We start from the raw sequence: 60,948 nt of genomic DNA, 5'->3' as shown, positions 1-60,948 counted from the left end.
TCATCTCTAATTCACTCAGGTCCTCTCATTCTTAGATTTGGCTAAGAGTTTATCAATCTTTTTTATCTTTTCAAAGAATCAATTTTTTGTTTCATTGATATTCTATATTGGTTTTTTATCTCTATTTCATTGATCTCAGTTCTGGAATTTCTTTCCTTTTATTGGTTTTGGATTTGGTTTGTTCTTGTTCTTCTAAGACTTTGAGATGCAACCTTAGGTTATTTAGTTCAGATCTCTGAGAATTTTCTTTTTTTTTTTGGTACCGGGGATCGAACTAGGGACCTTGCGCTTGTGAGGCAAGCAGCAGCACCACTGAGCTAAATCCCCGAGCCCCTCTCAGAATTTTTTAATGTATGCACTCATAGCTATAAACGTCCCTGTCTGAACTGGCTTCACTGTATCCTACAGATTCTCGTATGTTGTATTTCCATTATTGTCTGCTTCTAGGAATTTTGGAAATTTCCTCCCTGATTTCTTCAGTGATACACTGATCATTCAAAACCGTATTATTCAACCTCCATGTGTTTGTGTATTTCTATGCTCTCTTACTAGATTTCTAATTTCAATTTTGATATAATAGATGCATGAAATCATTTTGATTTTTTTGTACCTATTAAGACTTGCTTTATGGCCTAAAATTTGGTCTATTATGGAGAAAGTTCTGTGAGCTGCTGAAACAAATGTGTATTCTGCTGTTGTTGGATGAAACACTTTGTGTCTTTTAAATCCATGTGATCTACAGTGCAGTTTATCTATTTATTGATTTTTTTTTTGGTCTAGTTGGCCCTATCTTAATTTCTGAGAGTGGGATATTGAAGATACCCAGTATTCTAATTGAGGGATCTGTCACTTTATGTCCAGTAGTGCTTGCTTTATGAAACTGGATACACCGACATTCAGTGCATATATACTTACGATCATTACATGTTTAGTTTTTTTGTATTTGGTTTTAGACAGGGTCTTGCTGTGTAGTTCAGGCTGGCCTTGAACTTGCTATGGAGCCCAGGCTGGCCTTGAACTCTGTTATCCTCCTGCCTCAGCCTCCTGAGTGCTGGGATTACAGGCATGTACCACAACACCCAGTTTTGCAATGCCAACTCTTTTGTTGCTGTTAAAGCTCACTAAAGTTAACTGGACAATAAACTAGATAGAAATCATTTTACAAAGAGTGAAGTCCAAAACATCACTTTCTACAGAAAACCCAGTTTAGGTTTATTCAGAATAAAGGAAAAAAAGCAAATCTCATTCATACTAGAAGAAATCCAGCCATAGGTTTGGAATGTGCACTCAAATGCAATGAAGACAGTCTCATGCTAACAGAATTGATTGCTGCTTCATTTTTCTACTGTTTTGCTAATATTAACAGTTATAAACAGAGCAGTGCAACTAGTATTAGGAATAATCCTCACAGTTATTGTGACAATCTCCTCACTTCATACTACTGGTTCTCCTTGAATACCTGCATGTCCTTCTCTTCAGTAAAGCAGCTTTTGATGCTGTGACTTTCCATACCAGTTTCCCCCTTAATCATATTGGCAACAGTCTTGCATATAACAGCAAGCAAACTTTGATGTCTAAGTACTTTGCAGCCAGGCTAAGTTCAAAAAGTATTCCTTCATCAACTTTCAGAGATTTGTGATTCCAAATAGGGATACTGTTTGTTCACTTTTCATTGTTCTCATCATCCTCAGGAACAGAATGGTCACCTGTGCTGAGTAGACTCCTCATTGACCTTCTTTATTATCGTTGTATTAACACTGGGGAGAAAAACTAGGCCGTTATTACCTTCATCCCCCATTTCCAAATCTTCCAAGCTGGTCCTGATCACCACAGATTGCTTGGCAATTTCTGCATAAGTTAATCAAGTAGCTCTCAGTTACTTCACAATTTAATTTCTGAATCCATGGTGTTTGATGTACACATGAAATTTTTTTCCTGAAAACTGTCCATCCATGGTTGGTTGACTATATGGATGTACAACTCCTGGATACAGAGGGCTGATTATACAGTAAAACTACATAAAAACAGTACAGCTATTCTACAAACATAAGCAACCAGACACTGCAAGGCCTCTGAGGAACTAAGCAAAGTAAAGGAGAGACTACTGGTTATCCTCCAATATAACCCCCCTCCCTCTTAAATAACAGAAACCATTCTCTTAGCTGAACCCATGAGCATTTTTCCTTGTGCAGACTTAGGGTCATGACTAAATTTTTTCTAGAAGTATGAATGGAAGTAATAATGGGAAACTTCTAGGCCATACCTTTAAAAGCAAAACAACTTGCTCCTCTCTTCTACTTCTCTCCTTCCTTTTAGCTGAATTGTAGATAAAATGTAAGAAAGAGGCTTGTTAATACTGTGACACTGAAACCATAGGTTAAGAATGGCAGAACAACAAGTAAGTGGAACTAGAATCCGTGACACCATGCAACATTATATTAGCTCTGGTCTGCTCACTCTGGAACTGTTATATCAAAGAGAATGTTATGTCAAAGAGAAATATTTACCTTTAAATTATTATTTTGGCCTTTCTTACAGCATCCAAATGTTTTTCCAATCTAACACAGGACACGGTCACAGTACAGAAATCCTGAGGTAACAAAACGTAAAGTATGAGAGCTAGGGATGTAGCTCAGCAGTAGAGTGCTTGCTTTGTACATATGAAGTCCCGTATCTCTATCCCACACCACCAGTACTGCAAAAAACAAACAAACAGAAAAAATGAAACGAAAAAAACCAGGAAAAACCTATGAAATCCCCTCAGGAGTGAGATAGCTGGATAGAGAATAGCAAGAAATATGATGTGAAAAACCTGGTGCCCTTAGCTGTGTCATGGCTGCATATTTGGTGCTCTACCACATGGGATACTTTGAAATGAAGACCATGAAGAGCTGGTGATTCTCGTGGAACTTGCTAGAATATCTCAGAATACTGACTTCTGCTGGATGTTGCCTGTCACTTTAGCAAAGTCTTATTAAAAACTCATTAAGTCAAGATAGATATTTTATAGTATTTGAAAACTTTTTAATGTATATCTTAAGCTACTTCCTACACCATGAAAAATTATATTCTTTCATTGATGGAATAAAGGTAAATGATAACTAGAACACCAATTGGAAAACCACTAACATTAGGATTAGAGAAAATATTTAAAAGTCATTACAGAATCAGTAAGTATGGGGAAAAAAATCGACATAGAGACTACCTAATGATCAGATTTGGGAGAAAATGACTAGGCATGAGTCAAGATAACTCAAAATGTCTCAGAGGAATGAGCAGGAGTGCCAAAAACAAATCTGGTTATCAAAAGATGATACAGTGGACCAGCCTGACACAGGAACAACTTGGGTCACGACCAAAATTTTACTTTTAACTTACAACCAAAGTCTTGAGTTACAACCCGAATGATGGCTGCTTGTGCTTCCAGATGCCTCAGACACAGATTTAACCTTTAAAGAGTTCTGGAAGGAACATTACATCTTTTCCAGTATGGGACTGAGAAACCTGGGCCAGTGTCTAAGGACACTAAGATCTGCCTGGAAGAAAGTGTGGTCTAAAATTAAAACAGAAGAGAGGCTTTGAAGGCTGTGGAGAGGAGCCTGACCAACCTGAGTTACAAGTTGGTCAGCCCTCACGAATGGATTGAGTTTGTAAGTCAAGGGTCCACTGTACTAGGAAGGGACAGAAGAAACAAAAGTTAGAGAAAGACAAAGAGATCAAGAAAGGGATGAGTGAAGAGAGAAAGCTGGATGTTTAACTCGTCATGAAAACCACTCACCACAAGTATCTCTGTTACCAGAAAGTGAAAAGGTAAAAGAAAAATGTGAAATTGGAATGAAGATTCCCTTCCCTGGTGATTATACTCTATAAGAAAGATGAGTAACAATATTTTCCAACCAGATTCAGTTAGTGTTATGGTTTGTGTCAAGATGTTTCCCCCTATCTAAAGCTTCATGAAGTTGTAAATGTGGCTTTCCAGAGATGGCTGGATCTAGGGTGTGTGATGCAGGGATTAGCAGGGCCATGATTACTAAATTAGTCCACTGATTGGTTTACCACAGTTCTGATTGTGGCCAATGATAAGGCCCATCCGCGGTGTGGTGTACCCTGGATGGAATATAAAGGAAGGCTTCACTGTTACTGCAGCTGCAGCAGCTGCTACTGCTGTTCACTGCTTGCTGCTCACTGCTTTCTGTCTGTCACACCATTAACTGTTTCTCTTGTGACGTCCTTCTGCCATGCCATCCTGCCTTGGAGGCAGCCAATTGTGGACTGAAACCTCTACAAACTGTGAGCTAAATAAGCCTTACCTCCCTTAACTTGTGGGTGTAAGGTATTTTGTCTCAGGAAGGAGAAAAGTAACTAAGATAGATACAATTAAGATAAATATCTGTGTGAAAGGAAAATTCATTTACCTCCTGAGGGACTCCACTGTTTCAAATCAGTGGATCTAGTACTTACCCAAAGTTGTAAAATGCAGTTCCTTTGTATGGTTTCAGAAATTCAGGCTGATTATAAAGTACTTCTAATGGGTCTCTATTCTATCACTTGGCCTATTGTTTTTAACGTCACTTTCCTTTCTGGATTTGAATCTTTTCACATTCTCTCTTCCATAAGTAAGGTTATTGCTCCTTAAGTCCAAAATTTCACATATATGAACTGGCAATTTACACTAGAGGTTAGGATGCTCCTCACAAAAATGCTCTAAATGGGTATTGGTAAGTAATAGGACAGACTTTTAAAAAATATTTGCTACTTTGGAGTTAAAGATGGCAAAATATTTTAAGTGGATACTGAAAATAAGATGTTCTTTTAAAACCGTTAATCATTACCTTCTAGTTAGATTTATTTTTATCAGCACTGTAATTTTTCATTTTCATGGAACCGAAAGTTTTAAGAAACTTTTGCTTCTGAATGTTGAAAGACACACTCAGACTAAATGGAAAATACTATCCTTTTACCATAATTCACCTTTATTCTGTTACATGATGTTTATATCACTCTGGGGATTGACTAGACGTCATGTAATGAAAACATGGCCAACCTCAAAGCACTAATCATAAGGTAAAATACTGATTAGTTTTAGTATATTAAAATTAGGTACTGCTTACCGAAAGATACAATTAAGCCAGGTGTGGTGGCCCACAGACAAGAGAACTGTCATGGCTTTGAGGCCAGCCTGGGGCTACACAGTGATATCAAGGTTAGCCTGAATTACATAAGGGAGACCCTGTTTCAAAAACAACAACAAGAACAACAAAAATACAATTTAAAAAGTGAAAAACTAACGAAAACTATGAAAGGCCATTTGCAATATATAGACTATTTTCTGTTTCTAGACCAAACTCGTAAGATTCAGATTCATAAATTTAACTATATATAAAAAATTTTACATGTCCCCCAAAAAACTATATAAGCAAAGTCCAAAGAAAAAGTAACAAATAGGAAAAAACACTTGTAATTTGTATCCTAGATAATAAACTAATTCTGTTATATAGAAAACTCTTGATAACTAAAAAGATGCAGGGAGCAATGTTAGCAAAAATCATAAAGAGATAATTCAGTAAAAAAAATTAAAATGGTCTTTAAGTGTAAAAAAGGAAATGCAGGGCTGGGGATTTGGCTCAGTGGTTTTGCCGCCTGCTGTGCAAGTGGAAGGATCCGAGTTTGATCCCCAGCACCAAAAATTAAAAAAAAAAGGAAATGCAGGGCCGGGGATTTAGCTCAGTGGTTCTGCTGCCTGCCCTGCAAGGTCAAGGACCAGAGTTTGATCCTCAGCACCAAAAAAAAAAAAAAGGAAATGCACATTGAACTGCACCAAGAAATTTTTTCTCATCTATCAAAATCAAAACGTTCAGAAACCTATTAAATAGATGGGGCTGTCAAGAAACAGATACTCAAGCATTGCTGATAGGTATTCAGAACAATGCAGTGCCTATGGAGAATTTAGAAAAATTACATATATTCATTCACTCTTGACTCAATATTCCTAAAGACAACAGCAAAAGGGCTGGGGATTTAGCTCAGTGGTTCCAGGGCCTGCCTTGCAAGTGCAAGGTCCCGAGTTCGATCTCAGTACCAAAAAACGAGACAACAGCAAAAATATGAAATTATCATACATGATTTTTAATTAGAAAATGATCTGTAATCAAGCCTGGAAACAACCCAAATACGCATCAAGGGAAGAAGACATGTGAAACACATTTGATACATTGTATCAAAAAATACAATGGTGGGGCCGGGGATTTAGCTCAGTGGTTCTGTCGCCTGCCTGGCAAGCGCAAGGTCCCGAGTTTGATCTCTGGTACCAAAAAAATACAATGGTGACATAAAAAAGAATAAGAGGACCACTATAACTGTGATACTGTGGTCTCCAATATATATTGATAAAGGAGCAAAGAAAATTGTCATATATAGTACAATTTCTTGGACAATAAAAATACAAGGATCTAGTTAGGATCGTATTTGCTATTATTAGCAACAACAGCAAAACAACTGGAAGACAAATCAAAACTGAAAAGTCATTTATAAAAGCACCGAGAATTCATGGGTAGAAATTAAAATGTAATATTCCTTATAATTTTAATTTTCAAACCACATATATAATTTATTCAAAAAATTAAATCAAGAAGATAATAGTAATTTCTGAAAACTAAATAGAGTCATGTATTGTTTAACAGAGGTATGTTCTGAGATATGTGGTGTTAGGTAGTTTCATCATTGTGCAAACACAAGGCAGTATAGTTACAAAAACCTAGACAGAAAAAAAAAACCTAGATAGTATAGGTCAATCAGTGTGGCCTCTTGATGCAGATGTTTGGTTAAAATGAAAAGGCTTAAAACCTTTTTTATAAATACAAGGAGATCATTATAAAATAATGATAAAAAGTGTGGTAAATACATACACCAATAATAAGCTGTTTATTATCACTATCAAGTGTTACGTAGTGAATATAACTGTTTTTGCTATACTTGTATAAGGCTGATAGTAGGTTTGTTTATACTAGCATCACCATAACCATGTGATCATTGTGTTGTTCTACAATGTTACAACAGCTACATCACAAGGCAATAGGAAATTTTCAGCTTTATATTAATCTGATGGGATCACCAAAGGTACTTGGGGAACACCTGAGCCTACGCCTGGCTCTCACTTCCCTGCTTCAATCCTAGACCTGCCAGAGACTCTGACACCTAGCACCAGTCCCCAGGCAGCCTGGGTTTACATGGGGTATTCCAATGCCATGTAAGTCTCTGCCTGGCACACTGTCTCAACTTGGATACAATGGGGTCTCCACACTCCATTCTGCCAGAGTCCCAGGCATAGTCCCTGCCTGACAAAACAGGCCAGTTCTCTGCCTGGTTGGCAACAAGGGTTAAGGGTTTACCTGTTTTGCCCAGTAGTCCAGTTGCCTGTGAGACACTGCCCAGCACCCTGTGCCCTCAATGGGCCAGCAGTAATCTCCACACATTAGTCTTGGAGAGACCTGGAGATCTTCTGGGTACCCCAAGGCAACAGGAGCCTCCCCACCTGCTGTCTGGAGCCAGTCCCACAGACACAGGAATATACACTGAATAACTAGCCTTGGTCTTGAACCAGCAGGAATCAATGACAGAAGCCTCAGAAACTAAGGGCCCCCACCTTCCCTGGACTGATACCCCAGCTTGAACAGCTATGACAAATGGAATTACAGGAGAGTAACTGAGTAACCTCCATACAAACTCACAGACTATAAAGAGGGGCAAAGAAGAATGTGACTTATAAGATTAAAGACTACTGGCCCTGAAAGAAAACTCTTCTGGAAATGCATAGATGATCGTATCAACAGATGCAGAAAAAGCATCTGACAAAGTCCAACACCCATTCATGATAAAAACCCTAAAGAAAATTGGAATAGAAGGATTTTATCTCAATTCAGTAAAAGCCAGATGACAAACCAACAGCCAACATCATATTAAATGGACAAAAACTGAAAGCTTTCACTATAAAATCACAAACAAGACAAGGATGCCCACTATCACTATACCTGTTCAATATAGTTCTGGAAACATTAGCCACAGCAATTAGACAAGACAGGAAAGGAAGACTATGGATAGGAACATTATTTGCTGATGACATGATATTCTACATAGAAGACCCTAAAAACTCTATCAAAAGACTCTTAGAATAACCAAACTTGATAGCACAACAGGACACAAAGTTAAATCTCAAAAGTCAACAGCAGTCCTGTACACAAATAACAAACTCACTGAGAGAAAAATTATGCAAACAACCCCTTTTACAATAGTATCAAGAAAAATCAAATACTTAGGACTACCAATCTAATAAAGGAAGTGAAAGACCAGCACATTGAAAACTACAGTATTCTGGAAAGAGAGATCAAAGGAGATAATCAGAAAATGGAAAGATAACCTCTGTTCTTGGAAAGCCAGAACCAATATAGTGAAGATGGCCATACTTCCAAAATTGTTATACAGATTTAATGCAATCCCAATCAAAATGCTAATACCATACATCACAGAACTACAGAAAACAATCCTAAAATTCATATGCCACCAGAAGAGACCTAGAATAGCAAAAAGCAATCCTGAGCAACAAAGGCAAAGTAGGGACATCACAATCCCTGATCTGAAGTTATATGACAAAACTACAGTGATTAAAAAAAAAAACAAAAAAAAAACCAGACCCAAGGACCAATGGAACAGATTACAAGATGCAGAAACAACTCCAAACACATTCAGCCGCCTTATCTTTGACAAAGGGGCTAAATGCCTTCACTGGAAGAAAGACAGCCTCTTTAATAAATGGTGCTGGAAAAACTGGTTAACTCCTTTCACAATCATAAATCCCTATTCTACCTCTTAAATATCTGTAAAACATCTAGTGACACAGTTGTCATTTCTGTACTTACTAGTAGAGCAGCCATCCAACTGTCCTACAACCATCCTTGCCCCCTTCCTTAACCAACCATTCAAATCTAATTATATCAATCTGTGACTTTGAAAAATTCAAAGATTTTATACTCCAGGATTCCCCAAAGGGATGTGGTGGGACTGTTTGAATCAGAATCCCACAGAGGGTTATGTTTAAAATGTTGACTCTTGAGCTATATCAAATCCAAAGAAGCAAAAGTTCTAAGAGCAGGCCCAAGACATTGAATTTTTAATCCCCTTAGTAAGGCTTTTAGGCCCTCCATAACTGACCTCTTGCAGTCCCAGGCTGTGGGACTATGCTGTCCCACTGAGGGTAGTTTCTGCTTCTCCATTAGTCATACAATACTGGTTACCACTGGTAATACCAATTGTTAAGTCTCATTCCAGCCTGGCATGGTGGCTTATGCCTATAATCCTAGCATTGAGAGAGGCTGAGACAGAGGGAATTCAACTTCAAGTCCTATCTGGGCAACATAGTGAGATGCAAATGGCTAGAGATGTAGCTCAGTAAGAAGGCCCTGGATGGAATCACAGTACCACAAATACATACAGTCTCATTCCCTGCCCAAGTGTTAGCTTCCTGTCCCTGTGACAAAATATCTGGGATAAATCAACTTATAAGGAGGAAAAATTTATTTTAGCTCAAAGTTTCAGAGGTTTCAGTCCATAGTCACTTAACCCTGTCACTTTGGGCCAGGGAAAAGGCAAATGTCATGGTGGGAAGCATTTTTAGAGCAAAGCTGCTTACCCTAGTATAGTCAGAAAGCAAAGAAAGGGAAGTGGAGGTCACAATATACCTTTCAAGAGCACACACACACACCCCCAGTGACCTACTTTTACCAACTAGACCCCATCTTTAAGTTTCCACCATCTCAATAGCATCATCCACTGGGAACCAAGCCTTCAACACATGAACTTTTTGGGGGGGGTACTAGGGTTCGAACTCAGGACCTTGTGCTTGTGAGGCAGGCACTGGAACCACTGTGCTAAATTCCCAGCCGAACACATGAACTTTTGAGGAGACATTTAAGATACAAATCATAATGCCGAATATAAGTCCCAGGAGGGTCAGCCGCATGTCTGTCTTATTTACCATTTATTCCTACTACTACGGACAATGGACATAACATCTGATGTTTAATATTCATTGGCACTCAGAATAAAAGAGAATTCAACTTAATGAGCTTCCTCCAAAGCAAGATTGGTTAAACATACCTAAAAACATCTTCATTCATTCATCTAGAGTTCAGACCAAGAAAGAGCTCAGATAACAATCATTTCAGTTATTTTATGAAAGGCCTGAAGGAGAAAGTTAATTTTTGTTACACTACATTTCAAGAGTTTCTGATCATAAGTACAATAAAGGTAAATCCAAACCTTTTATAAAAAAACAATTTCCCAAGTGCAAGAGATTCCCCTCCTTTTGCTTAGGATATTTAAGAAAACTCCACTGTATGTTGTCTCTTTGAGATATATGTAAATAAATCTTTTCAAAAGCTAAGTAAACATCTTGCCAGTTTCACAACCCAGAAATGCCTTCAAGGATCTGGGAACATCTTTCTACATTGTTAACATCAAGGATCATGGTGCTCTACCTCCAAGTTGCCAAGAGTTTCACTTAGGTATCTAATCATTTGTCATAGAGATGTTGTATTCTTTTACATAAAAATGATCAAACACAAATGTCCACTCTAATTACCAGGTGAATTCAGGATGAATTATGTGTTACAAATGGTGCTACCTGCGTGTTATGGTTTAGATGAAGACTGTCTCCCAAAAACCTCATGTGCTGAGACACAAGGCTTTTCTAAGGTGATTGGATTATGGGGGCACTATACTCAAAGGTAGATTAATCCACTCAAGTTCAGCGAGGTGGGGCCTGGTCAGAAAAAACAGATCACTGTGGGCACCATCTGGTAAGGTATATCTCCCTCCCCATCTCCTCCCCTCTCCGTTTAAAGTCTGCTTGCCATAACATGAGCAGCTTTTCCTCTGCTATGCCCCTCTGCCATGTCATTTGTGCCCTGGAGTCAGCCAACCATGGATTGTAAACATGAGCCAAAATAAACCTCTAGTCTTTTAAAAGGTCTCTGAGAGGAGGAAAGTGACTAAGTCACTGGGGGAAGAGGGTCTTCTAACAGTAGACCAGCACAGGTGACAGGAACTCAGTTCCATTCATTAATATTTAGGCACCTTAGAAGTTTCCTTGTAACACTGGGCTGTAAAAACTGTTTTATTAGGTACCATTTTTTGTTAGGATCAATCTCATCACCAAAGGCAAAACCCTTTATTCATCAATTTACCAGGCACTCTGTAAAAGACAGGATTTCCTCTTCTATGTGTAAGTAGATAGCAAAGGTAACTTTTTTTCAGTTTTCATTTTCTAGAACTTTATGTAAATAGAATATAGTATCTATTTTTGATCTAGCTTCTTTCACTCTGCGTAATTATTTTTAAGATTCATTCATGTTGTTCCAGGTATCAGTAGTACATTCCTTCCCCTCTTACACAGGCGATATCTTTATTATATATTTTCTCCCACAGAGCTCTATGATTTTAAGTCTACTATTAAATACTGGGTTTTTCTGGTCTTTTTTCCCCCAACTTGATTAGGGTACAAGTGACAAAACTGGATATTTACAGAGTATTGTGATGTTTTGATATATGTATATACATTGTGAAATAATTAAATCAAGCTACTCTATCATCCAACATACTTATTGAGGGTGGGGGTAGGAACATTTAATAGCGAACTTCTTAGCAACTAGTATACAATGTAGTCAGCATGCTGTATTATAGCTCTCCAAAACTTATTCTTCCAGTAAACTGAAATTCTATGCCTCTAACTGGTATCTCTCCACTCCCTATCAATGCCTAAGCCCTTGGCAACCATCATTCTACTCTCTGCTTCTATGGAACTTGACTTTTTCAGTCTTTGTTAGTCAGCTTCCTATTATTGTGAGAAAATAATCAACTTACAAATAGGAGAAGTTTATTTTGGCTCATAGTCTCAAGTTTCAGCCCATGGCTGCTTGGCCCTGCTGCTTTGGGATAATGGTAGCACTGTACATCATAGCAGAGACAAATGGCAGAAGAAGCCTGTTCACCTCATAGCAGCAAGGAAGCAGAGAGAGAAAGGAAAAGAGACCAATATTCCAACATCACCTTCAAGGGCAGGCCTCAAACTTCCTTCTCCTAGGGTTTACCTCCTAAAGGTTCCACCACTTCCCAGAAGTGCTACAGGCTAAAGACCAAGTCTTTAATATACAGGCCTTTGGGGGATATTGCACATCCAAACTATAGCACTAAATATACATCCATTCCATTTTATTGCTGAATAGCCCTCCATTGTATAGGTATAAAACTATCCATTCACCTGCTGGTGGACAATGAGTTGTGTTTACAGTTTCAGGCTACTACAAATAAAGTTTGGGTCTATAAACATTCATGTGCCATTTGTGTAAAGGCAGCGTCACAAGGTAGGTGTAGGTTTAACTTGATATAACTCAACAGCTTTAGCTGGCTTCCACTGGTTATATAAAATTATCCCTCTACAACTAGCTCCTGACGTAGGATAGAAGAAATAAAGCAGGTAGAAAGGAAACAAAGAAAACTGTAACTTTTAAATTATACTATTACTAAAACTACAACCTTAGGACATAATCAAAGATACAATCAATGCCTTTTTCCCTTCCAGGAAACTTACTCCAAAAATATAAAATTCCTAAGGGCCTAAGGATACAATAAACCTGTAAATTGGGGCTTTTTACCTGTATAGTGAGCCTATGTTTTTCCTTTAATACTATAGATACCCAAATTCCACAGACTTCTACCCTCAAGGAAACAGCACTTGGTTAAGTGGGTAATAACTCCAAACTTCAAACACATGCATATAGTTTGCATTCTATCCTAGCCCACTAAACAGATAATCTGAGAGACAGTAAGAATATACATCACAGATCACCCATCTTGAATATTCTCCTAAAAACCTCTCACGCTATGAGTACCTACGCTCCCTTCTCTATGTGTAGCTTTTTTGCCTAATGAATCTTCCTATGCCTCTCACTGATGTGTCCTGTAATTCTTTTCGGTAACATGTCATCAAATCTGCAAGCTACCCCGCCCCCATGGGTATGTTTTTTATCCATCTAAATGTATAGGAACCTTAACTTTACAATTTGAGTAAGAAAGGAATTTTTGGTGGAAAGATAAAGACAAAAGATGACAAAATGTAGCAATGGATACCCATTGCTTCCCTTGAAGAGCTTATCTGTATATGTTCATGCATAAGTATTTTATTTGTAGCATTACAGAGGAAAATATGTACAAATTAAGGTCAGAGTTTTTTTTAAGGTATCTTTCAATGAATAATTTATTTAAATTTAAAGCTACATCTATAGATGTCATCACTTTGAAGTTCTCAATTGGAAGAATTTCAGCTACCCCAATAGTTTAAACATCACCAATCCCTCAACAATAAGGTTCAAATTTCATTCACCATGTATACTAATGTACATAAAATACAAACATCACCATCAGCCCCTTGGTCCACAAATCATTATAGAAGTGACAGATAAGGGCCAAGGATTTACCTCATTGTTTCTGCCACCTGCCTCACAAGCGCAAGGTCCCGAGTTCCATCCCTGATACCAAAAAAAAAAAGTGACAGATGGACACGAGGATCAATCAGTGACCAACCACATCACTTCTTTCCACATCCGTTGTGCCTGGCCACTGTGCATGCATTATTTAGTTCAGGCAGAGACAGCAAAGTGTAAGGTTGTGTTCATCCCTTGATTTTCAATGATAAATACAAGTGACATTTTACAAAACTGGACAGTCAAAACAGAACCGACCAGTACTTTACTGAAAGTGCAGTAAAGAAATAAAAAGTGATGTTGCTGAAACTGAAATTCAAACTGAACATTCTTAAAAGGCATTAGAGACGACCATGAGAATTTTGACACTGCCAGTATTGGAAAGACTCCAGATGTGCAAGTCAAGGCACAGGAAGGTGAACTCATGGACAAAACAAGGAAAGTAGTTGTGACAAAAAGGATGAAGATGTTTCAGAGGAAGTAACACTGGCACAAAACTCTCATTTATAAGAACTCTTGGGGGCTGGGGATTTAGCTCAGTGGCACCTCGCCTGCACTGCAAACACAAGGTCCTGAGTTCAATCCCCGGTACAACACACACATACAAAAAGAACTCTTGGAAATATTTCACAATGAAAAGAATGAAACATGTAACACATTTAGTATGTTATGGTTATACTAATAAATATAGCTTTACTATCTTTTCACTCCCAAATACATTAATAATAGTAAGTTTTGAATGCCTTTACAAAAATTTTAAAGGTTATAGAACTATCAAAATCTTTCCCATTAAGATTGTTTTGCACAGATTTTTTGGTTTGCATAGTCCTAGTGCTGCACCACCACGCAAAGCAAGAACTTCCACGGCTAAGGTACAGTATACTCAGTGGCAGAGCACTTGCTTCAGTGTCTGTCACAAAGCAAGTACTCAATAAATGTCAACTATGACATTAAAGACATTACATAACTTTTTGCAGACTTTTAATGTCCATAGTTGCTTTTCCTGTTTCACTGTTTCATTTTCTCTTGAAGTCATTCCAAATTGGGCTTTTGTCAATACCACTCCAACCCATACTGTCAATAGCTAAATCCAATGACAGCTGTATGTTTTACTTGATATACTTGACAGTGGCATTTAATTCAATTAATCACAAAAGACTGGTTTCCAAACACTGCATTCTCCCAGTTTCCTATCTTATAAAATGATCATTTTTCACTTCCTTTGTTAGAAACTCTTCTGTCCTCTAAAGGTCAGAGTGGCCCTGAGGCTGTTTTTTATCTTTTTTTCTACCTACAATCATTCCCTTGGTGAACACATCCAGTCTCATGATTTCAAATGCCATTTCTATTTCCATGGCTCCCCATTTTATATCTTCAGCCCTGACATTTTTTTTTTTGGTACCAGGGATCGAACTCAGGACCTTAAGCTTGCAAGGCAGGCAGCGGAACAACTGAGCTAAATCCCCAGCCCCTTGACCTCTCTTCTAAAATCCAAAACTGTATGGCCAACTATCTACTGTCTCTCTCCCTACATGTTGCAATAGTTTGAATCCTAAATATTCCCCTGCTAACGCCTTGGTCCCCAAGATGGTATTACTGGTAGGTGGTGGGTCAGTTCAGTAGGTGATGCTTTGTTAGAAGGTCTTTAGGACTTGGAGGTATATGAAGTGAGAATCAGAGGACCTCAGTCTCTTCTCTTTTTCTGCTTCCTGGCAATGAGGTCAGCAGTTTTGCTCCAGCATGCACTCCCACCATGATATGCAACCTTGGCACAGAGCCAAAGGCAAGGAACCACTTGATCACTGATTAAAACCTCTAAAACTGAGAACCAAAATATATTTTTTCTCTCTATGAGGTAACCTTACATGGTAAATAGGTAACTGAAACTTAACTATGCAGAAGCAAACTAATTTTCTCTCCCAGACCTCCATCCCCTCCTATATTTTTCTGTATTCCATAAAAAAGAGCATCATGTAATTAAAACCTTGAAGCTCTCAGTATCTCTATTTCTCCTTCTCCCTTACTCCCATCCCAACACTATCACACATATCCAAGCCCCACCAGCATATTCTATCTGCCTAAACTTCTATGTCTCATTTTAGAGACAGCAAAACAAGCCCACTGAAAAGTGCCCGAGGTCACAGAATTAATTAGTAGCAGAACAGATATTTGAACAAGGTAATTAAACTTTAGAGTTTTAAAATGGCAATTTTCCCAATTCTGGTCATCAAGATTTCTAAAAAAAAGTCTAATTTCAAGAATGCTTATGATAAGGGCAAAATAAACAACTTTTAGCAGTTTCTTCCAACTGGACCATGCAATAAGTAAATACACATTTAACATGAAACAGCTTTGTAAACCAAAGCACAGTCTGCAATGGTCTTCACTGTCCATTATTCTTCAGTTGTAACAATGCCTGTGTGGTTCTTTCCCAGATGCTCACACGGAAGGATAAGAAAAACAGCACTCCGGGCCAGGGATTTAGCTCAGTGGTTTTGCTGCAAGGAACTGAGTTTGATCCCCGGTACCAAAAAAAAGAAAAAACAGAAAAACAGCACTCCCAAATCACTTGTTCTTTAAAGATCTCTTGAGAAAGGAAGAGGAAAAAGGTAAATGGATACAAAACTACACCCAGATAGGACAAGTTAGTTCTAGTGTTCTATAGCATAGAAGAGTGACTACAGTATCTTTCAAAACAAGAAGAGAGGATCTGCATTATTTCCAAAACAAAGAAATGATCGAAGTTTGAGATGATGGATATGCTAACTACTCTGATTTGATTATCACACATTATATACATGCATCAAAATATCACATGGGGAGCCAGGGAGCTCAGTGGCGCTGCACCTGCCTCACAAGTGCAAGGTCCTGAGTTCAATCCCCAGTAGCAAAAAAAAAAAAAAAATCACATGATGCCCTATAAATATGTACAATTATGTATCAATTAAAAAGTAAATTTTAAAGCAATCTTTATTTAAAAATAGACTTTTTAAAAACCAAAACTCGCCAGGCGTGATGGTGTACACTTGTATCCCAGCACTCGGGAGGCTGAGATAGGAGGATCACCTGAAGTTCAGGGCCAATCTGGACTACACAGTAAGTTCAAGGGCAGCCTGGACTGCACATACAGCAAGACTTTGTCTCAAAAAACAAACAAACCTTCCCTCTCATTTTCCAAACAAAAAAGCCAGTTTGATAGGACCTATATGTCTGCAGTAAGATGACAAGTAAGTCTTTGTCTGCCATTAGGTGGAGCTATCATGACCGAGAATACTGACCCGTATTAAAAAGATCACAGTGGGCCGGGGATTTAGCTCAGTGGTTCCAATGCCTGCTTCACAAGCTCAAGGTCTTGACTTCAATCCCTGACACCCAAAAAAAAAAAAAAAAAAAAAAAAGATCACAGAGCTAGCTTACCCTTCCAGATAAAGACACAGCAAAAAGGCACTGTCTATAGACCAGAAAGTCAACCCTTCTGAGATAGCAAATCTGCCAGCACTTTGATCTTAGACTTCTCAGCCTCTAGAACTGTTTATCAGTCAAGCAGAATAAATTTTTGTTTTTTACAAGCCATTCAGTCTACAGCATTTTATTATAGCGTCTCAATGGATTAAAATACACTCCCTAAAACTAGGCCTGGTGGCTCACACCTGTGTTCCCAGCACTCAGGAGACTGAGGCAGGAGGATTGTCACGAGTTCGAAGCCAACCTGGACTACATAGTGAGTCAAGGCCAGCATGAATTACAGAGCAAGACCCTGTCTCAAGTAAGTAAATAAGTAAGTCTCTCTTGACAATTTAAAGTAAGATGAGGATACAGGTTATTCTGGGCATGTTTATACTTTCATTATTAATTTCTAATTTTACTGTTATGGCTCAAATCATTAGTTGATATACAGCTAATAAGATTAATTTTTGCAGCTAAGCATGAAGGTGCATACCTGTAATGCACTGTGAGCAGCTAAGGCAAGAGGATCACAAGTTCAACCCAGCCTGGGCAACTTAGCAAGATCCCGTCTCAAAACAAAAAATAACAGGCATGGGGATGTACATCAGTGCTACAGCCCTGGGTTCAACTACCAATACCACACACAAAAAAATCAATTTTTGGAAATGCTCCATAAACATTCTAAAAATCTACAGTCTCTAAATGAAGTTATATTAACTATATTTACATCCTCCTATGTGTCTTACACACTTAGGTCTATAAAACTACTACTGGTTTTCAACAAATGGTGCTGGAACAATGGACTATCCAAAAATGGGCATCTGAAATTAACTGACACTCCTCAGATGAAGAAGTAGAAACAGCAAATAAATGTATGAAAAAATGTTCAACATCACTGGTCATTCGAAAGATGCAAATTAAAACAATGCTTAGATTTCGTCTCACTCTTAAAAATAATAGCTGTTATCAAGAAATCAACCAATAACAAATGCTGACAAGGCTGTGGGGAAAAAGGAACCCTTCTCCACTGCCGGTGGAAGTGTAGACTGGTGCAACCACTGTGGAAATCAGTGTGAGGATTTTTTAAAAAACTAAAACTAAAGGTTCCACCTGACCCAGCTATTCCTCTTCTTGCTATCTTCCCAAAGGAATTACAAGCATCATACCACAGTGACATACGCACACCCATGTTTACAGCAGCACAATTTATAATAGCTAAACCTTGGAAACAGCTCAAATGTCCATCAACCAACAAATGGATAAAGAAGATGTGGGGTTTCTACAATGGAGTAGTGGATCTACCATAAAGGATGCACTTGAGAAATTTCTAGCTAAATGGATGTATCTTGAGACCATACTCTTAAGTGAAATAAACCAGACACACATGTTTAAATACACTGTTTCTCTGGTGTGAGAAACCAAAAGTGGAAATACGGACTAAAATATATAACAAATATTGGGAAATAAGAAGAAAATGTTCAAATGAGAAAGGGAACAAGGAGGGGGGAAGGGGGAAAGGAAAGAAGAAAGGGAGGGAGGAAGGGAGGTCCGGACAAGGAGAAAAAGTGAAAATAGAAGGAAAAAATGTAAGAAAAAAAGAAGAAAGTTGGGGGAGCCTGTGAGAGACCTGACACTTCACACTTGAGAATGCCTTGCATAGCAGAAAGCACGGAAACAGTGTCAGGGCATCAGAGTTTCCACATATCTTCATTAAATCATATTATAGGAAAATAAATAAATAAAAAGAAGACAATCTCAGACCTACAGAAAAAAATAATGATGTTTGGCAGTTATAGCAGTACTGTCTGTAGATACCTTTTGCCAGGTTAAGGAAATTCTACTTTATTCCTACGGATCATTTTTAAAATAATTTAATAATCATTTTTTAAATAAGTTTATTGGGACATTTTAGGTATACTGATCACATTCATCACAGGGAATTTGTACATGATATATCTTGATTCTCGTATTTTCTCATTCCCCTCCCCTCCCATCATGAAGGTAGGCTTCTGACAAATGATTTGTGTCTCTACTAGGATGATCATAGTTTTACTCACGTAGAATGTTAATATGCTAAATTATTTGATATTTTAGTATTTATTGATCTCAATCCTACCTTCACAGCACTCTAGTCACTGGTTCATCCAAGCCATGTTTTTTTTCGAGACAGGGTCTTGCTATATAGTTCAGGCTGGCCTTGAACTCACTATGTAGTTAAGGCAGGCCTCGAACTCATGGCGATTCTCCTGCCTCAGCCTCTCAAGTGCTGGGATTACAGGGGCGCACCACCAATCCCGGCCTAAGCCATCTCTAAATGCATGAAACGATGTTGATTTATTGGAGATTATTACATAGATTAATAAATCTCTGAAACTTGAAAAAAAAGAAGTTATTTTTTTAAAAAAATAATAAACATTGTAAAATCAACATAGAAACTAAAAAAGTAACATTTTTGTGTACCTGTATTCCTCTTCCATTCCACCTTACTCAGAATATTTCCTGAATATTGTAATCATTCCTGATATATCTGTAGTGCTCTTTACATTTATATTAGTATGGACACACATATAAATTCCTGAATAGGGGCCTGGGATTTAGCTCAGTGGTTCCACCGCCTGCCTTGCAAGCAGAAAGACCTGAGTTCGATCTCCAGTACTAAATTCCTGAATAAATTTAAGTTTAACTTTGAGAAATAATTACATTTTGACTGTCTTGAAGTTAATTATTTCACTCAAATTTACAAAACAATTTCTGCACATGACTGCAATTATTTTGACAACTATATAATATTCATTGAGAATATGCTTTGCTTATCCATTCCCTTGTCCATGTGCATTTAGACTGGTCTCAGGTTTTTGGTTTAGCAAATAATGCTATTAAGAACTTTCCGGACAAATCTCCTAATACATATTTGCCAGTTTCTCCTGCACCTGGAAATGGAAGTGCTTAGGAGATGAGTATGTAAATGCTTAACTATTAAGATAATGCCAAACTGGTTTCATAAAATGGCAGCACCAATGCATCTTCTTGCCAACCAATTATGAGTTAAAGTTATTGATCTACATGCTCTCCAATACTTGGTTCTGTCACATCTTTGATTTTTACCATTTGATAGATATAAAGTAAGTGGTTATCATAACTGCAGCCTGCTGTTATATGTTGTTCACAATATTTTCATCTCTGTTCTCTGCACCATCTTGAATCTTTTCATTTCTAATACTGGTTCTATGTGCTTTTTTTCTTGAACATTCCTGTCAAAAGTTCATCAGTTTTATTATTCCTTTTAGCTTACTACTTTTTGCTCATAATTTTATTATTCTTTTTACCTTTATTATTCCCAATGTAAGAATTTATAGCAGTAATTTTCACTCAAAGTACTATTTAACTGTAACTTAAAAATTCTTATTTGTTGTGTTTTCATGGCACCTCAAGTATTTTCTAACTCCTAAAGTTTTCTGTGACCTGAGTTATTTGGAACTATGTTAAATCTTTCACATTACTCTTCAGATATTGATTTATAATTAATTTCACTGATCTCAGGTAACATTCTCTAAATAATTCCAACTTTATCATATTTAATTATTGGAGACAGTGTTCTATACACATGATCATTAAGACAGGTTATTAGAGGGAAATGTGTGGTCCTTAATATATTCATCATAAAGAAAAGTTGAAAAATAAGCACAAATGAGACACAGACAAGAAAGTACAGTAATCTCCCCCATCATTCACAGGAGTTACATTCCAAGATCCTCAATGTATGCCTGAAACCACACAGTACCAAACTCTACATGATTTTGTATCTTCCTATACATATATACCAATAATAAAGTTTCACTTATAAATTAAGGACAATAGGAGATTAACACTGATAATAAAATATAGCAATTAGAGCAGGGGATTTAGTTCAAAGGCACCGTGCCTGCCTCGCAAGTGCAAGGTCCTGAGTTCAATTCCCGGTACAAAGAGAGAGAGAGATGGGCCAGGGATTTAGCTCAGTGGTTTCCACCGCCTGCTGCACAAGCGCAAGGACCTGAGTTCAATCCCCGGTACCAAAAAAAAAAAAAACAAAAAGAGAGAGAATAAAATATAGCAATTATAACAGTATACTATAATAAAACTTATGTAAATGTGGATTTACTCCTAAAAATCCTATTGTACTGTATTCATTCTTCCTTCTTGTTGAATGTGAGTAACTGAAACTGTGGACAAGGGAGGACTACTGTATACACAGAGACAAAAAGGAAGGAAATAGTAAAGGGTAGAAGACAATAAAACAGTTATTTTTAAAAAGTATTACCAGAAACTCCTTCTTTAAAAAGACTATTATAGACAAACTCAGGAAAGAATAGTTTAACAAAATAATAAAATGCAAGTAAATAAAACATGTATAATAAAGAGACTAATTATAGTTATAATAAACACTTTAAAAGTAAAATTCTATAAAAAACTATACATTTTTGAAAACCTACAATAAAGAGATTGGAAACAATATATTAACCAGAAAATTTGAATAGGCCAATAACCATAAAAGAGACTGAAATAGTAAACTAAAAAATGTATTTTAGGAACAGAATTAATAGATGGCATTAAAGTTTTAGTTTTTGGTTTTTGTTGTTTTTGGTACCGAGAATTGAACTCAGGATCTTGTGCTTGCGAAGCAGGTGGCAGCACCACTGAGCTAAATCCCCAGCCCTAGACGGTATTAAAGGAAAGATCTATTAAACTGAAATAGATCATTTCTATTTCATAGAAATTTACCCAAAATTAGGATCAGGGATTTAGCTCAGTGGTGCCACTGCTTGCCTTGAAAGCGCAAGGTCCTGAGTTTGATCCTTGGTTCCAAAATTTTTTTTAAAAAAAATTAACTGAAATTTACCCAAAATTAGAAAAATTGTGAAAATTTCCCAAATCTTCTTCCAAATTAGCAAAATCTTAAATACAATCAGATTAAGAGAGTATAGAGGGGCTGGGGATGTAGCTCAGTGGTGCTCTGCCTGCCTGCCAAGCACAAGGTCCTGAGTTCAATCCCTGATACCAGAAAAAAAAAAGAAAATTATATGACAAGTTCACTACCAAACTTAGACAGTAACTCCCTAGTAAAATATTGGTTAACAGAATCTAACTGCGTATTTCAAAAATAACCCTAGTAATAATTATTAGTTATTCTAAAAATGTAAAATAACAGTGCCAGAAAAATCTGATGTATTTTGCCACAGGAATGGATTATAGAAGAAAACATATATATGATTATCTCAATACACAAAGAAAGGCATTTGATAAAGCTCAACATTCAATTACTGCTTTAAAAAAATCCCAGGCACAGAACAGAACTTCATTGACTTAAGTGCTATTTATTAATACTGTAAACACAATTAAAGAAGAAACTTTTGATGTATTTAAGGCCAATAGTGATTAAAATGTTATCATAGCTACTGTCCAACATAGTACTGTATATGATATTCTAGCTCATGTGACAAGATAAAGAAAGAGGTAAAAACAATTGGTAGGGAAGAGATAATGTGTTCGTTACCTAAAGGTAACCTGATTATCTATACAGAAAACCCAGGATAATCATCATTCAAATAAATGAAGTTACAAGAAATTAAGACATAGTAACAAATAAATGGACAAAGAAAATAAGAGTATATATACACATAATGGATCCAAAAAGAGGAATGAGATTATGCCATTTGCAAGAAAATGGGTAGAACTGGCAGACATCATGCTAAGCAAAATAAACCATACAGAGAAAGACAAGTATCATGTTTTCCCTCATCAATAAAAAAAAAAACAAAAACAAACCTCTCTCAAAGTAGGAGAGACTATTAGGGAAGAGAAAAGCAACTGAGAGTAAGGAACAAGTAGAAGACAGGAGGGTAGAAGGGCAAGTGACCATAAAGCACAATGTTTGCAAGTATAGAAATGTCACAATGAAATCCACTAATTTGTACAACTTTTTGTTTGTGATTTTTTTGAGTCAGGGTCTTGGTATGTAGTCCAGGCTGGCCCTGAACTCATTATGTAGCTCGGAGTGGCCTTGAACTCATGGCAATCCTCCTGCCTCAGCTTCCCCAAGTTCTGGAATTACAGACGTGCATGACCGCCCCCAGGTGTACAATAAATGTTAATAATTATAAGTTCTAAAGTATTCTAAAAGACCAATATGAAAAAAGGCCAAAAAAATTAAGACAGAATATCAATAAAGAAAAACAACAGCATAGGATCAAAGACCAACGGAATATACAAAAAAGCCCAGAAACATACTCATCTGTATATGAAAAGCATGGTGTATATAGCGTGCTACCAAGTAGGCAAAGGATAAATCATTTATCCATACTGATAAGAAAATGAGTGTCTTTAGTTGCACTCTCATGGTTGCCTTGAGCCCTGAATACATTCAAAACATTTATTTTTACAATCATTTTGATTTAAGAGTCAGAATGGCTTGGTGCCAGAGACAGTGAATAAGATGAATGAGGACGCACCCTAATGTTTTTACAAGTCTGCCTTTCCATTAGATGGCAGTTAGCAGCAATATTCACCAGAGTTTTTATCACACTTTGTAAAGACATTCATGAAAGAAAACTTCCAGAATTGCTTTGGAAAGTAGCAAGAACAACAGAATACGTGTGTTCAAAGCAACGAGAAATATGTTGCAGATTAATGGTAATGTGTCTTTTATTGCAATAAACTTTTTAAACTTTAAATATTCACCATACATTCTGCTCACCACATGTGTATTTCCCCACAACCGGTGAGATAGTAGCAACTTTGCTCTTAATTCACTTTAGAAAAGACTAGGACTTAGTTGTGCTACTTTTCAATTTGGAAATAGTTTTTGACAGTTTTTAATTATGAACATAAAAAGTCAACTTATTGCACAGATTTTAAGAAGAGAGTAAGGCAGAATGATGTAACAAGATATTTCAGATCCTCTAGGATGATAAAGTTAAGAAATTGAAGGAAAAATGAATGACTTGAACAAAGAGTACAACCAAGATGAATGAAAGGATAAAATAAGTTTCTAATTCAACAATCCTGTTGTTCAATATGAACTGTGTATGGAATCATGAAATGGAATTTAAAATAGAAAAGTTGTTCCACAAAAACAAAATAGGGCTTGGTTCCAATCCAGCCAAAACAGGTTTATTTATTAACCTAGATTATCCAAGCAGTACATTTAATTCAGAATTCAGAAGCTTCTTATTTTCTCCATCGCAGGTGGTTAAATTCAGAGATATAGGAGAATGGATGCTCCTAAAGATACTTATTAAATTTCCTTTTTTCTATAAACAAAAATAGCAATTTTTTTATTCCACTTTGATGCTAACATAAAAGAAAGCATCTCCCTAAACTGTCTGCTTCCTGCTATTTCAAATTGGGAAAGTAAAGAAAGTTAACTTTCTCATGGACACAAGCAGTAGTCTGAAGAGTTCAACAACTCCAAGTCATTCCCATTACACACTGGCCATAAGACAGGATCATTCTAAGGGCCCCGGATGTAGCTCAGTGGTACCTCGCCTGCCTGGCAAGTGCAAGCTCCTAAGTTCAATTCCCAGTACCAGGGGAAAAAAAGGACAGGTACATTCTGAAAACAGGTCATGGCAAATGAGGTATGCTTTATGTATCTGTGTGGTAAAATATACATAACATAAAATTTATCATTCTTGTCATTAAGTGTGCAGTTCAGTGGCATTAATACATTCATACTGTTGTGCAACCCAAATCATTTTTCTTATCCTGAATCCCTAAGAACTCTGCAGGCTTTCATTTGCACAAGAACATTATTTTTGTTCCACATTCCTCAACCTTTTCTAGGGCATATTCTCTGGGAGATATAACACAGGTGCAAAGCCAAATTGATCAAATCATCCTGAAAAGTCAGTCTCAGGGCATATGCATTCAGCCTAACATATCAGTTGTGAAAGCAACTACTGGAACTCCTTGCTTTCTAGTGGAATGAAGACTTAGAACTCCTTACAAGGATTTTGAAGCTACCATATTCCTTTACTCAGTAGAAAATGCTCAACTAGCGCAGACCTCTTCATATATATTACCACAGCTATTTATGGTTTTATGAGCCATATAAAATTAAAGGCTTTGTTCAAATACCCATAATGCAATTAATTTTCACAACAGATATTCTGTATACACCAACAGGTACATATTATAACTGCTTTTGCCATCATCAACAGATAAAGAATAGAAGAATACTTTTGCCCACATCAATGACATGAGATATAATAGCTTCTACCCTCATCAATCTGCTACATGTGGCTTATCCTAGTAACAAGCAATTTTCCACTGTCCTTGCTGCTTATTAATTTTTCAAAATGTTAGGGCATTTGAGTAAATGGGACATGGGACATGGACTACCCACAAGGCACTCAATGTGACAAAACTGCACTTCAACATTATAACTAGCTCTGCCAAAGAAGAATTTCCCTATGAATTTTTCAGCTATTTTTTTTTTAAACAAGGAAACATATCGTTTTTGAGAAGAACAGGCATCTCGGGTGTCATCCTTAACTCAATGGTTAAATTACTAGAAAACGAGGGTTTCTCCTTACATTCAGTACAATGGCTGAAGTACTGAGAAAATACAGACTGCAGATCATCATCACAGTACTAGCTTATTTGCCTCATGAGTTAAATGTGGAGGGAATACACCTGGATGATCATAACACAGCTTGCAGGACGATTATTGTACAGAGAGAACCATCACCAATGAGATGCTCCCATTAGAACACCAGAATGGCAAGTCTTCTAAGTAAAGACACTGAGGATTTTTCAAGCTGCAGCTATATTTAAATCAATTTGCACTGCATATCATCTCATAAAAATTACTTCATAGTTTCAAGAATCCCCTGTGAAATCCTATTAGCACTACAAATCCAAATTTCTAATTTTGAAGCAGATTAGTAAATAATGAACTAATCACTGAGCCATCCTGTCTTTTATACATACCTGCACTAGACTAGATTTGCTCATCTAACAGGCTGCCAGTCTTCATTTGGGACAACAGAATTTTGCTACATGATGTAGATAAAGATCCAAGGATTAAATCAGAAAAGTAGCCATTCATGGAACAAAGATTTAAAATTAACACCAAGAGTTAAAATTTTTTAAATGTAATGGCATAACTAAAAGTGGTAAACTGATGAATCAATCCCACATTTTTGTAGAGAAATCATGGGACAATAATAGCAGTATATGGTTCCTAGGAAACTTTTGCTTAAACCTAGTGTTTTCGTATCTACTCTTGTATTAGAATTTGTAACATTCCTGAGGGCTAAAGTAACAGTAAACACTGTCTTGCCAAATTTTAGCTGGAAACACTAAGCCAAATGAAGGTCATAATGTTAGTGAAGGTTTTAATACTCCTTAGCGTGATGTAGTCAGTCACAGGCATTAAGTGAGCACAAGTTTAAACAATGCCCTAACCATCAGTTAGTTGTAACTACACTACCCTTTTCCACAGATGCTGCACTAAGACAAATCCTCAGTCAATACAAGTTAGCTGTCACTAACGGCCTCTCTGTGTACCTAGTACTGTGCTCAGAAATGTAAGTGGAGCATTCAATTTAATTCTTTGAATTAGGAACCAGTATTAAACTCATTTTACAGATATAAAAACTAAGAGTCAGAGAAGTAAACCTGTCAAAGTACCTTGGTACATCAGGGGCTTGAATCTGAATCTGGGGACTGATTCAAAAGTACTGTTCTTAATTACTACCAAACTTCACCTTCCAAACCACTGATGTTGGTACATGCTGTTCCAGAAAGAACTAATTCTAGTCAAAAAAAACAGAAGACTTAAATTTTCATCTACTTATGCTTATTAGATATGAACCTGAGTCTTTATTTGCTCATTTGAAAAGTCACACTAAAACCTTTCTCCACTCAGAGTTGTTGCATAGCTATCACAACTTAATACACGTTAAAAGTGCTTCTCAAATGAAAATACTGTAAGATTATTCTCCAGAACACATTAGGACCACATTACTATGTTCCTATAAGGACTGTGATTGAATAGGGATATAACTTGAGATTACCACGTAAGTCTTCAAGTCCAGTAGTTCTCAGGGAGAAGTCACATGATGGTCTTTCTAAGTTCTGGTTTCTTATCTTAAAGAAGTACTTGTCAGAATGAGATCTGTTCTACAGATGATTCTGTTGACCTCTAAGGCACCCACCTTAGTACTACAGACTACATAAACTTAAAGAGTTAATATATTCAAACTGAAATCTCTTCTTGACTATTTACTGACCATCAGACATAGAACAGCAAACCATTGATATTCTGTAAGCCTTGCAGAGTGACTGCCTTGTACACATTATCTAGTCAATAAACTTTAGTTACTACTTACAGAATGCCAGTCTGATGAATGGCTGACTTGAATTTCTTGAAAGCTGTGAAGAGTAGCCTAGTCCAGAGCTGTGAGTTTGGTAACAATGAGTCCAAATCTGCTTCTTTGAACCTAGATTATTATTCTATTCTTGACTTGTAAAGCAAAACAGAATAAATTCACTTCCTATTTAACACAAGAAACTTAATCCACGTGCATTACAAGAATTTAAACATTAACCATAATGCAAGAAAAAGCCTTTTCCCAACGATTAAACTACTAAAGAATAGATGGTACAAAAAGGTTTGCATTTCAATAGAGCTAGTTTTATTTATTCATTTATTATTAAACAAAAGAAATGGTCTAAAAGCAAATGCAAGTATGTACCAAGGGATGGGCATGACCTGGTACTTACAAAGGAGCTTCAGTGTCATAATGGAAACAGTATATAGTGTTGTGTGCTTGAATAATCTGGAGATGCAAGTTAACTAAAAGGAAGAGCTCTGCCAAGCAATCAACATGAAAAAGGAAAAAAACAAAACAAAAAAACCCACTAGAAGTTGCTTCCAGAGAACTATGTTGTGGCAGCATTAGAACTGGCATCAACTCACAGTCTTCTCATTTTCCCCATTTTCTATAATTTTCCTCTTTTTTTCATCTGTTTTTTTCTTGAAGATGTTATTTCGGTAAAACTGAAGTTCTTTGATGCTTTCACTAATGTCATCAAGTGCCCTATAAGCAAACATACCACACTGAATACAATGTCCAAAAATAAAGGAGATGGAATCATTCTATAAACTTTTTAAGTAACTTAAGAAAAACAAGTTACTATCAATACCACTTCTGGGCATCACCAAGAAATGTAACATTTCAGTAAAAGAGAGGCAAGTATTTTTTTAAAAAGCTTTTGATGATTAACAAAAATTATAAAATATAGATTAAAATTCCCCAAACGTTTTAATAAGATGGTAATGTGTGTTCTAGTACAGGGAAAGAATTCCAGGGTCAAGTAAGTTTAGGAAAAATTAAACATTTCTAAAGTTTTCTGCAAAGCATTTAATAAACTAATGTGCATTATAAATTCCTAATAAGCTACAGTGTAGTTTTTCTAAAACTTAATCAACTATATCTGTGAAATACTTAACAGCACATGAAATATATTTTGAGAAACTGCAATACTTAACATCTCCGAACAAAATACACTAACATCCATGAATGTAACTCAGGACTAACTCGCATTAATAAACATCAATTATCAGATCAGACAGTACTTAACCATAAAAGAGTGTCTACCTCCTCGGTCTTGATGATTGTGCTATGATCTGTGGCAGCCTGCTTCTAGCTAACAGCCTTTCTTTTCCTCCAATGTGCTGTTTCTCATCTGTTGTAATCAGAGAAATCAGCTAACCAAGAGTACTGGAACAGTATCCAGGCAAATAAGCTCTGAATGATGGACCAACATCCTCTAATATCAAATCAACAGCATAAACTTTAGTGTAAGAGTTTTATAGCAATTATTTCTGTGGCTAAGGTAACATCTGCTTTCTTTTAAGGTCCTGGATATATTATAGAGAGCTTAAGTGGTCAAAAATACAGCCTCTAGCTAAGGTACACAATTTCTTGTCTTAATACTAAAGTTTAAAACAGATCTGAAAACCCAAAGTACTTTTATAAACCATGGTGCAGCAAAACTCAACCAATCCTGACATGAGACTATAGTGATCTGTTATGCCATTTGGTGTGAACATCCATGTCTCACTACAGAAATAGCAGTGTTAAATTTTAATTGATAAATATCAATTTTACAACAAAGGGCTTCTTCAAAAACTTTTAAGGGGCATTACATAATGATAAACAATGCAAGTATACTACTACCTTTCTAAAATCTGAAAAACTTTGAAACCTAAGACATACCAAACCCCAAGGTATTCTAAAACTGAACTATCATGCTATACTCTAGCCATACCCAATAAAAATACACAAGAAGCTAGGTAGTCAGGATGCAACGGCAAGAGGACTGCAAGTTCAAGGCTTGCCTGGCAATTCAGCAAGATCCTGTCTCAAAGAATAAAAAAGAGGGTTGGGGATGTAAAAGTTCAGCGGTGTAGCATTCGCCTAGCAACCACAAGGCTCTCAATTCAATCCCCAGTTCTGGACAAAAAAAAAAAAAATTCAGACTCTATTAGTTTAGGGACTGGTCTTTCTGTCTCAAATTGTGCATTTCTCAGTAGTAAGTGAACTAAGACTATCTTTAGATACCAACTGCAAAATCTCCCATCAGGCTTTATGTTTCCAAAAAACTCCAAAGGAAGTGCAGGACACTTGATCCACAAGATCTGTAACTTCACTGTGTTCTTATGCCTAAGGCTAAAGAAACAACTTGAAAAACTAAAATGACAAAGCAGGACATCTGTAATACACAACCGTACACAAAATGTTCTAATTTCAAGCGGCTACAAGTGCATAACCTCTGCAAAAAGAAAATTAGTGCTGCTCCTCCCTAGAAAGATTATACATTGTGTCATCACATATAAACCAAGTTATGTGAAAGTTTTGAAAATTATAATAAAGACTACACAACGCTCTTCAGAATGGAATATCCTGATCAGAATTTCTGATAATCTTAATAAAAGAAAATTATCTTTCTGCCTCTTGATCTTTATCTTTCCCCTAAAGAAGTGGATAAGAGATTTAATTTGGGAATTGCGTGTCCAAAAAGCACCTAGGAGGACCCGTTCTTACCTGTGAGAGGCAGCCTTCTTTGGTGCAAATTCATATTCCTCTGGATACCAGCGTCTACACATAGTAGAAATGGAACTCTCAAAGGAAAGTGTCTCAAATAATAATTAAGCTCCTTCAAGTAATTCATTAACACCGAAAAAGGCATTTGGGTTCTGACTCTCAAGTTGCCTCTGCCTGCCATTCCATCTTCCACCTTTTCCTCTCTTCAATGTATTCCTTTTCTTTCAGCAAACTCATCGATGTACAGGATTTCTAAATCTCTAGCTCCCGCTCAACCCTCATGAGTTTCTGTTCTAAATACCCAAATGCCTGCTGGACATCTACACCTAAACACTCACCAGACACTTTTAACTCAACACATATAAAACCACACTAATCCTTCTCAATAGCTCCCTTCTCTATCCACCAAATCTACTCTTCCTCTTATTTTCCCTTTTCTTTGAACAGTTCCAACTCTACCTAAGCTATCCAAACTCCAAATGCCAGAATCACTTTATACCTCTTTTCCTCATTTGAGTATGTGGTGTCATGCCAACTGACCCTCTCCAATATTTTATTTCCATTCCCCTCATAACCACCCACTTCCCTAGTTCATTCTTCTCCCTCCAATGTGATCCAGTCTTAGTCCCCTATCCCTTTTCTTGCCACTTTATAATCTGAATGATCTAATTATATCACCCATTCTTCTAAACTGTCTCAAAGAAATCCTGTTCCTTACTAAATAATAGCTAACCTCATCGGTGCTGTGTGCAACCCCTTCGTAATTTAGCCTTGCCTCCTACCTTTGCCAATCTACTTTTCACTTCAGCATTATCAAACCATCTGTAATTTCTTGCACACATTTTGCCTTGGTTTCCTGTTCCTTCACATTCTCATACTTCTGCCCACTTTCAGGAATGCAGTCTCCTTACTTCAATGACTGGAAAACTTTCCTCCTTCTTTAAACTGAAAAGCTATTTCCTCTGTACAGCTTTCTGACTTCCCATCCCTCTGCTCCAGCAGTGAGGTATTCCTTCCCTAGCTCCCTCATATTCCATATGCACATTCTCATTACAGAAGTCAGCACAGTGTATTTTTAGAGTGTGTTTTTTATACCTCTGTCAACCCACCAGACTCTCAGCTACTTAAGAGCTTTTCCTATATACGTTCCCAGCAGATAAGCCAATGCTTGGCACAAAATAAGTGCTCCACACGTTTTCTGAATTAATGAAGTTTATATAGAAGATTTTTGTTGTTTCCCCAAGTTTCACTAGTGAGGAAAAATTTAGATCTTGTATAAGAATGAAGAAGATACACGCCCAATTAGCACCCTCAGTTCTACAGCTCTATTCAATTATTTTCCACAAATTTTCAATTAAAACATGCTAAATAGGCAAGTTAATGGATCCTAAATAGAACCCTTACCTGCACAGTTCTTTAACAGTGCTCACATCAATTATTCTATAATGAAGATGTTTCATGAACTGGGGCATGTATTTGTCAAGAAACTTCTTATCTGCATGAACTGAATTTCCTAGAAAGACACGAAGCATACTGCATCTCTATACTTCTAGTAGTATACAACAGGATATAAAAAGTCATAAATTGTATTTGAAATAAGAATTAATTTAATTCAATTTCTACAAGCATCTCTAAATTTCTAAATCAGGTTTGAGTGCGTCTGACTAGTTTCCAAATGCAGATTTCCCAGTTTCTAGTTATTCTAGCTCATAATAAATTTGTAAATGGCTCTCAGGGACTAAAAGATAATTCCGTCATTCTACATGTTTAAAATAATGCACACATCTATTTGTTATTTTTCAACATCATGCCAGATGTACAAACTTTCTCCCAGTGTCAAGAAATTCACACCACTAACACTTAAAATTTAACTGAATCATAAGCAGATAAAACTTTATTTGCAATCCAAATTTTTAAACAAATCATATCCATATTCATATTTCCATACAGTAATCAAAAACACTAAATTTTAAGTAAGAACTTTTGAATAGACATCAGCCACACTGGCTGGGGCAAACATTTATACATTATATGTTCTCATATGTAATGCCAAACTTTTCTTTATGAATATTTAAGGAAAGCGTTACTACATTAATTTACATATACAAATACAAATATGCCTCCACAGAACATTACTTTCCCTCTCACAATGTAACCCTCTAAAAATCCTGACAGAACTAGCCTTGTCTCTTTAAAGTAAATGTCACAGGAGAAAAAAAAAAAAAGGAGGGATAGGGGCACAATTTTAGATTAACAGACTAATGAGACATAATAACCAAATGAAATGCATGACCTCTGACTGAATACTGGTTCAAAAACAATTAAACATTTTGGGGAACTTCGAATATGAGCTAGATATCACATATCATTAAATGATTTTAATCATTTTCAATGCAATAATGATACCATTGCATAAGAAAATATCCTTATGCTTTAGGGATACTTCAAGTTTTTAGAATGAAGTGTCATGATGACTGAAATTTATTTTCAAACGTTCAAAAAAAGTAAGTAAAATAAAAATGGCACAAGGATAATAATTACTAAACCCAACTTTTCCATGCATTTAAAGTTTTTCCACAATAAAGATGGGGGTAAATTTTTACTGAGTCCATGCTTCCCAGATTCCATGTCAGGTGTCAGGCATTTTCCCAATCAGGCTGTAAATTATACAAGTAAACTTGAACACAAAAATAAGATGTATAACCCAAACTGGGGTAAGTGGAAGACATGGATGATCTTAGCTGGTCTTTCTGGAACTGCAGTCTCCTGAACCACTACAATGGAAGACTATCTACAAGATATACATAGGATTGGATTTTACCTGCAAGTGGACAGAGCCCCGGAGGAGTCTGCTGTCGTACAAAGGACAGAAATTCATACTCTGCCTGCTGCAATGTAATTGTACTCTCCTTCACTGCCTTGGTAAGACCAGACTGCAAGAGAGAATGCCCAGCCCCCACCAGAAACACATGAAGTCAGTTTTTAAAGGTATCCAGAAATGAAATTTCACTTCTAAAATGGGCAAATACAACCACTGATGGAACAGTTTTAGAGCTCAAGTTCCAACAGAAACTGCCATCTTTACACCAACTTTTTTCTTAAAGAATCCAAGTCAAGAAAGTTATATTCCTCATTGTTAATGGCATTTTCACACAGTTAAAGATGGGTACGCAAAGTCCAAATATATAATCTCTGGGAAGAATCAACTATTAACAGAAGAGAAGTATTCCCCCTTCTCTAAGAGTTGATGTCTAACCTTATCCAAAAGACTGACTTGAGTTATACTTGACAATCCACAATGCGTTCGCGACAGACTGAATGTAGGAGAGAAAAAAAGAGGACATTCAGGAGAAGATGATCTCGAGAGGTCCCAAAGATGCAAAGAACAAGCAAGCAGTTTCCCAGGCTTGCCAAGCAATCTTCCTCTAACCCTTTTTCAATACCATCCAACAATGGTATAGGATTCAGATGTGGGTGCAACAAGCTTGTTACTGATCCCCAAAGCAGCAATCTTGTTATTTGGTAATGTTACCTTCCCATGATGCTCCTTACACCAATCTGACATGCTGTCCAGCAACTCATCTGGCTGTTTTATAATCAGGTTAGGACCCTGTGGGTGAGAAAAGCCATTAGTCATAAAACCAAAAGGAATAATCTTGCTCTCGGAAGTAAAGCTTATAAGCTGCTTCAAGGACTAAATATAACTATCCAAAAAAATAAAAAATAAGGACACCTTGTGAACTCTCAAAGTGGTCCTCCTCATTCATTCCAGCATTGTTTATAATGGCAAAAAAGAACACACACACACACTTGAAAACCAAAATGCCTATTAATAGAAGACATAAATATCTACCAAGATTCAGCAAACTATAGCCCCAGGCTTTTTTTTTTTAATGGTCAGAAAGCTAAGAATGATTTTTACATTTGTTAATTTGTTTTATTGGTTCCTGTCTGTGTGTGTATGGATGTTTATGTTGCTCAGGATTGCCCCTAGGGTCTCACAGGTGTTAGGCAAGCACTCTACAACTGAGCCTGAGTTTTACATTTTTACATTATGAAGAACTGCAAAAAAAAAAGTGAGCAAAGCCTAAAATATTTACTATCTGGCCTTTTCGAGAAAAATCTGCCAACCCGATTATGAGTTCATTTTGAAAAGTATCGGTATTGCCAAGTGAAAAAAGCAAGTTATAGAACAGTATTAACATACACATGATTTTATTTACACTTGTTTTTCAAACTATATACATTTATATATGCATACAAAATATCAAGAAAATACACATACTTTGGGAAATAAAATAGGGCTTGAGAAGGACAAAATACCAATAAATTACTGTTCATATACTTTAGATAAAGTTACTCTGTTTAACTTGAGAGTCATTTTGTATTGTAAAAGCAAAAAAATTTTAAAGAAGTTCTGAAAAAAAAAGGACCTCAAATTCTCAGCTCTATTTAACAGAACATTTAACTACGAGTCTTTTAGACAGTCCAGCAGTAACAGACCCTGACTAGCACATTAAAGCAAGTGTGTCCTTCTGGAAGATGGTGATAACAATTAAAAAACCGTCCTGCTCTTCCCTAATCAGGATGTTAACAGGATAAAAGAAATTATACATATCAAAGTTCTTTGAAAGCTTTGCAAGAAAGTTATTCTATATATCCAAAGTATAATTATTACCAAGGTGATAAAAATAGTTTGCAATCATTGAAAGAAATGGCTAGAATCAGTCTAAAATATGACTTAAGTCCTACAACTAAACAGGAGCTTTAGCCAAACAATAAAACTGATGTTGGCAATCTCCATAGAGAAAAAAAAAGATTGCTCTCATATTTAAAAAACAACAAAAAACTTGTTAAAAAAAAAAACCTAACAATGTTGGCAGAGAGCAAACTACATACTACATAAATCTTCTAACCTATTCTGTAAGATCTGGTAGTTTGACAAATTAAGTTATTCACAAAAAAATTTTCAGATATGCTTATGCTTCTACTACATGAAACATTTTCCTCAAACCAACATATGAGAATAAAACCTATATTCCATACAACTGACAGCTCTGAAGCTTTTTTTTTTTTTTAATAACCACATCTTCATCTGACTTAGCCTATTTAAAAACACTGCACTAATCTGCAACTATGTGAATACATACCCAAATCTCCAGGGCACATATCAACCTGCTGGTCCATTAAACTGTCAATATTTCACATTATCAACAGTCTAAGGAAAAACATTTCTTTGGCCAAGGGTAAGTAGGGCTGGTAAAATAATGACACTTCTCTTCACTATTTGTTTCCAGTAAATTCCAAGTCACAAAAAAAGCAACAAGCAACCATACCAAAAACTCAGGGCCTTATTTTTATAAAGTTTAAAAGAAAAGTTGTTATGAGAAATACAGTCTCATGATTCTAAAGCCGTGTCAGGAAGTCTAGTCCTCCACAAATGCAGTAATTCATCTATAAATGCCTTCTCACCTCTTTTGCCTACTTAATAAAAAAACAAGTCATAACTATAGATTTATGATATCTATCCATTGCCAGTAACCCATCAATCCTAGCCTCTGGGAACTTATTTGAACAGGACTCTACTGCACAAACATTCCTACTTTGCTCCTACACGTATTTTTTAATGACTCCAAATACTGCTGACAATATAAAACAGAGTCATTCACAGTCAGGGATTTCATCTCCTACCAATGAGATGGTATCAGGCACTTATTAAATGTTTCACGAGTGGCCCAAGTGAAACAGGTTTGTTTGTTTTGCTTAATGCTTCAGTTAAAAGTAGGATGTAAAAACTTTTTTACATGCATTTCAACAAGAGAGAACATTTCTGGAAATGCATCAACAGAAATTCTGACATCTTAATAAAGAAGAAACACATGTCCTCGGTGAAAAGACAGCTCTCCTTAAGCACAGGTTCTGCATTCACAGATTTAACAAGCCTTGGACTGAAAATATTTGGGAAAAAAACCACATTTGCACAGATTTTTTTTGTTATTGGTCGCTAAGCAACATAGCATAACAACTTACATAAAATTCACATTATCAGGTATCATAAATAATCTAAAGATGATTTAAAGTGTATGAGAGGGGCCGAGGATTTAGCTCAGTGGTTCCACCACCTGCCTCACAAGAATAAGGTCCCAAGTTCAATCCCCGGTACCAAAAGAAAAAAATCAAGTTATATAAAGTGTATGAGAGGATATACATAGGTTATATGTAAACACTGTATCGTTTTCATATAAGGGCTTGAGCATCTGCAGATTTGGTTCCCCTTGGCGGAGTCCTGGAACCAATCTCCTATGGATATAGGTTGACTGTATATGAAATCAAGTTAAAATCAAAGTTATGACATAAAGATATAAACTTTGGCATGAGTCATCAAACCTGATGGGACAATTATTACTACTACTGGTTAGGAGCACTTTACTGGGACTGCCTGGGTTAAACTAAAATGGCTTCCCTAAAAACTAGCTCGGTGGCCAAGGGCAAAGGACTCAATATCATTGTGCCCCAAATGTCTTTATCTATAAAATAAACAGTAATGGTACCCACCTTATAGCTGTTGTGAGGACTGAGTGAATATACATAGAACACAACTGTGCCAGGCACACAGTAAACTCTTAAGTGTCTATTTTTGCCACGGTTAACTGAAAAATTAACCAGGCTGTGAGATGGGTTACTTTGATTCTACAACCAATTCTATCATGACCTCAATTATTACTTTGGACCTTAATCTATATGGACCTCAATTATTTTTTAAATGAGACTAAAAAAAATGAGTTTTAGACTTCTAATGCCCTCCAAACAGTAGGATTATATTATATGACATCACCTACTTCAGCCAAAATGTTAAGATCAGAGTCAGTTATCAGACAGGCCATCTCAATAATCTGGTCCTTCTCAATGTCCAATCCTGTCATCTGCAATAAAAAAATAAATATATAAAACACACAAATCCACTTTCTGGCCTCTTGTACACAGGCTTATTCAACAAGAATTCTCAGAAGCATATTCAGTTTATATTCCGAAACCAGAACAGAAACGTTAATGTTCCATGGACAAGTACTCAAGATACAAACATGAATCTTCATTTACTCAACAAACATTTACCAACGACTTGCACTAACACTAATCCTAGTCTGGGACAACAAAGTAAGTAAAATTGAGAACACTCAATTACAGAAGAGGTAGATAACATCACTATACTTAACAGTTTACAAATTTCTTCCATTAAACATCACTTGATCTTCATCACAATCTAATGCAGAAAGTAACTAAGATCTTCATCTCACAGAAGAGAAAAAATGAGACCAGAGGGAAGGAAAAGGTCTTGGCATGAGTGTGTTAAAGCTGAAGGGATCAGAATTGGGTTCCGGTTCTAAACTCAAACTCCCACTAGCAGCGAGCCACTGAAAAGAGTTGAATCTTCTCTTAAGGCCTAACTTTCCTCGGTTAAGGAGGCTGAGTCATCTCCGGAGTTCAGTCTAGCTTGAAGTAGGGTCCTTTAAGATTTTGTGGGGGAAGGGAGAAGAACGTCTAACCCCACCCCTACCCCCACCCACGACCCACAGCCTGAGACACCCGAGCTTAAAAAAAAGTCTACATCTGGGCGGAAGAAGGAGGGACGAGAGAGAGAGAGATATGGGTAACTTCTCCCTTCTGAGAAGAAGCCCCAGCATCCACTACGGACCCCAACACCGGGGACTCCGGTCTCCGTACCAGCCCAGCGCCGCCCACAGCCACTCCGCACTCATCTGCCCAGCCTGAGACCCTGAAACCCGCCGCTCTCCCGGGACAGGCTCGGCCACTCGGTCCCACGCGCGAAACCTCACTTGGCTCCCCTCACCCCGCGCTTGAGCTCACCCACTCACCTCCAGGTCCACCCAGACCATCCGCTGAGCCATGCTCTCCCCTGCCGCCATGACTGCGCCACCTTCGCGAACACCTCGCGCCCACACTTGCCCGCCACTCCCACCCACACCCCGCAACAGCCTGGAACCCAGAGAGCCGCCTGGCATCACCCAGCAGGAGCCGCCACAGCCCTAGGCTCCCCCGCGGGCGCGCGCGCAGGCGCAATACTCGCTAAACGTCGCAAACCCTTGGTGGGCCACAGAGCGAAAACCACAGCTCCCAGCATTCCGCTCGCCGAAACGCCCTCAGCAGCCCGGCCAGGCTGCCGAAAGGGCTGGCGGGGCTGCGAGTCCAGCGGTGGCGCTACTGAGTTCCCACCCCCGCCACGTGTTTTCGGATGTGAGCCGACGCGCTTGTTTTTCGCAGCTGAGTTTGCTTCTTAGCGTTATTTCCTTAGTTTTGATTAGTTGTAAACCGCCCAGTTGAAAAAGAACTTTACATCGACTTTCGAAAAAGATTATGACTTTTAAAAATATATCTTTGCTTTTTTCCTGTTCTTTTTAAAAACTTACTGATTCTCCCACATAATATTTTTCTCATTTACTTGAACTGAAGATCAACGTATTATTTTAGGCCACAAGGCCAATTTCACTATCCTCGTTAATAAATCTTTAAATGGGATCTGGTCTGAGAAATCATTTAGCACGTATCAAATGTTCTATAAAAGTTGCTTTTCCTTCATTGTAGAGGTTTTACCCCCTATTTGTTGGGGAGGGACTGGAGCTGTTTCAGGGCAGCTGTTAGGCCTCAGTGGTAGACTTCCTACTTCATCCACACTTAAGTTCTCAATCTTAATCGTGTCCTACTACAACAAATCTATGCAGGAGACTAAATTGAAATAAACTAAACAGCTCTGCCTTCTCTGTCATCTGCTTAGGTTTTGACCGATGTATCTTTAACCTCCCATAACAGCTGCAGTTTCCATCATTTACAGTAGAGATGGCTAGCAGGACCATTCTGCCATGGAGTGTCAAATTCTGTGACCCTCATAAATTTGGGCTATTCAGTAGCAAATCCGTGAGCAAAGGGCACCTTTGTCACAAATGTCCATCTTAGTTTTGAATTATTTTTCCGAAGGCCCTAGTATCACTAGTTACTGAGTTTGTGGTCCAAGGTATAGTAATTCCTATCTCTTGAGCTGCTTTTGTGAGCAACTTTGTTGCCTTATCAGAGCTTTAAGCTTACTAAAAACGTACTGAATTTCACCTTCTATTCTTTTGGTGTACTCAGTCCACCTCCTACTAGCGCAGAGAAATTCGGAAGGATCATCAAAACATGTTTTCAGAATATAGACTTTTATTGTGGACAATGTCCATACATTATAACTGCATTGTTTAATGAATCACATTGTTTTCCTATAGCTTTGTATTCATTTGTAGTCTACTTTATTTATATCCATTTGTAGCCTCCATTTCTTTAGGGTTTTTTTTTCTTTTAAACTTGATTCATAAAAAGAAATCAGTTAACAGGATTTTTTACTGTCCTCCTAAAGTATTATTTCTTTAAATTTTTTCAAAGAATACCTTTTGTTTCCCATGTTACTGTTAGAACATTAACTAGTTTCATTACAAATTACATCTTCAGTAGTGAAACTATTTAAAAGTCTACATCCTGCATATTCATAATATTAATTTTTAAATAATGGATAAAATTATGTGTGGACTTTTTGGAAATTGGCATTTATATTCAGATATACTAATGTGCTTTAGTTATAACAATAACAAAATTTAGATAAATACCATTATAAAGACATTTGCAGTTTATTGTTTTAATGTGTAATATCATTTGATTAGTAATAAAGATTAATGTCTCAAAATACAAAAATGTATGCATCAAATTCACAATTCCAAACCATGTATATAAGAGGGAGGTCAGACAGAAGAATAAGGAGCCCCAGAATCTGAAAAGGAGGGCCTTCATACTGAGCTGAATCCTTAGCCCTATGTCCCTAAGTTGCCAAGGCTGGGCTCAAACTTGGGATCCTCCTGCCTCAGCCTTGCAAAGTATTGCTGCTTTCTTACAGATGACTTACCCAACCCTACTTTATTCCTCCCACTTCCTGATCAAAGAAGACTGTGATAATCCACAAGTGATCCCCACAACCCTAGTACCTCAAGATACGAGGTTTAGAATCATTCCAACCCCTTTAAAAATCCCTTATTTCCTCATAGGAGAGGGCCCTGGTTCCTCATGTTAATTGTTACAGCAAGTTCATAAACCTAACATTGTTATATGTTCTCTGGGAGCTTTATCCAATCTGTACCTGTTTTATCACTGTTCTAAGCTAGACAGTACAGATTTTTATACTTTTATAGGACTAGCATTAATGATTCTAGTTAGTAGTTACCACAGTAATGAGGCTATCTCATACCTGTAAAGTGTCCTATAGTTAACAAAGCATTTTAAATAAGCAGGAGGTACCCCATGAATACTTACTTGATAAGTTCTCTTCCTGTTTTGTAGGACTTCATCTTGAAACTTGTTGACATCAGGATTTACTGCTGATAACTGACAACTATTTACTTCCCTCCAATGGTCTAGAGAGGAATAAAGAATGATAAATCTTTTGCCTTTTATCCTTCACACTGTAAATTTATAAGGTAAAAGCAACAGCAAAACTTGTAATTATCAATTCTCACCTTGTATAAAAGGGGCACTGAAGGTTTTTATGAAATTTGAGCTGGGTTTTATCTCAATTAGGTTCCACAAACACTTACTGAGTACTTACTGTGTGTCAAAAACACTGCTGCTATAATTTGGACCTGGAAAGCCTCCCAAAGGCCTATGTGGTAAAGGCTGGGTACCCCCTTGGCACTATTGGGAAATGGTAGAAAATTTCAGAGGAGTGCCCTAGTAGCAGGTCTTTCAGTCATGACTGGAGTGCAGGGCTCTTGAAGAGGACAGTGGGACTCCAGTCCCTTTTCTCTGTGCTCTTCCATCTCAGTCATCTTCATCTTGAGGTGAGAAGCTTCACTCCCCACCAGAAGCACTCCCCACCAGATTTGCTGCCTCACCACAGGCTCAAAAGCAATGGCTCCACCCAATTATGGACTGAAACCTCCCAGATTATTAGTCAAACCTTCTCTCAGCCAGGCATAGGTGCACGGCTGTATTCCCAGCACTTGATGGCTGAGGCAGGAGGTTCACTGAGTTCTAGGCCACCCTGGGTTACATAGTGAGTTTAGTCAAGGCCAGCCTGAACTATACAGTGAGACTCTGTCTCCAAAAAAACCCCAAAATTTAAAAAAAAACACTTCCCTCTTTATAAGTTGAATATCTCATATATTTTATTATAATAGGCTGATTAACATAAGTGCCAAGTAAAAAAATATGCTTATTAAGATGATATTCATTTATCAGACACTCTAAGTATTCAAGATAATAAGATAGTCTTAATTTATAAAAATAAGATATTTCATTTTGAGTTGTTTCTTTTATAAATAAGGCAACAGCTTCATTTTTCTCATGGTAAACTGTTGAACAATAGATAACTAGAACGAATAGGATGCATTTTTACCTTCACCACCAGGTATTGAGCCACACTCTTGTTTCTCGGGCAAAAAAAATTAGTAAAATTTATGAACATTATACTTCTTGTTATTATTTTTTTTTAAGTATAATGTACGCTAACATTAAAATAAAGCAAGGTAATTCAACATATAAAAATATAATTCTACAAATTTACTGAAGGGTATTCTTTAGCAGATCCAGATATATGTATTCAAATAAGCACAACTTGAGACTAATGAGTTATATTGTTAAGTGGGAAAAGTATCATTTGAGAGAAAAGAGGAAAAAAATGAAAATATATTTGCATAATGAAATATTGGAAGAACACTTGACTAAGAAAATGATTATTTACTGGCAGCTGGTGGGGAATGTGCTGGAAGAGAAAGCTGGAGTGAGTAAAAGACTTCTAAACAGCACTGAGAGGCAGAAGCAGGACTGCAAGTCCCACCTAGACAATTTAGCAAGACCTTGTCTCAAAAGGCAAAGTAAAAAAAGCTAGGAGCCATGTGTGGTGGCACATCCCTATAATTCCAGCACTTGGGAGGCTGAGGCAGGAAGATAGGCTTGAGTTTAAGGTCAGCATGGTCTACATAGTGAGTTCAGGCCAGCCTGGAATATATAAAGAGACCCTATTTTTAAAAAATTTTTTTAAAAAGGTGGTGATAGATAGAGATCCCTGGGTTCAATTCTAGTATTGCAAAAGAAAAGAAAGAAAAGACTTCTTTTTTTTTTTTTTTTGGTACCAGGGATTGAACTCGGGTCCTTGTGCTTGCAAAGTAGGCAGTGAAACCACTGAGCTAAATCGCCGGCCCAAGAAAAGCTTTCTTAACACATATCTTTTAACATAGTTTTGGTTTTTGAATCATGTGGATGCATTCATTATTCTAAGGAATAAAAAGCAATGCAAAAATGTTTTAGAATAGTCTAGCAATTATTGCATGTTAAACATCAATATTAATATAATGAGTCTATCCAATTTGGCTTTTCATTTATTGGAAATAAAAACTACAACTACAATTGCTACATAAGTAGCTTCATTCCTTCACCTTTTCTATTATAACTTTCAGAGAGGAAAATACTAAAATTACACAAACCAAATAATTTCTTATTTAAGCACAAAATATAAGAATGTTAAACACTATGGTTTAAAAGCAATTTTTGTACCATTTTATGCTGTCACACATAAATAAAAAAGGATATAAGTTGTATTAGCTTTCCCTCACTGTGACCAACATACCTGACATACACAGCTTAAAAGGGAAAGAGGAAGGGACTGGGGATTTGGCTCAGTGGCTCTGCTGCCTGCCTTGCAAGCACAAGGTCCTGAGTTTGATCCTGGGTACCAAAAAAAAAGAGAAAGAGGAAATGTTTATTTTGGTTCACATTTTCTGCGGTGTCAGTCCATGGTTAGCTGACTACAAAGCAGAAACATCATCGTAGAAAGACATGGAAGAGGAAAACTGCTCAACTCATGGCAGCCAGAAAGCAGAAAGCAGTAAAAGAGCTAGAGAAGAAGGGTCTGGGAACCAGACATAGTCTCCAGGGCCATGCCCCATGACCACCCAGGCACACCTATAAGTTTACTAATCTACTCATCTCTCAAGCTAATCAATTTGAAAATCAAGATTAACCAACATGAAAATTAAAAACTTGATCTTGGAATTATCTGACTGGATATGAATTGGATTCCACTCATATGTAATCTTGGGAGTGTCACCAATTTTCTCTTTGGTAAAATAGTTGTAAGTGGCTTAGCACATAGTAAACACTAAATAGATGGTAGTTATTAGAAACAAAAAGTTATTCCTATCTATAGTTTACCAAAACCAAACCAAGTTAGATACACAATTTAAAATTTGTCAACCAATCGTACTTTCTCTTTTGAAATGTGAAATTTTAAAATTTATTTTATTTAATATATTACAGAAAATAGTATAAGGAAGTTTTTGTTGTTGTTGAACAATGTGATGTTTTATTATACATAGTCTTTGTGGCCAGAACATGTAAAATTCTCTTTTAGCTATTTTGAGAGACAGACTATTATTTATTGTACTTACTATACTATGCAATAGATCACCAAAATTTATTCCTCCTATCTAACTGAAACTTTGTATCCTTTGATCCCTATCTCCCCTTTCCTTGACTACTGCCCACCCCCAGCCTCTGGTAACCACCATTTTACTCTCTACTTCTATGGATTTAAACTTTTTGAGACAAGAGGATGATATTTTAAAATATTATTGGCAATCTGAAACCAAGAGATTATGATAAAGTTTTGGAGGTGGTCTTTAGAGAGAAGCAGCAAGAAATTGGAAAGTTGGCAAAAGATATTTTCTTTTTTGAAATGTGTCCAATATCTTTTATTAGTACCTTTTAAAATTCTCTTTTTAAGTCATCGGCCCAATATTGTTGCATTCAGCCACATTTTTACCACAAGGATTAAAAAGTACTTAAGTATAATTTTATTCTACTCTGATTCAATGCCAAATGTATACACAAAATTATTTGGATAATTCAATAAGTTACAGCATCCATGTTTTAACAAGGACTTAAATGATCATTTCCTGAGTTAAAAATGCAATGTAAAATTTAATCTGTATTGCTAGTAATTTATAGCATAGAAATGTGATCAAAGTGATCATTTTCTTTATGTCATAAAACACAGCTGCTTATTTTAAAACTGTGATACAATTTCAATAATAAGGAAATTTGTTATTCATAACAAAGAATCTTTTATGTATTTGTTACTTATTATGATTGTTTTTCCAGGTCAAATATTAGTAGTAAAATAAGTTATGGTACAAAATAAAGCCAACAAGTTATCTGTACTCATGGAGTATTTGATTCATTTAAGAAACTGAAGACTGGATTGTAGTTAACCTTGTAATACATACAAAAATTTTCTCTTAAAAATTTCTAAGCAATCACAAATTTAGGTGAATAAAGGAAACTAGCTGAATAAAGGAAAATGACAGTTCTTCATTATGCTGTAAAACCGTGGATCTCATCTTTGGAAAAGTAAAGATCATGCAGCAACATTATTCCTTGTTCTATACATGGCATTTGTCCACAAATGCAGAGGAGGACTCTGGATTTTTCAAAACTTCATTTCAGGGTCAGGGATTTAGCTCAGTGGTTCTGCCACCTGCCTTGCAAGCACAAGGACCTGAGTTCAATCCCCAGTACAAAAAATAAAAAATAAAAGACTTCGTTTCAGAAATTCAGAAAGAAGAGCCGGTGAAATGTGTCCTTGCTTGCCATTCCATTCAGATGGTGGTGCTGAGAGAACATATTCAACATCAAATCTTTTATCCTTAAATGCTAATTTTTCCAATTGGTTTCTCCAAATTATATCACCCTCTGTTTTATTGAAGAACATCAACTTCAACTTCCTGAAACTGGGTGTTTCTCAAAGCATAATTCAGTATTTTAACCACTGGTGTGAAGCCTGTTCCAGCTGCCACTAAAAAGAGATCTAATTCCTGGAGTCTGGATTTTTTTAAATTGCCTTTGGGACCACTTACAGAAACAAAATCTCCAATCTGAAGATGCCGAAGCTCTGGTGTGAGGAGTACAGGGTAGATTTTGATCAAAAAGTAGATGTATTTATTGTTAGGAAGATCTTTAAGTTCTTTAAACTCTGAGAATAAGGAATAAGATACAGGTGTATATGGCTTTACTTTTTCTGTACCTGTGATAGTTACCTTGAGGTAAACATGGTGCCCAACTGGCACCTGGAGATGAGTGCTTGGTGGCAGCATCAAACAGAAAAGCATTGTATCATGAGTGACATCTTCCTTGGAAACTAACTGGCACTTTCTGTGGTATAAACCTGTATCTTTCTTTAGAATAAGTAAAGTATGCTTCTCCAGGGGATGTCCAAGGCATTTCCAAGAAATATTTTCCTTTTTTTTAAGGACAATCTCTATTTTTCCCACTTTCTCAACAACTCTCACAGAAAAATCTTCCTCAACCTCGTGGCTTAGCCCAATATGGATAAAATATGAATAATCCTTGATAAGTGTTTCTGCTCTAAAGGAGTCATCTTGATGATCAACTATTACTGAATCTAAACTGATATCCTTTTGTGTAGTATATATGACAATGGCGACTAAAACGTCTGTTTGGAACCAGTCGTGGCTTGGAGAATTAGACCTTCTTTGGCAAGTGTACCTGATACTTAGGTCTTGGGAAGCATACCATTTAAGACTCTCTTTTCCTCATGATAGTCTTTTGGAACTGCAGGTTTAACTGCCATTCTGCCAACTAGGCATTCCTTCAGCATGGATTCATAATTGACCCAATGGTAAACCTGATCAAAAAGGTCAGTACCATCTGATCCTGCTGCTCTCATTAGTTCATCTTCTCCACCAGGATGATATTCCATATGTGGACTGACATTATAAACATATCTATCCTCTTATACATATCCAACAGTCATCTTTTTTATTATGTTTCTTAAGTTCTTCTTCAGTTACTTCAATTAGCCTGCCTTTTAATCCTGTTAGATCTTTTCCACTTTTGGTCAGTCGAATCCAATCCATAAAACTTCTGTCTTGTTTTAAAGGTACCTTGCTACATCCCCCTTCCCCAAGGCTACATGCTGCTGAGAACTGGGGGCCAGGAAAGACTGAGAAGGGATGTTTAGCATCCTGGACCTCGGTCCCAGCCTTGCTGACAACTGACCCCCCTGGCGGGCACCTCCTGCTCTGGCTCTGAGGCCAGGGAGAGCTAAAGATATTTTCTTGATGGGGTGCAGGGCAGACAGATATAAAGCTGTGTGTTAGCTTTTATAATGTCAACTAAGCTAAGGTGGAACTGTCTTTCCCAGAATTTCCATCCTCACCTAGATCCCACATCAAGTTGGTGTTGTATAGTAAAGAACTGAACTGGTCTTTGTTTCTGATTTCTGGAAGAAAGCCAAAGTTCTTGTAATTTCTCAAGGAAGGAGTGTCTTTGTTATTCACAGTAAGCCCTGATAGTTTATGCTACTTCCGGTGACTCACAGTAGGCCCCAAGAGAGCTCCAGAAAGGGAGGGGCCTGGCTATGCTGGAAAAACCAAACATGATTAGAGGGTTAGGATTTTAAGTGGCATGGTATAATTCTGATCTCTTGGGAGGGTAAGGGGTTGGAGATTGAGTTCAATGATGTGGCCAAGAATTCAATCAGTAATGCCTATTTAATGAAACCTCAACAAAAACTCTGGACATCAAAGCTCAGACAAGCTTCATGGCTGGTAATAATGCACTGATGTACCAGGAGGGATCATGATACTGACTCCATGAGAAGACACACAAGCTTCCTTGGTCTCTCCCTATGCATCTCCTCATTTGGCTCGTTTTGATTTAATCTTTTTGCTGTAGTAAAAGTATAATTTTAATTACAGCCCTTTCATAAGTCTGTGAGTCTTTCTAGTAAATTATTGAGCCTGCAGGGGCAATGGGAACTTCAAAATTTATAGTCAATTGGTCAGAAGTGTGAGTGGCCTGGGAATGACTGAACTTGTGGCTATTGTCTGAATTACAGTTTGAGCCTATATGAAGTTTGAGAATACAAGTTTGAGCCTACATGAAGTTTGGCCTAACTCTAGGTAGTATCCAAATTGCTATGCAGTTTGCCACAAAAGAAATTTACTTGAGCTTTAGAGCTGATAAGAAAATAGCAGCCATAATTTTTATACTCTGGAATATAGTGCAGAGTGTGGCATTGTTATACTTCATATATATTGTTGCTTCCTGGCTCATCTTGTTGGCCTGGGGACTCAGCCTGCTGCTCCTCCAGTGTCTGCCACATTTCCTCCAACTCCTCCGCATCCTGGGCCAAAGATACGTGCAGCAAAGATTCTACAGCAAAGTTTAGGGAACTGTTGGGGTTTTTCTCTTTGTTTTGTTTTTGTTATTATTTTTGTTTTTGGAGAGATTCCTAGGAGGTTGTAGTATATGTACCCAGTATGATAAAATTCTGCAGTAGATGGAAGAAAAAGAAAAGGTCTAAAATATTATAAACATACATAGACAGAATAGCAGGAATATATGAAAATCTGAAAAGAGATGCTCCTAGAATCACATGACAGAGAAGTATAAAAATTAATCAATATATAAAGATACACTAGGCAAATATTAATGAAAAAAAGTGTTGACAATAGTAATATAAAGCAAAACAGAAAAGAATTCAAGTACATCAGGAGTATTTTACATTCATAAAAGTTACAATACATGATAAAGAAATGTTATACTTTTGGCGTCTAGAATAACTTTGGGATATATAAAGCAAAAATTGAGAGATACACTCAGAGAAAATGACAAAGTAAAATAATGTCTCTCAAAATTAAGAAATAAAAAATATGGTTTGTCTCTTTTCAAATTTTTAATCACAAAAGTCACATTCTTTGTCCACAAGGCAATAAATTAGAAATCACAATAAAGAACAGAGAAAAAAAATAATACATGTGTTAGTCAGCTTTCCATTACTTTATCAATATATCTTAGACAATCAAATTAAAAACAAGGAAGGTTTGTTTTGGCTCACAGTTTTGGAGGTTTCAGTCCATGGTCAGTTGGTCTTGTTACTTCTGGGCCCGGGGCAAGGAAGTACATTGTGACAGGAGGATATGGCAAAGGAAACCTGTTCATTGAATGGCTAGGAAACGAGAGAAAAGACTGGCATCCAACAATGTCCTTCAAACACATGCCCCCAAATGATCTAAAATCTCCCACTAAGGTTTTTTCTCTTAACGATTCCATAACCACCCCTGCCCCCACAATAGCACCAAGCTGAGTGCCAAGCCTTTAACTCAGGGCCTTTAGGGAACATTTCAAATTTAAACTATTAGAATAAATACTGATGCTTCTAAGTAACTCAAGTTAAAGAGAAAACTCAAATCTGAGACTGAGGCAGGAGGATCGCTGTGAGTTTGAAGTCAGCCTGGGCTATATAGTGAGTTCAAGGCCAATCTGAACTACACAGTGAGACCATATCTCAAAAAAACAAAACAAAACATACCATTTAAGATAGTGAGTACACATATAAAACTCCAAGGATTAAATTAACTTCCATTTCTCACCAAGGTGAAGTAACAGGTTAGATTTTTCCCTTCATCCTGAAACAACTAATACACAGGCAAAATATGTAAAACAAGACATAAACAACAGGAACAAGACAGTAACCCCTGAGAAACAGAAAACAACTGAGTTAAACCTTATGATTGCCTCAGCTTGCTGCCTTGAGAGGATTTTTCAGGCTAAAGTGTAGAAGGATTGAGAGCTGGGCAGGCAGAGCCTGGGAAAACCTGAATTGAAGAGATGTAGGTAGGAGTCCAGGGAAACAAGACAGCTAGAAGGGCCCAATACTCAGGACTGAGAAGAGGTAAGCTACACAGCAAGTGAACTACTAGAACCTGCAGGTTTTCCCCAATATTCTTGAGAATACTACTAATCAGCATACATGGTTAGGGAAATTACCCAAAGCAGGGGACTTTCCCCCAAAGAATCAAAGGGAATACTACTCAGAACTCATGTAAGACCAGAATCAGTGTGTACTCTCACTAGTCAGAGTAGAAATTTCTTAACGCACTGGACACCTATTGAAGAGTATTTAGGAGTCTTGCCTGAGTGAATAATGGAGTGAATCAACCCTAGATTAAATACTTCTCCTATCCTAACACATATTAAAAGCAAATCCTAAAGGGATACAACTGTTTACAAGTAACTTAACTGTGTACCAGAACAAAATTCAAGAACATTTATAGAAATACAAAAGGATTAATACCCAATAACGTAAAATCACAATGATAAGCACACAATCAAAATTACAAGGTACACAAAGAAGCAGAAAAATAAACTGAATAATAAAGAGACTAGGAGCCAATAAAAACCAACCCCAAACTGAGTAAACACATTAGAATTAGCAGATAAGGACAATAAAGATTACTATAAACTTTATTGCATATGTTCAAAAACTTAAGCAGTGACAATACTGACAATAATTAATTGCTAATTGAATATTGCAAAAAAATAGATTAGTAAAGTTAAAGACACAGCAAACGAAACTATTCAAAACAAAACATACACAGAAAAAATTAAAGAGTAACACAATGAAGAACTACAGAACATGAAGCAGTCTTAGATAAGTGCAAATGGAGTTCCCAAAAGGAAAGCAGATGTGAAATAACTTCCAATGTCCAAAATTTTTTTGATGACAATTATAAACTCACAATGGATCAATGTAGCTCAATGAACCCAAAACACAGGAAACATGAACCAAACTATATCAATTCACATTACAATCAAATGCTCAAAACCAGCCAGAGAAAAATGACACATGTACACAACAGATTTCTTACATGAAACAATAACATAATGGAGTAACTTTTTAAGTGATGAAAGAAAAAATTTAAAACTCATAAAATTAGAATTCAATACCCAGAAAAAATTCACTTCAAAAACAAGGATGAAAGAGACCTTTTCAGACACAGAAAAGCTACAAGATTTCCAGCACCAGCAAATCTCCCCTTCAGAAAGATCAACAGAAGTCCTTCAGGCAGGAGAATAAATACCAGAGAAATATACGGATCAAGACAGAAGAATGAAGAGCTCCAGAAATGACCATTTTGGTAGCAAATGCTAAGTTTTAATATAGTTATTATATACATTTTTGGACTCTTTTAAAAAGAAAATCTGTTTTAATAAAAGTAACAATATAGTATGGGGTATATAAAGTACATAATGTAAAAGTATGGCATCAATAGCACAATTTTTAGCAAATCTAAACAAAGGGTAGGAGGGAAGGTAAAAGATTAGGAACTAAAATTGAATTATAACTATAGATATGATGAATTTTATAAAAATGATAAGAAGCTCTACATACAACTCTATAGAGTTGTATAGAAGGAATCGTTGATTTTCTAGAAAAGTATGTTACCCAAATTGACTCCTCAGAAAGAAAACATGAATACAGTAAGTCCCAGACTTATGAACACTGAATTGCAAACTTTTCACAAACAGACCTCACATTGTAAACATTCACAGATGCAAACAAATAGCAGAAGTAGTTCACATGTCTGTTAGACATTGTCACAGCTGTGCTTCTGTGTGTACAGTAGTATAGTGCTCAATCAGTGCCCAGGATGTCTGGAAGAGAAAAAGCTTTACATTGTGTATTTGTGTCAAAGGTGTGTAAGACTCACTTTGTCAGACTTACAAACGAATCTGACATATGAAAGTTCTCCCGGAATAAAACTGGTTTGTCAGGTGGGGACTTACTGTAGAAGAATTGCAGAAAACTCAGAAAGGAATAAAAAACCTACATCTGAGGTAGCCCCAGATAGTTGAATAAATTGAGTTCAATATATCCTGATGAAACAGATAATTCTTATGTCAATTTTTTCCTAGAGTAGAAAAAAATAAGCTTACCAACTGATTTTACAAGGCTAGCAGAACCTTAATTCCAAAACCAAATTAAGATAAATGCATTTTGGGGCCGGGGATTTGGCTCAGTGGTTTCGCCGCCTGCTGCACAAGCACAAGGACCCGAGTTAGATCCCCAGTACCAAAAAAAAAAAAAAAAAGATAAATGCATTTTAAAAAATCTGTGTCAGTCATGAACACAGATCCAAAACTTACTGAAATTTGAGAAAAATAATAGATGTAGAGCACATAATGGCTCTTTTAATATATCGTGAAACATAGTTTTTATGACAGGATGCAAATCGTTCAGTCTTAAGTATTATATTCTACAGTTTGTTGCATTCGCCTTTCTCTTATTCAACTGACAAAAGTTCTTTCTTCCATGCATCAAAACTTTACATGTACACCTAGCATTAAGTACTGGGAATTCAGTGATGAGTAATTTATGGTTACTGCCTTTATGGAGCTGTCCAAACTAAGATACACAGAGTAAAAAGAAAATTATAATACAGTAAAAAGTTTGTAAGAGAAATACAGGGTATTATGGGACAACTTAAAAGGAAGTAATACTTAAGCTGAGCAGTTGAACAGTTCCTCTGAGAGCTACAGTAGGATGAAGCAAGCACCCAGTTATCACATAGTCAGAGATCCTATTAAGAATTTTGTGCTCCTGCCACCTGCCTCCCAAGTGCAAGGACCCCGAGTTTGTTCCCCAGTACCAAAAAAAAAAAAAAAAAGACTTTTGTGCTTAAGTTGGAGGCCATAGAAGATTTATTTCAGGTGAGTGGTGTCAGAGTCAGATTTACATTTCCAACCAGGCGGTGTGTGGATTGAATCTGAAGAAAACAGCAGAAAAACACTGGGTGCTTTTGGAACAATCCTGTTGAGGTGATTGCCCATTCAACAACAGCAGCAATGAATGACCAAAGCAGACAAACACAAAGTAAACTGAAAGTAGTATACAATTTGACTGGATGAGGAAGGAAGTCAAGGATGTGGGGGAGGCTATTAATAGGCATGATGTTTAACAGGGTAGCATGGTCAAGTATGTTTCAAAAACACTAAGTTGAGCATAAAAACAGTTACAACTATTTGTCAGAAATTCTACGTTGCTGTTCCTTGAATAAGATAAAGTCAAACAATATAACATGTTTTTCAAACATATCATTACAAAATCTTTATTTTCCAGAACACCTTATAAGATTGCCATGGAGCACTCTGGTGGAAACTGTTTCTTTTACAGCTCTGTATTTAATACTTTGAGGATGTCTTGTTTTATCCCTTTACACAGCACAGGTATTTGGTTTGGTTGCTTCAATCGGGTAAAATTGAAGAGAAAAAGATCAACTGGAACTTTGTAAGGATTCCCCCATAAAGCCATTTAAGGGTGCTGGGAAAACTGGCTTTCCACCAGCTGAAGACTGAATCTAAACCTGTACCTCTCACCATTCAATAAACTAAAATTAAAATGGGTCAAAAATCTAAATATTAAAACAGAACACTTAATTTGCTGGAAGACAGAATTGAAGACATAGGTATAGGCAAAGACTTTATAAACAAAACACAAATTGCAAAAAGAAATATTACAAAGAATTAAAAAAATGGAATCAAGTCAAATTAAAAAGCTCCTCCACAGAAAAGGAAATCTTGAGCGAAGAGACAACCTGCAGAATGGGGAAACATTTTTGCCAGCTACTCCTCTGACAGAAGACTAGTATCTAGAATATGTAAAGAACTCAAAAAAATTAGACCACCCCAATTTAAAGATCCAATACAAAAATAGGCATGTGAAATGAACAGACACTTCTCAGATGAAAAAGCACAGCCTATAAATGCATGAAAAAATGCTCAACATTGCTGCTCATTCAAGAAATGCAAATTAAAACAATATACAGTTTCATTTCACACCAGAGTGGCTATCAGCAGGAAATCAACCAATAACAAATGTTGGCGAGGTTGTGGGAAAAAAGAACTCTTCTGTATTGTTGGTGGGTGTGTAAATTGGTACTACTACTATGAAAAGCAGTATGGAGATTCCTCAAAAATCTACAAGTAGAGGCTCCATTTGACCCAGCTATTCCTCTTCTCGATATTGTCCAAGAGTTAAAGTCATCATGCCATATGTCCATCAACAGATGAATGGATAAGGCAGTATTTTTAATACAATGGAGTACTACTCTGTCATAAACTTGAGACATTTTTAGGTAAATGGATGTACCTCAAAACCATGTGAAATAAATCAGACACACGTTTAAATATCATTGTTTCTCTTGTGAGAGAAACCCAAAGTATAAATAAAGGATAGTGAAATTTAGGATAGATATTAAGAAGCAGAAAGAAGTTTTAGCAATGGGAAGGGGAACAAGAAATGGGGGAGGGAGAGTGAAGGGAAAAAAAATTTACAATTGATCTTAGCCAAAGGCTGAGAAGTGATAGGAAAACAAATTTAAAGAAAAAAAAAAAACAGAAATAAAGTTTTTGTAAATTGGGATGGGAAGCAGGGTTTAAGGGAGCAGGAGACAAAAAATAGATGTGTTATGTACATGTACAAATCTCCCATGATGAATGTGATCACTATGTACTGCAAACGTGTGCTAAATTTTAAAAGCCATTTTAAAAAGATTAAGATCACCTGTGAACCAATATGAAAGAATCTAAACCACAGATAAATCACAATAAAGTAGAATTAATCTTTGTTAGTATCTATACATATATTGAGCTAATACAGACGTACCTGCAAGTAGCAGGCTCACAGGAAACAAATCCTATTAAACTGTACATTTTTTTACCTTAATTCAATTGAGTAGTTACAGGGCTGTATTTATCTAGACACAAAACTGAATACATTTAGAAATAGAAAATGTAACTATATAAAACTTCTAGAGAATAAGGATTTTAATTTGGCTTACAATGCTCCACACTATACTCCAGAGGTCAACGAACATCTAATTCTAAAACCATCAAATTCAGTATCCACAAAAGATATACAGTATTTCAGGATGCTTAAGGTTAAAGAACTGACAATTTGGTTTTTTCTTTCTCTGGATTGACACAGGGTCTTGCTATGTAGTTCAAGCTGGGCTATGTAGCCTAGGCTGGCCTCAAACTCATGGTGCTCTTCCTGCTTCAGCCTCCCAAGTGCTGGGATTACAGGCATGTGCCATCATATCCAGCCCAGAACTGGCAATTTAAACACCAAGAATCACTGAATAAAAACATGTTTCTAACTTAATACAATATAGTGATGCAAAAGAAAGACACATCCTTCCTTTTTATGTTTTTAATATATTAAAAAGTAACAGTACAAATGCTGAGATTAGTATTTAAAAAGGATCCAAATTTTTCAAGGAATGAATTTTATAAACAATTTTGTAGTGAAAGGGAAATAGCATATTGATACATAAAAAGTTTTAAGGTTTTAAAATTTTAAAAGCAGTAAAATGTTACATTAAATTCTTTCCAATGTTGAAACAAAAATCAACTTGTATAATCTCTAATAAAATGTGTCCTTGGTATAGGTTTTGGCCACTTGGAAAATGTTAAAATTTCTGAAATTTGAGTGACAGAGGCAGCACATAAAAACTTTATGAATCTTTTTTCCCAAAAAGAATACTTTCAGTAAAACATTTTACTATTTTATGAGTATGCATTGGATATTTTTGTTCCTGAAAAACCAAATTTACATTAATACTGTAATTTTCCATGGAAAAATATACACATACAGATATTTCACATACAGATACTTCACATACAGATACTTAACTTCCTGAGTGACCAGTCATACATCAAACATGATTTAATGAAAAATTTCTAAAATTTTAGGATGAAATACCATATGTAAATTTATACTTGTACAGGGTAAAGCTACAAAGAACATCTCACAGAACTTATACTTAAATTCTCTAAATTAACCAAAATGATTTATCCTCTAACAACCAATAACTTTCTGAAACTTAAAATAACCACTCAAAAACTGTATTTTCTAATTTATTAACAAAATACAGATAGCCATCTGATTAGCTGATAGCTATCAATATGGACTTCCTATTATATACACCAAAACTGGATTCACTTATCACGGAATTTCTTACAGTACTAAAACTTAAAATATTTGCTTTATAATACAACCATCTATGTATGAGGTCTGATCAAAGTATATGGGAATGTTTAGATTTTTAAAATTTGTTACAGTAAAAGACACAATGCCATTACGGCATTATAAAGATGTGTCTTTTACTATGAATTTTTTTTTTCAAAATCTAAACATTGTATTTTTTTAAATCATGTCTGCTATACAATCCACCCTTCTGAAGCTGTCTAGATGATTAGGAACTGTGGCACTTTCTTTTGCATAAAACCCTTTCCTCTTCACAAAGCCCTGAGGTGAACGGTTGTTAATGAAATAAGACTGGAACCACAATTCTTCTCATTTCTGTATTAAACTGCAGCTATACTTTTAAAAAAACAATTGTGGCAACTGGAAAAGCTCTTCTGTACAATTTTTCAAAATATTTTCAGCTCAATTTAGTCTAAAGAGCCTAAAATGGCCCTATAAAACAATGTCCTTTTAATATTTGCTAGTGTCGAGATGAGCGCCATTTTCCATCTCTACTACTGTCCCTTCTGTTATCATAATCATGGCTCCAGCCATCATGATTCCTATCTTCATAGTGGAAATCTTCTCTGCTTCCTCTGTAATGATGGTCAGACCCATGATCGGTGTAACGCTGTTCTCGGCTATAATGTCTATCTGCTAGGTAGGGATGAGAATTCTGTCTGATTTTACGCTGTGATGGTGGTGTATTCTGGTGCCACTGGGAGCTTGAAGACTGGTTAAAAGTATGATTATGGGACTGAACTGATGGTGAAAATCCTGATTGATCCACATGTGGAGAACCAAATTTCCCAACATATGACATCTGTCTTAAAACATTGTTCATCTGAAGCAAGAGAAAAAGAAAAAAATGTTAACTGCAAATATTCCTAGATATCAAAGCTAATTATACATTTAGTCACAGCCAAACGGCCTAGATCAGTGGTGGCAAACCTATGGCATGTGTGCCACAACAAGCTGTTTATCACTGAAAGCTCTAAAGGATTTGTCATCATTGGCCTAGATGCATCCTAAGATAAATGTAATTAATATGCAGTCAATCACTGTTCATCTGAATGTAGACTTAAAAGACACTTGCACATAAATATTATCCCTTACCCTGAAGAATACAATTTAAAAGGGAAGCCCATACAAAATAAATACAAACCATTATGTAATGAACATATAAAAAACCAAAAGCTCAGTATCACTAAGAAAAGCTTCATAAAGATATCACATGATCTGCATATCAAAAGAATGGATGAAATATTTTAAGGAAAATATTTAAAAGGGGAGATATGCCAAAGGAAAAAACCTGCTAACAAAAATAAAAGGAAAACACAACGTTGTCAAAGAACAGCAAGTAATTCTGGCTAAGTTATAGCTCTTAGAAGTAACAGTAAAAGCTAAGGCTAGAAATGTGTATTAGAATTAGATGACGTGAACTCCTCATAACTAAGCTAAAAAAGTCTGACATCTCACAAACAAGGGACAGTGTGCAGGGAAAAGACACAAAGTAGGGTTGGTAACATTACTTAGGACAGAAGCATAACTTATCAGGTCAGTGGTTTTCAAATTCTGCCTGTGGATAGGTAGTATTTTACAGACCAGTACAATATAAAACCCTGGGGACCATAAGGCTAGATTGTGATTGGGGCAAAGTAAATTTTAAAAAGGAAGAAATGAATGTAAGAATTATGGAAGATTAAAAAAAAAAGGACATGGTGAATAAGTAGAGAGAAAATTGAAATAATAAAAGATAGCTAAGAGCCAGGTATGGTAATTCTGGCACTCTGGTAGGCTGAGGCAGGAGGGTTTCAAGTTTTGCCCAGTCTGGGCAACTCACCAACACCCTGCCTCAAAACAAAAAAGGGCTGAGGATATAGCTCAGTGCAAAAGTCCTGGGTTCAAGCCCTAGAATCACACATGCACAAAAATAAATAATAAAAACACAGCCAAGATTTTAAGTCTATTCTTGTAATGATGTTACAAAAAATAATCAAAAGGTGAAGGAGCTGGTCTAGAAAATTCAAGTATATTAAAATATTAGAGTTTACGATTAAGAAGACATTCAAGATAGGTAGTAAGAGTTTCAGAAAATGAATCTGCAAGTATTTATTTGTATATACTAATAATGGTTGAAAAGAGAAATATACATGTAAAATGAAGTTTTCTATTTATCTTGTATTCTAAGTATACATGTCAGCCCAGTAAAAAAACAGAGTATTCAATCTATAAAGATCAGTCTAACAAAAATTTTAGAAAATGTTAAATTGTCGGCCATAGTGGCATACACCAGTAACTCCAGCTACTCAGGTGATTGAGGGAGGATTCCAAGTTCAAAGCCAGTCTGGGCAACTTAGGTAGACCCCCATCTCAAAATAAAAGTTTTTAAAAAGGGCAAGGGATATATATCAGTGGTAGAGTGCACCTGGGTTCCATCCCCAGTACCTGCCCCCTCCATGAAAATTAAATTTCCAAGTGAACAAAGGTAATTAAAATCAGTTATCCAACATAACATGAATATTTTAACTAACCATGGTTTCATTTTTAGCATCTCAAGTTGAAAAAACATTAGCCTACCACTGCTTGTCTCTGGTAATTTTCTGGAGAAGAGAATGATCTCTGAATTATCTGTGATGATGGTGTCATGTTATCTCCAGTCCTTTCATATCTGCTAGAAAGAAAACATAATTATTCATTCAACAGGTACCTATTAAAGTCTAATCATGATCAAGACATAGTTTTCAAAGTTGAAAATTAATAAGATAGATAAGGTATCTGCTCTTCTAAAGTAAGAAGAACACAAACAGAAGGATAATTTCATGTGATTATAAGTGATACAATGTAAAATTAAAAGATCCAGGGGAGATGAAAAATAAAGTTCTATTTTAGTTTGGCTGGTTAGGGACAGCTTTTCTAAAAAGGAGATATCTAGAGTAAAAGATGATTAGTAAATTTACCTGGAGACAAAACATTCTCAGCTGAGGGAAGGGCTAGTGCAGAGGTGGGCAAACTATAATGGGCCAAATAGTTTGGTAAAACAGTTTTTATTGGAACATTCCATGCTCTTTTCTCTAGGGCTACCTTAGTGCTATAATGGCAAAGACTATATGACCTCCAAAGTCTAAATTATTAACCATCTGACCCTTTATAGAAAAAATTTGTCAATACCTGAGCTAATGCACAGGCCCAGAATGAGAACTAAAATGGGAAGGATTCCATAGAATAAGTATGAAGGACAAGGGAAACAGAATAAAAAAGGGATAAAATTTAGAGGTTTTTGTTTGAGAAATTTGTTAGACATGTACTAACACATGAAAAAATATAGATTTTGGTCACAAATAACCAATTATCTGTTTTATAGTTTTGATTAAAGATCCAGTAGAGATGAAAAAGTTAGAGGTTCTCTTTTACATTTTTAATTTAGTTTTTGTTAAATTAGGCTATATAACTGTATACTAAGACTTTATTATCTCATCCATTATTCAGTTTATATTATAAGCAATGTAAAACTTTGATTATAACTATGTACTCGTATATTTTTTCCCCAAGAAATTATAAGGGGGGAAAGTACTGCTTCTGTATAATCATTTGCTTATATAATCCCATTATCTCTTCATAGCCATCCAATCATCTCCAGCTCTTGGCACCTCTGTAATCCAAATCACCAACCTTGTTCCAGTAACTTCTTTGCTACACTGCTACCATACCAATACCTTGCTACCAACAGTTTCCTAAATGGTTTATTTTTACTTTTGTCCCTTCTAAACCATTCTTTTGTTGCAACAAAACAACTCTATAAAGTACAAACTTTCTATCATTAACCTACTCAAAACATGTTAATGCCTTTCTACTGTTTTTTAGAACAAAATTCCCCAAATCTTGATTATAGCCTATTCTGAAAGATACTATCCAGTCTCTTTTTTTTTGGTACTGCGTATCGAATTCGGGACCTTGAGCTTGCGAGGCAGGCTGCGGAACCACTGAGCTAAATCCCCGGCCCAGTCTCTATCAAAATCATCTACTGGTCTCTACTTTCATTACAATCTAGCAACACTGGCTTCTTTCAGTTCCTCATTTATCTATATCAACTCCTACTGTTAAAATTTTATCAAAGCACTTTCATCTCGTTCACTGCAGAACTAATTTTAATAATTAAACAGAGAATCACAAAATATATACCTAACATATATCTTACAGTCTTAAGGCTACACTTGGCAATATGTCAATACCAAGGCTAGATCACACTGCCTACATTTGAATCCCAGCACACTGAAAAACATTCAACATCAACTGGCCATTAGATAAATTACAAAACTGAGAATCCATCTTACTCCAGAAAGAATGGCTATCATCAAGCAATTAAATAACAAGCACGGGCAAGGCTGGGGGAATGAGGGGTTTCTATTTTGTTAGTGGGAATGTAAACTAGTACAATCACTATGGTGATTCCTCAAGAAACTAAAACTAGAAATTCCATGTGACCCAGCTATTCCTCTTCTTCCCAAAAGACTTAAAGACATATTACAGTGATATATGCATACCTAAGTTTATAACAATGCGACTCATAATAGCTAAATCTTGGAAGCAGCCTATATGTCCATCAACGGACGAAAAGATAAAGAAAATGTGGTACATATACACAATGGAGTACTACTCAGCCATATGTAGGATAAACCAGTCATTTGTAAGAAAATGGATGTACCTTGAGACCATGTTAAGTGAAATAAATCAGACACACAAGCTTAAATATCTCAAGATTTCTTACATGAGAAACTCAAAATATAAATAAAGAGGAAAATAAAAGATAATATAAAACAAGAAGCCAGACTGCCTGCCACTGGGAAGGGGAACTAGAGATGGAAGGAACGTAGAGGGAAAGGAAGTCAAGGGGAAGTAAATAGAATGAGTCATGTCATATACATGTACCAACCTTCTACACTGTATGTAAGCAAATATGTACTAATAAACATTAACAAAAAATATTACCTGCTAGGAGATGTGGAGGTAGGACTTGAATTTCCAACATGATGCTGGGGGTATGATAAACTGACATCCTGTGAGGCATGACTACTTCCTAAAATGAAATGATTTCAAAAATTCAAATAGAAAACCTAATTTTAAAATATGTCTCCACACCCCAAATCACCCCAAAAGGGTAATTACAGTTTAAAAGAAAAAATTTCAAGTTATTATAGTCTTTACAGTTTTAAAAGTATATAGCACCAGATGTGCAAAACAAAGCATTCCAAACAAGGCACTATTTATTGTACAAGTGCAGTCTGGCCATATTCCAATCCTCACACCAAACTGTAAGACAGAATATATGGAAAGTTTCATCCTTACATGACAAAGAATTGAAATTTGTGAAAGTAACTTACAAAACAGCCACAATAAGCACTTTCAGAAAATATGTGCTCCTTTGAGAGCCATGAATCTGAGCCCAAATGCCTCTAATAAAACTTGTATATTCTTTTCAATAAGACAAAATGAAATTTTAAACAGCTTTAAAATTTTAATTTTCAAAATCCCTATGTCAATGTCACATTTCCAGGGATTAAGTCTACTATCTACAAAGACTAAGAAAGTATTTTACCAAGAAAAAATGATTACTTAAAACTGAGTGATAAATTTAAAAACAAAAAACAAAGCAGCAAACAACCCTTCTCCCCCTAACATCATGGAAGAGTTACCTGATCTAAACTGAATTTTGATGGGCCTTCCAAAAAGTTTGATTCCATTAAGTAGATTCATTGCATAAGGAACAGATACTTCATGTTTAAAATTCACAAACGCAAATTGCTTTGGTTTACCATCCTTATCTTTTGGAATTTTCACCTTTATTACTGGCCCAGCCTACAAAAAAGTGTTGAAAATTTAAATGAATCAATTTCAGGGAAATACTCAAATTTTACAAATAAAAGAGAACAAAGTTGAAAAACAGACGTGT

At 36.3% G+C, this 60,948-nt stretch overlaps 2 protein-coding genes and 1 pseudogene across 4 annotated transcripts in view; all 3 read right to left on the bottom strand.

Moving 5' to 3' along the window:
- Window positions 1–11,534: 11,534 nt before the first annotated feature.
- Rexo2 (RNA exonuclease 2) lies at window positions 11,535–38,170 on the bottom strand. 2 transcript variants are annotated; one of them, XR_015451666.1, is made up of 8 exons: window positions 37,948–38,170; window positions 36,913–36,996; window positions 33,606–33,683; window positions 32,895–33,006; window positions 31,478–31,586; window positions 30,074–30,127; window positions 27,353–28,063; window positions 11,535–26,014 (listed from the first exon to the last, which is right to left on the bottom strand). XR_015451666.1 is itself a non-coding variant. In XM_004856624.4 (7 exons), the coding sequence occupies exons 1-7, from the start codon at window positions 38,092–38,094 to the stop codon at window positions 27,934–27,936; spliced, it is 714 nt and encodes a 237-aa protein (XP_004856681.2). In that variant the 5' UTR covers window positions 38,095–38,170; the 3' UTR covers window positions 11,535–27,933. The 2 variants fall into 2 exon arrangements, 1 of the variants encoding a protein (XP_004856681.2); XM_004856624.4 differs by having other exon boundaries at window positions 11,535–28,063.
- Window positions 38,171–44,257: 6,087 nt separating this feature from the next.
- Window positions 44,258–47,589, bottom strand: LOC101717701 (cytochrome b5 reductase 4-like; annotated as a pseudogene).
- Window positions 47,590–49,419: 1,830 nt separating this feature from the next.
- The window catches only part of Rbm7 (RNA binding motif protein 7), a 12,588-nt gene continuing 1,059 nt past the window's right edge, over window positions 49,420–60,948 (bottom strand). Inside the window, exons 2-5 of one of the 2 annotated variants that reach the window (XM_004856622.3) lie at window positions 60,692–60,854; window positions 59,988–60,075; window positions 57,579–57,672; window positions 49,420–55,842 (exon numbers count right to left, since the gene is read on the bottom strand). In XM_004856622.3, coding sequence (XP_004856679.1) covers window positions 55,480–55,842; window positions 57,579–57,672; window positions 59,988–60,075; window positions 60,692–60,854 — 708 coding nt within the window. In that variant the 3' untranslated portion in view covers window positions 49,420–55,479. The remainder of the gene's footprint in view (window positions 55,843–57,578; window positions 57,673–59,987; window positions 60,076–60,691; window positions 60,855–60,948) is intronic. The other variant, XM_004856623.3, reaches the window with a different exon arrangement.

This window comes from Heterocephalus glaber, unplaced genomic scaffold (assembly GCF_053883595.1).
Source record: "Heterocephalus glaber isolate CG9 unplaced genomic scaffold, H.glaber_assembly_v1.0 deba00001429, whole genome shotgun sequence".
Classification (NCBI taxonomy): domain Eukaryota; kingdom Metazoa; phylum Chordata; class Mammalia; order Rodentia; family Bathyergidae; genus Heterocephalus; species Heterocephalus glaber.
Note: the sequence above shows the minus strand (reverse complement) of the source record. Positions and strands in the feature narration are given on the sequence as shown.

Excerpts from the sequence above, each read along its gene's own strand:
- Rexo2 (XM_004856624.4), bottom strand. The coding sequence starts at position 38,094 with ATGCCAGGCGGCTCTCTGGGTTCCAGGCTGTTGCGGGGTGTGGGTGGG. Across the intron at positions 33,684-36,912 it reads ATCTTAACATTTTGGCTGAA|GGTCCTAACCTGATTATAAA; the intron begins GTAGGTGATGTC and ends TCTCACCCACAG. Across the intron at positions 28,064-30,073 it reads AAGAAGGCTGCCTCTCACAG|GGCACTTGATGACATTAGTG; the intron begins GTAAGAACGGGT and ends GTTTGCTTATAG.